At 36.5% G+C, this 64,346-nt stretch overlaps 6 protein-coding genes and 1 pseudogene across 8 annotated transcripts; 3 read left to right on the top strand and 4 right to left on the bottom strand.

The window, feature by feature from the left end:
• The first annotated feature begins 11,066 nt into the window (after positions 1-11,066).
• Positions 11,067-14,675, top strand: LOC137732404 (putative Myb family transcription factor At1g14600; annotated as a pseudogene).
• A 1,090-nt stretch (positions 14,676-15,765) lies between these two features.
• Positions 15,766-17,995, bottom strand: LOC137732356 (uncharacterized). Its single transcript, XM_068471666.1, has 7 exons — positions 17,762-17,995; positions 17,594-17,640; positions 17,310-17,457; positions 17,014-17,215; positions 16,609-16,735; positions 16,307-16,471; positions 15,766-16,228 (listed from the first exon to the last, which is right to left on the bottom strand). The coding sequence occupies exons 1-7, from the start codon at positions 17,946-17,948 to the stop codon at positions 16,061-16,063; spliced, it is 1,044 nt and encodes a 347-aa protein (XP_068327767.1). The 5' UTR covers positions 17,949-17,995; the 3' UTR covers positions 15,766-16,060.
• Positions 17,996-19,126: 1,131 nt separating this feature from the next.
• LOC137731318 (protein transport protein SEC24 C-like) lies at positions 19,127-26,581 on the bottom strand. The gene is made up of 24 exons (XM_068470422.1): positions 25,839-26,581; positions 25,509-25,739; positions 25,306-25,380; positions 25,070-25,168; positions 24,694-24,805; positions 24,315-24,442; positions 24,091-24,210; positions 23,852-23,932; positions 23,404-23,481; positions 23,151-23,243; positions 22,725-22,779; positions 22,467-22,543; positions 22,232-22,303; positions 22,001-22,084; positions 21,714-21,833; positions 21,528-21,596; positions 21,272-21,349; positions 20,982-21,120; positions 20,623-20,787; positions 20,244-20,389; positions 19,934-20,110; positions 19,698-19,786; positions 19,577-19,608; positions 19,127-19,491 (listed from the first exon to the last, which is right to left on the bottom strand). Exons 1-24 carry the CDS (start codon positions 26,439-26,441, stop codon positions 19,388-19,390), a joined length of 3,027 nt encoding a protein of 1,008 aa, XP_068326523.1. The 5' UTR covers positions 26,442-26,581; the 3' UTR covers positions 19,127-19,387.
• Positions 26,582-27,346: 765 nt separating this feature from the next.
• On the top strand, positions 27,347-29,835 carry LOC137732202 (uncharacterized protein At4g15970-like). Its single transcript, XM_068471501.1, has 4 exons — positions 27,347-27,641; positions 27,991-28,356; positions 28,750-29,231; positions 29,392-29,835. The coding sequence occupies exons 1-4, from the start codon at positions 27,414-27,416 to the stop codon at positions 29,453-29,455; spliced, it is 1,140 nt and encodes a 379-aa protein (XP_068327602.1). The 5' UTR covers positions 27,347-27,413; the 3' UTR covers positions 29,456-29,835.
• Positions 29,836-30,008: 173 nt separating this feature from the next.
• On the bottom strand, positions 30,009-35,363 carry LOC137731847 (protein ACCUMULATION AND REPLICATION OF CHLOROPLASTS 3, chloroplastic). Of its 3 annotated transcripts, none has more exons than XM_068471087.1 (16): positions 34,893-35,363; positions 34,752-34,810; positions 34,447-34,511; positions 33,895-34,029; positions 33,337-33,385; positions 33,134-33,246; positions 32,980-33,051; positions 32,764-32,874; positions 32,339-32,520; positions 31,930-32,193; positions 31,754-31,830; positions 31,181-31,584; positions 30,957-31,061; positions 30,712-30,849; positions 30,455-30,621; positions 30,009-30,262 (listed from the first exon to the last, which is right to left on the bottom strand). In XM_068471087.1, exons 1-16 carry the CDS (start codon positions 35,234-35,236, stop codon positions 30,193-30,195), a joined length of 2,355 nt encoding a protein of 784 aa, XP_068327188.1. In that variant the 5' UTR covers positions 35,237-35,363; the 3' UTR covers positions 30,009-30,192. The 3 variants fall into 3 exon arrangements, with proteins under 3 accessions (XP_068327188.1, XP_068327189.1, XP_068327191.1); XM_068471088.1 differs by having other exon boundaries at positions 31,181-31,575; XM_068471090.1 differs by lacking the exon at positions 34,893-35,363 and having other exon boundaries at positions 34,443-34,511; positions 34,752-34,807.
• A 5,922-nt stretch (positions 35,364-41,285) lies between these two features.
• On the top strand, positions 41,286-46,835 carry LOC137732105 (protein indeterminate-domain 5, chloroplastic-like). The gene is made up of 4 exons (XM_068471397.1): positions 41,286-41,741; positions 42,193-42,589; positions 44,406-45,691; positions 46,561-46,835. Exons 1-3 carry the CDS (start codon positions 41,576-41,578, stop codon positions 45,655-45,657), a joined length of 1,815 nt encoding a protein of 604 aa, XP_068327498.1. The 5' UTR covers positions 41,286-41,575; the 3' UTR covers positions 45,658-45,691; positions 46,561-46,835.
• Positions 46,836-50,692: 3,857 nt separating this feature from the next.
• On the bottom strand, positions 50,693-54,924 carry LOC137731897 (protein indeterminate-domain 4, chloroplastic-like). The gene is made up of 3 exons (XM_068471147.1): positions 54,279-54,924; positions 53,601-53,997; positions 50,693-52,209 (listed from the first exon to the last, which is right to left on the bottom strand). The coding sequence occupies exons 1-3, from the start codon at positions 54,448-54,450 to the stop codon at positions 50,979-50,981; spliced, it is 1,800 nt and encodes a 599-aa protein (XP_068327248.1). The 5' UTR covers positions 54,451-54,924; the 3' UTR covers positions 50,693-50,978.
• Between the last annotated feature and the right edge of the window lie 9,422 nt (positions 54,925-64,346).

Here is a 64,346-nt window from a genome sequence, read left to right as displayed (position 1 = left end):
AAGGAATAAACAAAAAAACAGAAAATAAATTAAAAAAATGGAATTGGGAAAGATCGGTACCACGCTACTGATCCTCGCCCAGTCACATTTAAATCATCGTTCAATCTATTTATTTTCACTTTTGCCTCACCGTGAAGTTTTGAAAACTAAGGTAAGACTTTCTGTTAAGATTCTTGATGATAGAACCCTATTTTTGGATCTCACTACTATATTTTTCACTTATTTTTTTAGTTTTTAGCTTAAATATTCTACTAAATATACATTTGTTGCTCAATACATAGTAAATCCATTTCCACATGCCTTACAAAGTTTTTCATTATGCTTATGGAAAATGTTTTGCGAAAATAAAAAATTTGCATTTTTGACAAAAAACGTGGGTTCGCATTCACGTTTTTAGTCTGTTTTGTAAATTCGTACATAAATCGTCGTCCAATCTATTCATTTTCACCTTCACCTCATCGTGAAGTTTTGAAAATTAAGGTTAGACATTCCATTGATATTCTTAAGGGTGGAACCCAATTTTAACAATGTTTTAGGTGACACACCCCAACCCGGAATGTCTACTTGGGCTCTGAATTGAATTGTGCTAGTTAACACCAGAAAGGTGATGAAGTCGTATAATGTTGTGATATGGAAAATATAAATAAATTTAAATCTAAAAGTGCCTAAATTCAAGAGTGCGCATGTGAGCGGGAATGAACCCATTTCACACGTGATGTCATAACATAAGTAAAGTATAATAAACTAGAATGAGAATTCTACCATCAAAGGTAAACTCCTAAACCAAGATCTGTCAAGAATCCTCGTCGACACGAAAACTCAACCACCAGAACCTGGAGGGGCGAAAAATAAGGGTAAGTGGGCCTAAAAATAAAGCTTGTAAAACCTTTTTGAAAATGTAACAACCCCTTACCGTAAAACAAGTATAGTTGCCAAATATATATACTACATATACTATGAAAACGTTTATCATAAACAGTGATATCACTATAATGCAACAATTCACGATATTCAGCATATAAAACGCATAACCATCGGTAATCACCATAACTTTAATGAACGAATATATCATATCGGGTGTTCATTGACATATGTAGTTGACACACAAGTTCATGCAAAGGTACTCTGGCATGAATAGGACTGGGTGTAATAATGATTTACAATTTAGTACTACAATCACGTGAAGACTGGCGCTATGCGCATCACATACGAGTCTTAATTACCCATAGCAGTCTAAGAGATGACTGGCACCTACAATGGATCCAAAGTGAGGGTACGATGTAATGTGAACATACACATGAAGCCTGGCCCTCGCCCAGACAAGTACAAACATCAGTGTAGCACACGATGAACAGATAACATAATTATAATCATATAATGGTAAATCGATAATTCGATAATTCTAGTCAATGCAATACTATTCATGACCGTAAATCCAATTAAGGCATTAATAATAATACGCATACTTGTGCATCCCATATAACGTAACATATTCCATAAAATTATGTTAATACGCTAATTCTTAGAAACGTTATTTTAATCTAAACGTAATGTGGAAAATTCTTTATCAAATATATAAATGGAAACTAAATAAATATATAATATTTAAAAAGCAAAGCTCCACTCGCAAATCATGTCGTTAGGTCGAACCCGCCTCACGGGCTACGGAGATTATTACGATGCAGTTCACCTATAAACGAAACCATTTACGTAAATATATAACATATTAACATAAATTCGCGTAATCGTACAAAGTACGGCTAATAAAGAAACTATTTTAAAAAGGTCAAATTTTGAAAAACGGACAGTGGATTTGGGTTCGGCACGTCGAGAAACCTAAGGAGGGACCTTGGGTTTTTCCATGAGCTGACCACCCACATGCGTCCACAAGCACTGACGCGCTTGCGAGTACTACTGTACTGGGCTTCCTCGTGAGTTCCTGCAATTTTGCAGATTTTCATCCAACTTTCAAAGCTCCGTTTGAGCTCATTTCTCAGCCAAAATCAGTGATTTAAGAACCAAATAAAAGCTAGGAATGTAGGGAATAAAACTATACCCATTGGAAGCCCAGTCGTGGTCGGTGTTGGCCCCAAAAAGGCCTGAAAGTGGCTGCATCATTTGCCGGAAAATCTGGGGGAAAAACTCCCTGAGATGCTTTCTGCATTATATCACCCCCAAATCTCATTTGAGGTTGAAAAACAATATAAGGCTTTGAAATAAGAAAGACGTGAAGGTCTTAAGGCTCACCGTGGTTGGGGAAAGAAATGAATAGTGATATGACCATTGTACAGTGCAGGTTCAATGGCTGGGTTACATTCATAGCTCAAAGTCCTAGGTTTTGGGTTGAGAAGCTCGCAGATTTCATCGGGGTAACAAGTATAGCGACATTGATGGTGGTGTTCTTGGCCTCACGGGTGTACTTTGCTAAGATGAAAGTATAAAAGGAGTTAAGGGAGCTAGGTGCAGGATGAGTGATGGAGAGAACTGAAGTAATGGCGAGTGATAGAGAGAGATGAGGTGGTGGTCTAAAATTTGCCGAAATGGTGAAGGTATGGTGGTGGCTCGGTGAAGTTTTACCAAGAGGAGAGAGATACAGTTTAAGTGAGAGAGAATTAGTGTTTAAAAAGAGAGGGGATGAAAGGGTTTTAGAGTTTAAAAGAGATAGAGATGTCCGGGATAGTGGTTTTTAGAAATTTGTATATAAATCATCATTCACACTATTTATTGTCACCTTCGACTAGAGGTGGGCACTTGGAACCGAAAATCGAAACCTAAACACGAATCGAATCGGACCGCATCGAACGGTTTGGTTTTACGGTTTTGAAACAGTTGCGGTTTCAAAACCGAACCGTTGTAAAGAAAACAGTTTGGTTTTAGTTTTGGGTTTTCAAAACCGCACCATATATTGGATGTTATGTTTTAATTAGTTCAACTAGACTAGTCATCCAATTTTGCACCACTATTCGACATCAGTGCCATGAACTCACTGCTTGCATCTGTCTCTCTCTATTTCTTAAAACTCATCTTTATCTCTCTCTCAAAACTCATCTTCATCTCTTCCACAGTCGACATCAGTGCCTTGAACTCACTGCTTGCATCTCTGCGTGCGACCTAGCTGCTTACATCTCTGCGACCTCACTGACCTTTTTATCCATGAATGTAGTGTGGTTCATGCCATCGCAGAGCTTTAGCGGCCTTGGTGGGACCATTATATCCATCCTATGGCTTCCATCATAATATAAATTACTTAACTGTACAAATCTTTTTAACTGTAGAACCAAATTAAATGAGAAAATTCTTTTATGTGCAACACAATGTTTATTGATGAGCATTTCAAATTTTCTCGAGATTATATTGATGACTTAATCATTACCTTATCTATACTCTTCCACTAATTACTGTTGTTGCAAAATACTTGGCAAGAATTGTCATAAGATCACCAACTAAGTCCAAATGGCTAGAAGTAGAACGTACCACTCAGGAATTATAAGCTAAATCTGAGGAGATTGGTCTATTAGGGGTAGAGATGTCATGCATGTTTGATAGTCTTATGCATAAATAGGTATATATTTTAAATTGTACATTTTTTTCTCAAAAACCAAATCGAAACCGTTTGAAACCACACAAAACCAAACCAAACAGTTTGGTTTCATTTAGGTTTTGGCTTCAAAATCGCACCTAATCGCACCGCAAAAAGTTTCGGTTTCAGTTGCGGTTGCACTCGAAACCACACCGAACCGCACTGCGCCCACCCCCTACCTTCGACTCACCGTGAAGTTCGAAAATTAAAGGAATACCTGCTTTCCGTTAATATTACTGAGGGTGGAATCTAGTTAACAATGTTTTGGGCCTCACTACTATATTTTTCACTAATTTATTTAGTTTTAGACTTAAATAATCTACTAAATGTACATTTGTTGCTCAATAAATCGCAAATCTGCTTCCAAATGCCTTATAAAATTTTCCTTAATGCTCACGGAAAATATTTCACAAAAATAAAAAATTTGCTTTTTGACAAAAATCGTGGTTTTTAGTCGGTTTTTACAAATTCGTACATAACTTGTCGTTCAAACTATTTATTTTCACTTTCGCCTTACCGTGAAATTTAAAAATTAAAGTAATAGTTTCGGTTAATATTCTTGAGGGTGGAACCCTATTTTAATAATATTTTTTGCCTCACTACTATATTTTTCACTATTCTTTTAGTTTTCGACTTAAATAGTCTACTAAATATACATTTGTTGATTAATAAATCAGAAATCCGCTTCAAAATGCCTTATAAAATATTCCTTAATGGTCACAGAAAATATTTCGTGAAATTTTTTTTTTGCATTTTTGACAAAAAAACATGGGTTAACACCCACGATTTAGTCAGTTTTTACAAAGTTGTATATAAATCGTCGTTCAGACAATTTATTTCACACTTGCCTCACCGTGAAGTTTGAAAATTAAAGTAATACTTTCAATTAATATTCTAGAGGGTGGAAGCCAATTTTAACAATGTTTTGGGCTTCAATACTATATGTTTCACTTATTTTTTTAATTTTCGACTTAAATAGTTTACTAAATAAACATATGTTGCTCAATAAATCTTAATGCCTCGTAAATTTTCCTTAATGTTCACGGAAAATATTTCACGAAAACAGAAAATTTGCATTTTTGACAAAAAAAACATGGGTTAAAACTCACTGTTTTTAGTTGGTTTTTATAAATTTGTACATAAGTCGTCATTCAAACTATTTATTGTCACCCTTGCCTATCATGCACTTATATTTTTCTTTTCACTTTGCCACTTTGCACAAATATATTGAAATTTTCGTAACATTGGAATTGCGATACATTATCATTTGAAACTATCCTTAATATCATATTGTGTATAATCATATTATAATTAGGTTTTCTTAATTATTTTCTGTTGCCCCCACTAAAAAAATTTATGACTTTGTTTTTAAATACCGAAAATTTTTTGTTAAAGTTTTATGAATTATATATTCCCTATCGAAGAAGGATTTTGGTGTGGAACAATATATAGGTAAGCCCCAAGGCTAGGGTACGTAGGGAATGATCGAACAGAATCCAATATATATCCATTGGTAGATTGAGTTGGCAGCAGAAACAAGGCTACAAGAGGAGTCATAGGCTAGCAGAAAGAAAGAGGGGACAGATCGAGATCAACTATCGTATCAAGATTCCAGACGTAGACGTAGTCTTATTAGTCTACTGCGTCAATTAGCCCGGCGATTGACGAGACTCATCATTCAATTTCCTAAATTAAATAAACCCCTAATTAATCCTTTCACCAAAAAATAAAATAAAATAAAATAAAGCTCTAACCCTTACCCTAACCCAAACCCACAGAGAGTAAATTCCAACTAAACCCAAGTAACTACCATAATTAATTATCTGATTCACATAGGCCCAGCGGCCAGAAGCAGCACAGTATGACACTATTTACCCACCTGCTACTAGTAGAGTAGTGAATCACCAATACCAGATGCAGAAACACAATATTCTCTCCCTTTTTCCCTCTTTAGTTATTAATCCTGTTCTTATATTCCACCATAAGATAAACATTCTTAGTTAACTTGACATTTGATTCGCTGTTAAAAAAGAAAGATCGTCAATTCAGTGAAGGATGAGAGGGAACAACTAGACAAAAAATCAATACAATTTGGAAACAACGATACGAAATCGGAACAGCGTAACCCCATCTTAAAATGTAGTTACACTTCATAATTTTTACAGAGGCGTAGACCGACGTCCGCATGCATGCATACAAAATATGACATCCATATGTTACACATGCATATACATATACATTACACAATGACCGAGGGACATTTACGTTTACCTGCACACGCCAAATATACCGGCGTCCTCGAAGCCGCCGCCTCCCAACTTCACAGTTTCTGACTTTTGTCTTGCTCTCAAAGCCCTTTTTCCTAAGTTTTCCATCTTCTTGAAAGTTTTATTGGGTTCTGGTCTTGGGTTTTTACCTGCTACACAAATTGATACGAAAATACAGCGAAAAGAGAATATAATAAGTTAATTTTGTTTTGCTACTGTTGCGCTGGTGCAGCTCAGCTACTGCAAGAATTTCAGAATTCACAGATATATTTATGTATGAATTTCAATAAAAAAATAAAAATGATGAAAGAATTGGTGGGTGGATTGGCTTTGGTCGTCTGTAGATCTGGACATGCTTTTGCCGTATGCATCATTCCATTTGCGCAGGAATTTCCATCATTCCTTTCTTCCTCTCTGACCTTTCCATCATTATCGTACTGTACCCTGCCTATACAAACACCTTACACAATATTATATATATATATATATATATAAATATATATAGGTTTATATAATCGCACTTGTCCGGTTGTCCTCTTCCTCGTCTCTGTTCACCGTTTAATCTTTTCAACCCCACATCTGCATGCTAGAACCATGAGACCAAGACTGCATATTACATTAATTTGTTCTATTTTTTGGTAAAACTAAAAATCAAACACTAAAAACTAAAAGCAAGATATTGAAAACTTAAGAAAATAATTTTAGCCTTTCAGTTTTCAAAAGTTTTCATTTATTTAAAAAACTAAAGATTAAAAAAAATTAACAAAAAATTTATTTTTTAAAAAATTGAAACAAAAATGACAAGATTTTCAAACTACCCCTTAAAATTCACAAATCAACCCAAAAAAAACCCATCATACAGGTACGCATGGGACTAATTTGACATTGGAGATCCGTGGAATCTGCTGAAAAGGGATTTGAAATGCTCCAGTCTGAGGAACATACATAATGCACGTTAAGAGTTGAGACAAAGAAAGGTCGATGAACTAAGAACGAAGGGCTTATAGACGTTCGTGTACGTGTACGTGGAGGGTTTGGTCCTTTGGTTGGAAACCTCATATATTTGATTCTCTCATCCCCAGGCAGGCTAGTTAGGGATTCTTGGCTCATTAAATATTTTTGAGCAAGTTTTATACTCTGAAGTTTGAGAGCTATTTCAATTTCATATTTTATCTTTTAAAATATTGAAATGTTGAACACCGAGTTATAATTTATTTATATAACATCCTACATTTGTTAATTAATTCGTTAAATTTATAGTTAAATGATGACGAGGCAGGCAACTAGGCATAGGTCTCGTGTCTATGAAATAAAAAAGTAATTTAATTTTTTTCTTACTATTATATATTACATCAAATTTTATTAAAAAAAGTATATAAAATATTTGATTTGGGACAAGGGTATTTTAGTAATCATATTGGTTTATATTCCGATTCTGCTGAATTAGTAAACAGCTTTATGGAATTAATGTCATTTATGTTCTGATTCCAGAACATTTAAGTAAACAGCTTCAACATCAATTCGATTCTGACTTCTCCTCATTCCAACTCCTCCTTAATTCAATTCCTCCTACTTTCATTACGGTTATGTTAACGCGCCATAAATGTGGAAGCTTTGACAACTAGGATTCAAGCTATGAAAAATCTAAATTTTTGATTAAAATATGATTAATATCATATACTTGCCAAAAATTAGGATTAATACCTTTAAATTTTTGGATGGGCTAGAAAACCCAAAAATCGAACAAAAAATAGGACCAAAATACCGAACTAAAACTGAACCGAATGAAAATCAAACAGAAACTAAAAAAATCGAACTAAACTAAAAACTATTGGTCTGGTTTCAATTTTGATGATTCAAAAACTAAACCAAACCGAACTGAATGAGATATAAAATAATATTTGATCAATTATTTATGTTCAGTATTCATTTTTTAAGCCCAATTCTAAGTCATCTATTAGTCTAATGTCAATCTAAAGTTAGATAAACTCAACTTTAGGCTATGTTGAAAGTCTTATTCATTTCTTCATTTTTAGTTTAAACAGACTAAGAATTTTGTTTTAAAAAACAAAATTCAAAATAAATAAAAAACCCAAAAATCTAACCGAACCAAATAATAATTTCAATGTGATTTTTCGATTTTAACAAAATATCAAACCAAATAAAACCGAACTCATCTCTATAAAATTTGTAATAAAGTAAACACATATATTAATATCATAATTATCATAAAATTAGGCCTTAAATAGCTATGGCTGCACACCTAGAAATTAGGAGGAGAATATCACTGTCGTATGACTGAGGCTTGACCTTAGGAAACCCACCTCCTTCTCTTTCCATCTCCCATGCGCGAGATTTGATTTGATTTGATTTTGATTCAGTTGAATTCCATATACGAATATTAACTCATCATCCACACTCGATGTGTTGTCCTTTCTTGCAATCACAACCCTTGATTCTTCATCGACATCCGTATTTCTAACGTTGCAGTAGTAAGGTGGACGGTGCAGATTTCACTAGGGTTAGGGTACGTGTATTTACATTCCTCTTTTGCCTTCCTGGCATGATCTGGTTGACTTCAAAGTATTTAGATTTCGACACAGCGTCCTCGTCGGTAGACAGTAGCTGCAATAGTACAACAAAAAACTCAATAGAAAAGGGCGTTGGGCTTTGACTATTTCAATATATACATACATACATACATACATACATACATGTGTATATATATATATATATATATATCTCTCTCTCTCTCTCTCTATTTAATAGATGGGTATGAACTATGAAGGGTCCCTCAACGTGCAGACAAACCTAAAGAGATTGAGAAGCAAATGGAATTCAGAATTATGGGATTCAGTGGGAATTGGATTAATGACCGAGCTTAGCAAGAAAAACCTAAATCAAACACACACATAGAGGTAGAGGCCATATAGAGCGGGTTGTTATCTGCATACCTATTTTTACATTACCCACGTTTTTATTAATTTTTATCGATCATTTAATTTTTTTTAATTTATTTAAATAGTCAAAAATTAAGAAGAGTGAATTAATGGTAAAACGAAGGGTATGTATCGTACCATTCTACATATCTTATCTCTCTGTAACTCTGTTACCGTGTACCTCTGTAGTTGCAGACCTATGAAGCACGGAGGTTTCAAAAGGAATATGGCTGCCTCTGTAGATAGTATTACATATTGCTCTCCTCTCCTCTAAGGTTTCTCTCTGCCCCCAAGGTTTCAAACGGCTGCGTTTCGCGCCAGAAGCATGCCGAATTCCGGCGAATTATCCAGCCGAATCCCCGCGCTCCCGTTACCGCACCGGCTGCTTCATAGCAGAAGACACATTGAAAAGTGGTTAGGGTTAGGGCACTTTGTCCTATACCCTTCAAGTAACCAACCATAAACCCTAAAAATGCGTTGTTTTAATAATTCTCCATCGATTTAACCACTATTAACTTAAATGGAATTTAACCCTCCAACCATGAACCAAACTCGGTTCGTCTAATCGTTTGTTTTTCTTAGGTGCATTTTAAATTATTAATATATTGCATCATCCCATTCCAATTGCCATGCTGAGTATTTTAGTTTTTTTTAGCGTAATGCTAGGTAGATCAAAATATTAAATTAAATTTGCAAACTAAATGATATGTCACTTAGTAATAAACACGTTTATTAACACTTATGTAATAATTCAATAAAAAAAATTTAATCTTCTTAATATTATCCATTTTTTAAGAGGACATAATTTTGTGCCGTGTAGTAAAATGATGGCAACCCATTTAAAAGAGGGGACCTAGCATTTTCATCTACTTCCATTCAATCATGTGATTCAACTTGCCCATATCATAAACCATATTCCTCTTCGAAGACCATGGTACTGAAAAGAAAAACAAAAGGAAGGAGGACGTCCAATAAATGTTGTGCCAAAGGGTTAGGCTACTCAGAAGGAAAAAATTAGATAAAGTCGTACAACAACGTCATATATAAAGCACATTTCTCAGTCAATTTTATGTTATTCTATACGAGGGCAAAACTTCTCTAATCAGACGATCATATAAAAATTTATTTTTATTCAGACCCTGATAAGTGTGTAATTTCAAAACAGATTGTAAGATAATTTGAGAAAAGAAATACACCAATTTTGACTTTAAATTTTTTTCTTTGCTTAACAAATGTGAGATTGGTTTTATTGGGTTGGGGAAAGTGACTTTATCGGAAAATGATGCTCATCGAATCTTTTTCTTGGAGATTTCGTGATTGTAACCGTTTATTATATATCGTACAGTCAGAAATAATTTGAAATTTAAAAATTAAAATTAAATATAAATAATATCTAACGATAATTAATCATACGATATAGGATAATGGTTATGCCAAATCCTTTCCCAGCCATGCAAAATTTGTAATTGAATTAGGGTTAGAGGAGCATGGCCATCCCGAGGAGAAGTTTTTCGCAAGGACCACCCCTCTGCCCTTCCTGCCCTCGCCAAGGACAACATACAACATAACAACTCATTCCCAACACCGGTACCTATCCCATCGCATTTGCATACAATAAGGGCAAAAACGTCTTTCCATATCTGAGTACTTTTCAGTTTTTCTACCACGTACACGTGATATGATTTATGTATATTTGACTTCGGAAAATAAAGGAGACTGTCGAGTGTGTCGAGGGGAATATAAAAAGACAGAAATATTAGAGAGAAAGACAAATAAATAATGATTTATATTCTTCTTTTTGTTATTGGTCGAATAAAATGGAAATAATAATAATTTCATGAGTTTTTGATATCATGACGACGTTGGCGTATATGATCAGAAACAGGAATTGGAAATCATGAGAGAGAAGGAAAAAGGTCAAAGCGAAGCAGTTGTAGCATCCTCCCTATTGGCACAGAGGCAATGAGTTGGAGAGAAGAAGAAGGGTAAAAAAAATAAAAAATAAAAGATCCATCAGAATTTCAGAAGCTCGTGAGCGAGTGTGATACGTTATTAGAGAGAGAGTTTTTTATATTTTCGATTTTCAAAGAGAATTGTTATTTACATTTTAAAATTCTTATTATATATTTTAAATTTTTTAGATTTAAAAAAAAATACATTTATAAGAAATGTAAAATAAGATTTTTAAAATATTAATAACATTTTCCTTTTCAAATTTTATTTATTAATATTTGGGTGGGCAGTAGGTGCAAGGTGTACAAGAAATAAACAGAAGGCGCAGGCAGCAGAAGCAGCAGGAGGGGAGAGAGAGAGAGAGAGAGAGAGGGGTAAATATAGAATAGTAATAGTACGATTAGCAGGTGAGGCAGGGCAGGCAGGCTAGGGAAATACTAGCAATTGCAGCAATAGCAAATAGGTATTATCAGACTCTTTAAGGAATTTACAGAGCTTCTCAGCTCGTCTTATCCTTTTCTCTCCTCTCTGAGATAGGCTTTTAAGTCGTCCTTTTTTAAATGCCCTCTTAGTGTCTGCTGTGACCAACACACATTTTCAACGGGTTTGAAACTTTTTAAGAGAAGAAAATAATACCAGGACGACGCCGTTTCGTTCTGGTCTTGAGGGTGTGAAGGCTGTAAGCAAGTTTATTAAGGGATCAGGGGAAGATCCAGGTTGCTGGGAAAAAAAAATGACTACAAGTAGTTGCAGTGCAAGAAACGGCGCCGTTAGGCAGTATGTGAGATCAAAGGTGCCTCGTTTGAGATGGACTCCTGAGCTTCATCGCTGCTTTCTTCAGGCCATTGAAAGGCTTGGAGGCCATAAAAGTAAGTAATTACAAAACCCCACCTTCTATTTTTGCTTGTTTTCTAATTTTTTCTTTATTTTCTCGCAGAGGCTACTCCAAAACTTGTTCTTCAGTTGATGGATGTCAAAGGGCTCACCATTTCTCATGTCAAAAGCCATCTCCAGGTATTTTGCTTTTTTCTCCAGCTTTTTTTAGTGCTTTTGTTTGTCTTAATAGGTTAACATTTCATCTGCTTTCATGCTTTTTTGCCTTTTTATTTGTTAATTTGTTCCCTTCTTCTTTTAATCATCAGATGTATAGAAGCATGAGAGGCGATCCGATTATAAGACAAGGTAAATAACCATCGATTTATTGTAAAGTTTTCAACTTTTCTCATACCCTTAATTTATTTCGGCCGACTTTTTGCCGAAGTTTTCATCTTTCCATATACCCATTCATTTACTTCGGCCGATTTCTTGTAAAAGTTTCCATCTTGTAACATTTTCATGTGTGTTTCTTGACTGTCCATTTGTTTGCCAGTAATGGGTTGTGTCCAGAGCTAGAGTTGCAGAGTTATAAACTCCGTTGATGGCATAAATTTATGAAATATGAGGACTCAACTGCAACTGCAGCATCACCTCATTTATTATATATTCCTCCCTTTAACAATACATATTTATTGTTCGTAGTCGACTTTTAGTGGATGCCCCAAATAGTTCATACCAAAACGTGATCATTTCTTCTTTCCGATCTTCTAGTATTGGCACACTTTGCATAAACTGGAAACTTTGTCCAAAAGAACCTATTTATTACTCTCTTTAGGTTTTATTTCTAATATATATTTTTTTATAATTTATTTTATAAAATGGCAGATAGGGTGCAAACAAGAAAACTACATTCATTTGAAGAGGCTGAGGATGATGGGTGTGTTGAAGAAGTAAATGGTTTGAGCTTTTACCCATCTTCCAAACCCACTAGAGAATCGGATTCCCAGGTCATCTGCAATCCCCGCCGTTCAAAAAGGTTAGGCTACACCTGCACTTGCACCACCAGCTACGAATTTGTATTCTGCAGGCACAGCTATATATCCACTATTTTAGTTGTTCTTTGGTTTCTTTTGGGTGTAAAGACCTATTCAAATGTCAAAAGAGTATAATAAAGCAAAAGTTCTACAGTGCTTTGTTATTTTATATATTAGGATTTTTCAGCCGTTAAATCTTTTAAGTCACTAAAGGCGAAAAATATTGAGCAAGAGGCGAAAAATCCTGATGTATAGAATCCCGCGGAACATACTAGAAAATCCGGAAATAAAGATGGTGTGATCGGAAACAAACAAAAAGGCATTTGCATGATGTCATTGCTTCTTTATTTTTTTTCCTGAAAGTTGCTTTCTTGTTCCTTGATACATGTTCTTCTTTTTGTTTGTTTCTTTTCTATGACTTATCAGAGCTAGAACCGAGACGATGGGTTCAAACATCTCAGAGGGTTTGCAGCAGCAGCAATGCGGCAAAGGAGGAATATATGAGACTCTGTCAAATCCGTACTCTTTTGATGATTACGTTCTGGCATTGGGAATAAAGGAGGACCCTCACCCATCAGCCTTCAAAATTGCTTTGCAAGAATCTGATTTCTTGAAGGTTCCCTCCCTCCCTCCCTCCCTCTCTCTCTCTCTCTCTCTCTCTCTCAACTGCATTTAAGTATTTTATTTTAATCGAAGAACTTTGAGTGCAATGTTGGTATTTGTTTTTTCTGGTTTCACCCAGAAAATCGAAACGTAATAGGATATTCTCCTCTTTCCTCTCCTTTTATTTGAACGTTCACGATTAAATTACATCAACATTTGTGTCAACTTCTTTATAAAGGTGAAGACAAAGTGGAAAGACACAGGAGAGGAGAAAATTTGAAGGGGAGAGAATCCTATTCCATTCGAAACATGCCCGGCATGCCGGCATGGATGGAATAATGTGCATGTTTTTGACATTTTTTAAGTCAAGTTGCGTCACCTCTTTGCCTAAACCGTTCTCAACTCTTCGAAAGTGTTGAGTAGACTAGTCCCCTTCTATATTTTATAGAAAATCTTCTTTGTTTCCTTCCGTGCACACCTTGGTTTATTTCTAGCCTCTATTGAATAGACAGAAGAAAAAAAAAGTAAAAGCATGCAGAAGGAGAAAACGAGTGTGAAAATAATTTTCCTTTCTTAAACCTAACTAATTTACATAACGCATCAGAATTCTTCAATAAAATCTCTAGTTTTTTGTGTCCACTTCATTTTTTCTACCTTGTTTAATGAGTTCTGTGGAAAAAGTGGTTGGGGTGCAGCATTTGGAAAACAAACAGTGGTTTGGCTTTGCAAATAAATGATTCCATACTGCCCTATTTAATTTCAAGGTCCACCTATTCTTCATGCTTTGTTGTCTACAGGAACTACATTCTAAAAATTTGTTGTTCAAGTCTACGGTTTTGCCTGCAAAAACTCTTACATTCTGTGGTCCAATTCTGATTCGTATAAATACGGGACCCTCTCCCCTCTCCCCCCCTCCCTCTCGTCATCAGCAAATTCAAATTATTAAAACGTCCTTCTACCCCTACAGAGAGACTTAAGTGCACCTTATCAGGATATCATAATGTCATCTCGGACTAATAATACGACGTTAAATGAGTGTTAAAAACACACAATACACAACATTGTAAAATTAGCTAGCGTCTTGAGAGATGTATGTAATTCCTTCCGCTTTAGACTTCGTCTTATTGAATCATATATTTCATATTCATGGAGCATTGTTGTATTTCTTTGAAAATTAAACGTGCCCTACTGACATGGTGTTTAATTAATTGTCCTCCCTCCAGGTTGCTACCTTACCAGAGGCAGGAGGAGCACATGTCGAAGACCATCATGAAGCTGGCCATTGTGAACTATCACTGTCACTCTCATTACACCAGCCCTCCTCCCACAAGAGTAATGCTTCTTCAAGTGACTTCAGTGGGGCAATCTCATCGTCATACTCTAGGCCTAACTACAAAGACTGCTCTGCCTCTTCTTCCGGGAATCGGAATCGGAATCTTAATCTGAATCTTTCGATTGCTCTCTGCGGTACCTGATGCTGCTGCTGTAAAAAGAAAAATCATCTGTTTTAGGCTAGTAGATTTCTACCCTCACTCACCCCACATCTTGTTAGTTCTTTTACTGTTGTTGTAGAAGTTATCGATTAGGTCTTCGGGAGGTTTATTTGTCATTTGAGTTCCACTTTTGGTTTTAGAACCGCAAAGCATATATATCTTTGTTATGAGCTCTGAATTTTCAAATACGACCCGTCTGAAGGGAGGAGTAGAACAAAGAGTGTATCTTTGACAGCAGACACCAGGCCAGAAACATTTGTACAATTAGAACAAATAAGCTGCATTTGGAACCTTCGTCTCTTTTCAATCCCTCCTGCCATTCAATAATTCATTTCGTCTTAGTTGAATCAAAGTAACAGAAATGAACTTGTACCCGATGTTTTCGTCTTCTTTTTATTTGTCGCTTGGTTTTGTTCGATTCAAATGTCAGTGCATTAAGAGACAGTGTAAAATTTGTTTTTCGACGGAAAATGTTGAACTATATATAAGCGAAGAAAATTACCTTGTCGGCCTTCTCTATCGGCACCGGCCTCGCCTCTAGATCGTCTCTTTCATGGAGCTTAAGCTCAGTTGCATGGGGAAACCATTCCAGTCATAAAGAGTATGAGCAGAACTGGCCCAAATATCTGGTTTGTAAGTAAAGGGTGCCTAAGAACTCGTAAATCAAAATACATGTCTTTTAGACGTTTACCGATAACGGGACAATTAGGTCGGAGCAAGGTCTGTTTCGAGGTCTGTTGGACCCATTGGTACGCGGGTGGTATTTGTGAGTTGACTTGTAGCCTTAATTGCTGGCTCGGGTTCGTTCAAACATTAATGCGTTTGTTATTCATTCAAACTCGGGTGCATAAATAAAACACCATCAGCTCTAGTGAATAGCCAATGTGACCAAATACCAATGTCTGCAACAACATGAATTATGAAGGATCCTTTAAAACTCAAAAACAAGAACGAATACGGGTGGTATTTATGGGTTAACTTCTAGCCTTATGGGCCGGGTCGGGTCGTTCAAACATTAATGCATTTGTTATTCTACTTTAAAATTCAAACTCGAGTGCATAAATAAAGCACTATCAGCTCTACCGAATAGCCAATGTTACTAAATACCAATGTCTGCAAAGTATGAATTAAGACGGATTCTTTAAAACTCAAAAACAAGAACGAATACATGACGAATGAAGAAAAGAAAGACCTCTGCCACAGAAAAGCGAAACACAAAACTGAGGTGACTGTTAGGGTACAACAAACAGCTGAATCAGTGGGATCGAATTTTGTAACATATCTAACACCAGCTACAGACCTCTCATTTTCATCATCACTATCAGAAAACTTTACAACTCCGCCCGCAGGGTATTGTTGGATCTCATGAAACTGTTTAATCCTTCTTATTGCTTTTCCCCTTCAATTTTGTATCGGAAACCAGTGCCTTGATGCTTAGTTTCGGCTTCGCATTAACAATGTGTCGAGGAAGAACTGATACAGCAACCACTAACGACTCTTTGGGTACACCAGAAAGGGGTAGTAGCTCAAGAAGAACGCAGAGCTGCAAATTTTGGTCGAATAGTTAGAACGAGCATAAGAATAACATGCCAATTTGAGAAAATGCAGAGGGAATTCTCACTTCCGGAGATTTGAGGTCCACCACTGAATCTGATACAACACCCTTGACAGCAGTAGCCACTGCGGCAAAGCATTTGTCACGGTCCAGCATATCAATTGCATTTGAAGATTCTTTGGGAATATTCAGTTCTGTCTCTATCCCTCTTCTATTATATGCAATTGCAAACTACAAAATCATGTAGAAATTTCATTTGCACATCAAAATATTATAACTCCTATAAAATAATTAATCCCTTTCAATGGTTGCTGAAAAAAGTAAAGATGAAACTATTGTTATGAAGTGATAACGGATTTGACTTCTACCTTTATGGGCCGCACAAGCTTCTGATTATCGTTCACGAATTGAAGAACAAGCCTTGATACAACTTCATGCAGTTCCTTCTCTTTCAAACTACAAGTAGCTTGGATAGGGAAAATGCGATTACACCAACTGCACCAAAGAACTCCCAATCAGTGTTCATAATGAGGGAAAAGGATCATATATATTACTGGACCCTTCATACGGAAATGCAAATGAATACTGAGTGCAAAAACATTGAAGAGCTGCGGCACAACCTCAAAGTGGGCTAAGGGAACAACTAGAAGCCCTCATTCAGAAAGTATTCAGAGAGTTATCGTACACATCCTCAAAACAAAGAATGCTTTAGCATAAATTATAAAAGCATTGAAACAGAAAATCTGTGAGAAGAAAGTAAATTATCTACTCACAGGGGTGAACCAACACTCTTGGATTCCACAGCCTGAATAATTTTCGATACAGTATCTACAACGTCAGGAGAAGTGTTTCTGCGAAAAGTAAAGAGAAGCAGACCACTCTTTGTCAACTTAACCAGCGAAAGAAGGGGATTTGCATCTCCTTCCGCATCCACCTTTGCAGGAGACAAACGAGGAGTACGCTCCTGAAGATCATCTGCCAACAACATTACGATAACAAACAAGTCATATCACAACAAATACAGAAAGTCAGAACCTAATACTAATAGCACAACATATACAAGTGATACCATGAGCGTCCTCAGAGTTAGCAGTAGCAGCATCCTTGGTTTCCCCACTGCCATTGCAGCACTCGCCATCAATATCCTCTTTCGAAAGCTTCCTTCTTTTCGAACTGGTATTGTCTTCTGAGCTGCAACTATTAAAGCACTGAACATACTGAAAACATAAACACACAAAAACCCCAAAATTGTAATCACAATTCAAAATTTCACAACCATAAGCAAATAATAAATCAATCACATTTGCAGTAAACAAGTTGGTAATTTCAAAGGCATAAAGGAAGGGATTTTACCTTTGCAAGGAGGGAAATTGCTTCTTTTGTGGCGCTTTTCTCCCTCTCTGATCAAAATTGATCACAGCAGAAACACAAAGAAACAAACTTTCTATCAGAATCGTTGGTTCTTTATTAAATTTGGGTTTTTCATAAATTTGAAGGAGGAAGAAGAGGAGAGTGACAGACTGATGGGGCAGGTAATGAGGAAGCCGGAGTGGGAGCGTTGGAGAAGAGAAGAAGGGGCGTTGTAGTCGAAGCGAGGTATGCTGATTACAGTCGAGTGTTGCTCCCATGGCGCCATCTCCTCTTTCTTACTCGACTCCATCTTCTCTCTTTCTACTTCCGCCGCCGCCACCGCCACCGGTGTTGCCATTCTTTCGAGCCTTCAGAGACTGGACACACTTTTTTAGTTCGATTGAATTTCCAAGTTTGTACTTTTAAATTTCTTATGTTGTATGTGACTATGTGCGACCTAAATTGAAATTCAAAATATTTTTTTTTCTTTTTTTTCTTTTTTGGTAACTTTAACGAAAAATTTCAGGTTCATTTTAACGAAAAATCATATTTTTACATTAAAAAGTCAATCATGTTACTATTCACTTCACCATTTATTTTGTTCTTATTGTTAAAACTCAAAATTTTTAAATCTTTTTCATTAATTTTCATTTTTTTTTCCCTACTCCTAAGCCCCTCAAGTATTTTATGCTCTCATTTTAATAACATTTCCTTTTACGAGCACGTATAATATCTTAGAAAACCCGATAATAGAAATTTTGCAAATGCTATGAACTATAAATCACGATTTTAAATTATATTCACAAACTTTAAAAAAAATTATCATAAAATAAAATTTCGTGACAATTTTTATGCAGTACCATAAATCACGATTTTAAATTCATGTCCTGGCCAACTTAAGAAACAGATAAAAATATAAAAACTTATAGAAACCGAGTAATAGTCACTCAACTATTATAACAATGATTCTTCAACTTTAATTCAATTGAAGTAATGTTCTTTTAACTAAAAATTAGTGATCATTAGTTTCTTAACTCATCAAAAAGTGCAGCTATGATCATTTTCATCAGCTACGTTAGAACTTCCGTCAAAATGAGTTATGTTGGAAAGACTATTGCCACAATTTTCTCATTTGGTTTTCTTTAATTGACCCCAGATTCAACCTCATGTGCATGGTACGTGACTCATTTTGAAAAAGTTCTAACAAAGTTAACCAAAAAAATCATAGTTACACATTTTAATGAGTTAAAAAGACAAATGGTCACAAATTTTTAGTTGATGAACTATTAATTCAATTGGGTTAAAGTTAACGAACCATTGCTACAATTTCTTTATAAGAAAACTTTAGGTCTATAGCAGGACTTTCTTGGGTATTCAATATTACTGATACTTTAACTGTTAGATATTCTTTAAAATTAAAAACCAAAATCTAATGGTTAAAACATCGAGTAACTGGTCCTCCGGCCACCCAAGAATTTTTGTTAAATAGCCTATAACATTTTTTCTCCACACAAAATATATTGTGTCCACAATATATGTTTTCACAAAACTTGAGAGCTCTTATATTTATTAATTCACCATTTACCACTTTTGCGGGGCTCTATAATTTACTTCTTTTCAATATTTACCATTGACTAAATAAACTAACACAAACACTGGCACCAACCCCCTCCCCTCCATAAGTCCTTCGTTATGACCAAACTGTGCAGTGAAGGAAGGTGTCCTTTCTTGTTTTCTATCCCTCCACGGCTGCCCAGAACGAAGGTATCACGACCGGTATCAGACCGAAGAAGCTAATCACATTTTCATTTGAATCTGCCGATGGATATGTATTAGAAACTCGATATAGGAGAGGCCATTCAAATTTTTATCTTCGACGATATATGAGAAGAAGAGCATCCCTGTGAAAGTAGAATACAAGAGTTAATACATAAACCCGTAACTTTTATGTCACACATTTATTACACAGCACAACAACGCACTGACCTGATGGATCTCCTTTCTTGCATAATTTCAAGCTGCAAGAAAATAATCGAGGAATTGATTAGACTTGCATCGAATCAACACGTTGCATAATTGAGAAAGTAAAAGAAAAACAAAAGCATACCGGAGGTAGGAACATCTTTGGCGTCGAATCTCATTTACCACGTCATTTAGCTTAGCTGAAAATGGATTATCATACTGCTGCAGCACAAACTGTGTATGCGAGAATATTAGCTATCGGATGATATTTCTATTGGGAAATATACTGAGAATTAACTTTGCCAATATGCAAGTCAGTCAGTCGTAAGGCATCATATGGGACAGACATTGTGTATAAGAATGATTTGGCTTAACACGTACCTGAGCAGGAATTTCATCAACTGAAGAAATACCGAACAACTTGTTCAAGATATCTGGATCTACCGAGCTGCCAATATATATTGGACAATCCTCTCCATTCTCAAGAAGATAAATTCCCTCATCGTTGATATGCTCACTAGAAAGTGGAATCGCAGGAGGAACAATTGATCCATCCGTCTGTCAATTACCATTGGTTTTAGGATCGATAACTTGAAAGCAAGCACATTTCTAGCATTGGTTTGTGTCGCTGAGAGAGAGAGAGCAGAACAAAGGAAAAATCAAACTTTAAGTAATGGTAAACCTTTCAGACCTTGGAAATAAAATCATGGATTGCCACCATCCGAGGATACACAAGTGCTATTGCTAAAGGAGTAGAAACAGAGGACACATAATTGATCCAGTAAGATCGTTCATCTAATTTCCCCGCAGCTCGCAATCCTGTGCTTTTAGTTAGTGCTGAAAAAGAAAAAAAAAAAATTTAAACAGAATTATTAAAACATGTACGAATGTCAGGAAGCTATACTTCAATGACTGCTAATATGCTTATCGGAAGAGTCATGAATAGCATAGTCCATGCATTGGGACATAACAAAATTCTGATTTTATTTTATTTGGAGGGAGAAAGCACATTTAGCTTCACAAATACAACTAGTATAAGTCTTATAACTTAAAAGCATAAAAGAAGATACCGAGGATGTACAACGGTAGGAGCTTAAGTGTTTCCGGAAGAACAAGTTGTCCAGATGATGAAACTGTAGCACAAAATTTCCTATAAGAACACAGAATGTTGATGCAATGGTCAGTCAGTCTTTCACGGACTTGCATGAGTGGGCGAGAAGGAATTTCAATTGCCGCTGCAGAAAGAAAATTCGACAGTATATTGTAAGTATCATTTCCCCATATCAAATATAACTATAGTCAGTAAAGTGCCATGCAAGGGATGAAAAAAAGGACTTCTGGTACTAGAGAGTGAGTGCACAAAGAAAGTGAATGAGATGGTATAAAGGTTGTAAAAAACAAGATTGTGAAAAAAGGTATAACCAAATACCTTGTTTCAATATACAAGCAAACTGGGTATCCAAGTCAGCTGTACGGAAAAGATTATTCAGCATACTTGTACATGGCAGAGCTAAAGTTGTAACTCGAATTCTTCTTTGACCGTACACAGTGGTGTATAGAAGCGCACACTGGACAATGGAAAAGACAAAGTAATTAGAAGGAAAATAAGAGTCATTTTCTTCAACATTAACAGGAATTATGGGAAGCTCCACAGCATCAAAATGGGGAGATATTGGACCAGATATTCCAAGAAACTTTGAAAGTAAAACTAGTTAGTACCTGAAACACACATTCTGAGCCATCCTGCAACTTATCATCGTATTTTATGGTTACCATTATAGTTTTGTCACAGTCAATCTGCACAATAAAAGATTAGTTAAGGTTTCATAAAAACTGGTATTCAAGCTAACAATATGATCAGCATTTATTCGCAGTCCATGGTGGAGAAAAAAGACTCAAAGACCATCAAAAGTAGAACATGCAAACATAGATGTATGAATGTACATGATATGTGTGTTTGTGTTGTATAACTTACACTGGGTAGGTCAACATCAGTAGGAACGTGCTTGCAGAAGTTCCCATGGTACTCTTGAACTTGGAGACCCTACAATAGATTAGGAAAAACAATCACTTGCAGAACAGAGAAAATTATAAGTAACTATTTGCTATCACACAAAAGGAAAAAACGAGAAAATGAACGTCAGTACTCCAAATAGGTTACCTGGCTGCATCTCACACGCATCACTGCCTCAAAACCTTGAGGCCGTGTGACATTCCATCTAAGGTCATTGTAGATCTTTGCAGCGTCAGCAACCGCAGAGAAAGGGTAATAATAATAGACCTGGAACAAAGTGGAAATGTGAGGTAAGTCGAGTCTGCAATGACAGATATCATGAATAGTGCCGTTAATAAAATCCCAAATGGCTGAACAAATGAAAAAATGGCAGGAAAATAAACTATAACCTATATTTTCTATAATATATTGCAAGAATAGACATTTTCCAGTACCTGGCCACCAGTGATTCTTGGGATGACAGACATAGAAGCTATGTCTATGTATGCCTGGGTGGTTAAAAAAATATCAACGCAGACCTGTAACATATAAAGACAAAGATTATTAGCATGAATAAGTAATCCCATCATCATCTATGTCTACAAATGCCAACCAATGACCATCAGCAGAATTCAGAATTATATCAAACTACTTAACAAATGCAAACAGAACACTAAACGTTTTACCTGATACTCAGCAAGTTCCGTTGCCATTGTTTCTAAAATCTTGTCAGCTGGTTGAAGCAATTTATGTACCTCCTGGCAAAGAGAGATTCACAAACAGAGAGTATAATCATCTGTTAGAAGTTAGAACAAATGAAGTACTCAGATAATATAGTTTTGCAGATCGCAGGATTTCAAGGTAGAACAAGAGATGGAAGAACATGTAGTTGGAGAAAATCAGTATATCATTTATCAATACCTTCTCCCCCGCAGAGCTATTAGTTCTTCCTTCAGCCTCTCTAGCTGAAAGGGCTCCAATTCCAATTGATGGCAAGACTGTAGACAACATCTATCATTTTTAGAATATACTCATAAGTCCATTTTACAAACAGATATAACTTCTAAAAACACTCCTTAGAGAGATGAACAAGATAAATATAGCATTGCTGTAACAAGCATGACAATGTTGTAAAAAGAAAGTCCATAAAACTAAAATTACACATGTCACTGAACTTACCTGACTGAAATACCAAAAGTTTTCCTCCATTACTTTTCATTGCCAAGAATGCAGCCTGAAAAATATAGACAAAATGGCAACACGTTAGAAAATGCAAGCTATAAACCCTTAGACATTAATCATTGTGATTATACAGTGTCCATTAAGCTGGTGATTTTAAAAACATAACAGTATAAAACACCAGAAAACCCAATTTAACAAGAACTCCAATTTTTAATTTTTTTACTCTCCCACACCATCTTTGACACTCACCCAGACAAGCCAGAATAAACGCAAGAAGATATGGATACCATACCTTGACTGCGGCACCAAAAGCTGAGTCAGCTGTTTTATTATCTTGAAACATGGATGGGATGCTTTCCCACACCATCTTTGACACTCACCCAGAAAAGCCAGAATAAACGCAAGAAGATATGGATACCATACCTTGACTGCGGCACCAAAAGCTGAGTCAGCTGTTTTATTATCTTGAAACATGGATGGGATGCTTTCCAAAAGTAGTTCTAAATGTTGACGGCACTGGATACATGTCAGAAACAACCATAGGGTTAACAAAAAATCATTTGAACATTTGTCAAACTAGTAATGGTTTGACTTATCTGGGGTTACTAAGAGATTGCCCTACACATATCAACAACTTTACTAGAGAACACAAACAAAACTGAAGTCAGAAATTAACCTCAGAAATCTGTACAATTACATCAGTCTGCAGAGGAGTATAAACATCTTGTACATCAGGAACAATGAGCATCAGTGGCTGCAAGACATGTCAAATATAAAATCAGTGAGCAATCTTCTACCGAAATGAATGTTTAATGTTGTTGAGTAAACAGGGAAAGGATAAAATGTATTAACCACAACCGTAACATGGTTTAAACGGAGTACAATCCTTGTAACAACAGGAAACCATATATTCTCAGAACCATACTTAGGACATGCTTTTAATGCCGTATATTGAAACAAGGTTTCTCCCAACAAAGAGAAACCACCTATTTTGAAAGACAGCACAATTGAAAGGGGTATACCTTCATGCCATAGACCAGGATAAGAAAAGATAAGATAATGAAGCAAATGCAATTTTTAAATTCATTGCAGAAGAGAGAATGAGTTACAAAGCAATAATTGACCTGCTGTAATGAACGTTTCAAATTGTAAAAATGAATTGTAGTGTCAAATGTTGCAATTCCCACCATAGTCCTAGGGCCTTCCTGAAATAGTGGAATCATCAATTAAATCAGTCACTAAAAACCTTAATCCAATAAGCAGGTTCTTGTAAGAACTTAAACAACTTGACATACTCTAAAACCAAGGTGACAAGTATATGTCAAATTTTCTACAAGCAGGTGCAAATAGGCATAAAACTTACAGGAAGATCAGAAATAACTTGACTGATTGCACTGCATGCCGCTGCAGTTGCTCCAGTTTGCATAGCAATCATAGATACATCAATAAGGAAGAAATACACAGCCAGCATTGGATCACGCACCTGGAACATGAGAATTAAGTTTGAATCTAAATGAAACAGAAAAGAAACAACATTAACCAAACATGAATCCGCATAAAGCTGGGAAATCTCATGAACCGACTAACCATGTACTCTTTTGAAGCAACAAATTCAACCATTCCTTTACAAAGCTCAGGCCTATCGTCAGCATCTCTACGCCTACCATCTGGACCAAGATTGCAGTGGTAGTCATGGGGCGTCTCATCACTAAATCCTGCAAATTAAACAAGTACATGTCGTAAAATCACCATGTTATCAATACCAATGAAAAAAATTCAACATGGAAAACAAGGACAACTATCCTAAATTAAGGAATAACCTAAATGTGAAACTTTGGGAGATGTGAGAAGTGAAGATGACAGAAACGGCTGATAGTATCTTTCATAAAAGTAAGCATACACATAAAGCTTAAAAGAAAGATAGTAGATACATAAAAAAACTGATGCAATCATAAGTTGGACTAACCACACAAGCTACAGATGAACTTCCTGCCCTGATCAATGAACTTCATGGAAGGGTTTATGTAGCCTTTGCAACGAGAACAACGAACAGGACCACTTTCACCAAAATCCACAACCTATAACAAGAAAAGTTTATCAAGAAGGACCAGGATGCAGACATGCATCTTTCAATTATCTAATATGTGTACTAACAAATTTTGGAGCTTTTGACATGGAAGATTAATACATTAAGACAAAATCCGCAAATAGCAAAGAGAAGGGGTGATCCCAAATTTTCGGTGATCTGTCAGATCTCAATTATGACTCACTGACCAACGCATGATAAACTGTTAAGTTACCATATTATTGAAAAAACAGTCTAAAGAATATTTATGCATTACTTGTATAGGCTCTTCAGATGGATGAGGAAGGGCCAAGGGTTGGAGCAGCAAAGCCAACTGCATTCCCGATGTCGCCAAAAGGTCAGCAGTACATGGAACCTGTTAAAATAAAAGGCAAATATGTATATAAAAAATGCTGAGAATAATTGATTTTTCCTCACATAATCCAATGAATCACAATCTCAAACATCAAAATCAACTACTTGTTTGTAATTGTTAACTACTCAGATTGATACCTGATTAATGGTGCACCTCAGATTGCGTGGACTGCAGTTCCCAGTGTCTCTGACAATGTAATCACTCGTAGAAGGCTTCAGAAAAAGTTACATTTAGTACTAGGTGAAAGATCATTAAACACTAACACAGCGAGCAAATATAAAAAAACAAAATGATTCTTAAAGATCAATTATATGGTCAGAAAAGTTAACTAAATGAATACCGGAGGAGGGTTTGTTTGATTGCCCTGACGAGTTTCATACACAACCACTGAGGAACTTGGAATAGGTCGTGGTATTTGGTTCGGATCAATCTTTGACGGTCCTGCCACCGGAGCTCCAGTTTGCCCCACAGCATGTGATATGGCAGTCATGGATTGGTTTGGCAACGGTGGTGGCATGCCAAACATTCTTGGTGGTTGCACAGACGCTGAAGCTGGCGGCAGCTGCGGTGCCTAAAACAGTTGAAAACATTTCAGTCAGATTATTGAGTGGAGAAAAAAAAAAATACTTGCATACAACGTCTGAAAAAAGGTTTACAGCTTTGAGCTTACTTGATTATGCATGGACCACGTTTCTGGAGGTTGAGAAACTGGTTGCGGCGGCTGCACGGGTGGACCTGGAGGCGCTCTGCCCACTGAACTGCCCAATACAGAATGCATGGTTGGCGGAGGCTGAGGCTGATGAGGAGGATGTGGTGCTCGAGCTGCCGCCATTGTTGCCGAAGGTCCAGTCCCGCCAACAGGTGGAGGAAAACGGGGCCCGCCGAGAAAAACACCTGGTGGGGATGCCGGCGGGAAAGCATTGGGAGGAGGCGGTCTGTTGCCAAGTGGTGAAGTTACAGGAGGCCCGAAAGACCTTGACGGGCCCACGTACGGTGGAAACGAGGAGGGGGGTCCCACTGGAGGGGGACCCGGTAAAGGTCTGGACTGCGCAGTCCGAGAAAATGGGCCCGGCGGTGCTGAAGGCGGTGGTTGGGAATGAGGTGAAGGTCTTGGGGCAGAGGTGGGCTTCGAAGGCGGTCGATTGAGATTCAAATTGTGCAAATTGTCCGACAAAGAATCGGAATTTGGGGGAGGAATTATATGATTTGGGTTAGGGTTGTAATTAGGGGGCGGTGGACGATTACCGGGTCGGAGTGGCCCTTGAGCCGCCATTTGATCGCTCGAATTCAGACCAAAATCCCTAATCCGCTTTCGAATTCTTTATTGATTCTACTTCAAATTTCAATTCCGATCGATGATTACGAATAAATTCAGAAAATTGAACTGAAAAGGAAGGAACTTTTAGGGCAAGTGAGAAGAACCTTGGGGACGAAGAAGCTCGGGAGACGATTAGGGCTTTTGATTTTACCGCCGTTAATTCCAACGGTTAAATTTTATTTCCGTTATTTCGCTTTCAGTTTTTGTCTTGAGAGAGAGAATCAAAAAGCTCTTGGAAGTTACGATCGACGGATCTCCGCACTTTTGTTTTGCAACATTTCTTATGCTTCACACACAAAGTTTTGTAGGATTATGTTCCCGTTTTTACTTCTCAAATTTTGACTGTCTCGTCAAGTAAATTGACGAAATCAATGGTAACAGTTAACGAAATTGTATGCAAGGTAAAAAATTAACATAGTATGAAATATGCTTTATTTGTACTCGGATTTTATACATATATTAGCTTATCTTTAATTATAGGTGTACCAAACTCCCATAATAAAATTCTTCCTTAATTTAATCTCTTGTCAATCAAATTCTTTCAAATTTGTTCTGTAATCAAATTCTTTCTCAGTTTGACCCTCATCAATTCAATTCTCCCGGATTACGTATTAATCACATATTATTATGTTAATAGACAAATAATTGTCCCATTTTTTGGTTAATAATACACTTTAATAGAGTTCCTTTTTATTTACGAGAAGTTTTAAATTTAAATATCATTAAAGGGCAAATTCAGTATTAATTTATTAACTCCCAAAAAAAAAAAAAGTAACGGTCACACCGACATCAGTTCTCATCAATCTATCTATATACTGGACTTGACACTCTTTCAAGTTTCAACACTCCAATCACCGACCCGCTGAGACTTTTGACATTTCGCAATTTCTCACCAAACAATGCCCCGATCCCGAGCCACCTCCATTGATGCGTCCGCACCGGAGGCGTCTACCGGCGATGACGCGCCGCACATCGACCATTGACTCCTCCGCCTCCGACATGCCTGAATCGGTCGTCCTTATCCGTCGGTTTCTCTTCTTTGTCGCGGTCTGTCTCTCCTGCCTGCTCCTCTACAACGACTCCAATGCCCTCCGCTTTCTACACCGGTTCTCTTCCTCTCCCTCCGCCTCATTCTCCGCCTACCTTTCCCCTCTCGTGAGTGCCCTTACTTTTATCTTCTCACTCTCATTCATTTCTACCTTTCAATTTTTTGTTTTTTTTTTTTTTTTTCCGTAAAGAAATTATTTCTGCACAGCCTTTTCTTCTCTCCACACCCAAATCAAAGGAGAATCGAGGGACATAAGAAAATGGGTGTGCAGAAAAATGAGCATTGTGACATTGTTCTTCTCATATTTCTTTATTTTCTCGAGCTATTAAAAATGGGTGATTTGTGTTTTGATCAGTTATTGTTAATTTCCTTACAATTGTTACTGGGTGACTGACAAAAGTGTGAAAATTTAGATTAATGGCATAAAATTCATAGAAAGTTTGACACTTTGGGTAGGTTAGCGAGGAACATAGGCTTGAAAAGGTTTTAAAGAATGCTACCATGGAAGACGGCACTGTGATTTTAACAACTTTGAATGAAGCATGGGCAGCTCCCGGCTCGATCCTCGATCTCTTTCTGGAGAGCTTTAGGATTGGAGTTGGAACTCATAGGCTATTGAGCCATTTGGTGATCATTGCCTTGGATCCAAAGGCATTTGAGCGTTGTTTGGAGGTGCATAACCATTGCTTTGCTCTTGTCATTCAAGACTCTGATTTTCGTCAGGAGGCTTATTTTATGACCCCTCACTACTTGAAGATGATGTGGGCAAGGATCGATTTTCTGCGCTCTGTTCTTGAGATGGGCTACAATTTCGTTTTCACGGTAATCTCTTCTGCAACTACAACTTGAAATTTCGTAATTTGGAACTTATTATGGCACAACCTGATTAGAAACTGTTAAGCTTGAATTACGAAGTTTGTATCTGTTTAAAAATTATATTTGAAACAACCTGATGAGAAACTTTTAGACTCAAATTACGTTAGTCGAGGATACATTTGGTAGGGTTCTGCTCTAAATCAGTAATGGTTTCCCAATTCTTTTTTTATTCGATATTGATCTCGTCTTTCAGCCCCTTAGCAGATTTAAGAATTAATTGCAAAATACATTTGTAAGACTCAGTGCAGACGTTTTGGCGTGCTTTAATATGGTTCTTATTGATTGAAATCTGTTTTTTCTTTTCTTGAATGCCTTCGTGGTTGATCTTTCCTCCTCCAGGATGCGGATATTATGTGGTTCAGGGATCCATTTCCACAGTTTTATGAGGATGCAGATTTTCAGATTGCATGCGATAATTTCTTAGGCAACTCGGATGATCTACAGAACAAACCGAATGGAGGGTTTAACTATGTAAAGTCCAATAGCAGGTCAATAGCGTTCTACAAATTTTGGTATTCCTCGCGGGAAACCTACCCTGGGTTCCATGATCAGGATGTCCTCAATATTATTAAGTTTGATCCAACCACCTTTGGTATCGGACTGAAAATAAAATTTTTGGATACGGCTTACTTTGGTGGATTTTGTGAACCTAGTAAGGATTTGAATCAAGTTTGTACAATGCATGCAAATTGTTGTTATGGTCTAGATAGCAAGCTTCACGACCTTAGAATCATGGTTCGGAATTGGAAGCGATTTGTGTCCTTGCCGCCTAATTTGAAGAGAGATTTGATGTTACCATGGGGCGTTCCGCAGAACTGCAGGTAAGACAAGCACATAGAAATTTTGGTTGTCCTGATTTTTTAAAATGTGAAGTTATTGTTGCCTAAGATGGTAGCAGGCATCTACATTTACATGTACATTATTCATTCCTTTTCCATTATATTCTCGTATAATTCTTAATTTTGTGAATGTTCTTTCCAGCCTTGACTCTCTCCGTCGCTCTGATGCACGGGAGAGCGATGCTCAACATGGTTCACAAGAATGATGGAGCTGTGTATAAGTTTTGAAGCCTTCTTGAATGACAGAAAATTGTGGAAGTGGTGCAGAGGGCGGGTTCGAAGGACCCGAGGCTCCCGAGGGAAGAGGTGATCTTAAACCACACATAATGTGGGTGTGAAAATTCTTGCAGGGAAATTCTTAGACGATTTTTTTGTAGCAAACAATTTCAGAGGTTTAGGTTTAGCCTTGTTATCCGACTGGTAGCTTATTTTTGGTGAAGTTTCTGCCTCTTTTCGACGTCAGCTTTTTTTCTTTCAAATTTTAATTTGCAAAATGCTTCCATTAAAGGCTTTTTTAAGTTTCAATACCACAAGACCACGCGATAGAAAAATTTAATTAAGAACTAGTTCGGAAGTAAATTTGAAATGACTAAAAGTGCTTTTCGTGAGTGTTTTAGAATCAAATCTCAATAAAAATCCAATTGAATGCACTTGAAGTGTTTTCTGCAAAAAGTACATAACAGGTATTTTCTTCAAAATCCATTTGGAAGTGTTTCTAGAGCTCAAAAATAATTTCACTAAAAGCGATTTGAATCGTACTAAAGGCACTTCTAAACTGAAAGCTTAATTAAACAATGTATAATCGTTTTGGAGTCACATTGCCTCCTTAGTTTATATCTTTTGAAAACTGTAACTGTATACTAAACAATTACACAAAAATTTGAAATGAAATGTAAATAAAAAAACCAAAAAATAATTTACAAAATAATTCCAAGTAGATTTTTTATCCATCACCATTATCAGATTCCAATTCACGGCTTACAAGAACACCTCGATCCCAATTTTCAGTACACCTGCACACATGGAGGTCACAGATTATTCATACACCATTTAAACAGACTGGCTCGTGAGTCTCATGAGCCGAGCCCCAACAATCTCAAGCTCTGGCTGGATTGCTTGGGCACGGCTTGTGAGGCTCAACAAACCTTGTTTTCGAGGGGAGCCCTATATTTAGTCGAAGAGGGGGAAAAATATGTTACACGAACCTTGTCCCGTCAACATCAATGCAGATGAAGTGGCCATGTCGCCAACCATCTTGGAACTGGCCAAAAAAGACATCACCGGACTTTGAATAGAAGCGACCTTCGCCATTGGCTTTCCCTTTCCAGAAGTTTGCAAACCATCGGTCTCCGGTGTGAAAATACAACCAACCCTATACATGACCATAGAAACAGCACATTACAAAATGATATCAAATGAAAGAGATATACCTATTGATACACTTTCACATGAAGAAATTTACCTTGCCATGCATGGCATCGTCCCTCCATGATCCCTGGAACACATCCCCGTTGCTGAAGTAGAATGTACCAAGACCTGATCTTTTTCCATATCGCCACATGCCATCGTATATGCTTCCGTCCCCAAGAAGCAGACGACCCTGTAGAATTTTTCTTAGGATTAGCATTTAATTCTGTTTTGTACAGATCAAATCATGACACCTCAAGAACTTAGATTTTCAGCTTTTATGATTTTGTGGAACAATACCTTTCCTTCAGGAAGACCTCCTTGGCACCGTCCTTCGTAGATTCCTCCTCTGTATGGCATCTCCACCATAGGACTCCACTTTTTTGGTGAATCTCGTTCTGCTTCCTGTTCAAAGAATATGTAACCAAACTAAATCCTCAAGTTCAAGTATAAGAACCAGTCAACTAATATAGTAACTTTCAACTCTTTAACAGAAAAGTATGTATTTAAAACCAGCTCATTACCAGCATAGATGCTGCACGAGCAGAGAGATTTCTTTGTTTTTTAGGATTATCAGCATCTTTTCCTTTTACGAGTGTTGATGCTGTGTTGTACAATTCCCTGACTGCTCCGAGCCCTGTGTCAGTAAATGAATTCCTTGAAGACATACTTAGATTGACAGCTGGTTGTGCTTTCACACCATCCTCGGATTTTGTCTTTGGATCTTGCGGTGGAAAAGAGGCATTGACACCATCTTTCAGCTCCTCTGGAGGCTTTACACCAACTGGAAGGCGGAAGATGCTCAGGTTATCTAGCATCACAGTAGCTCCATCTTCAGCTGCCCTCTCTTTTACCCAATCCTCTGCAAGCTGAGATCCTGGTCCTAAGTTCCAACTAACAAGTGGCTGTCTTTGGAAGGCTGGAGTTTCTTGGCAAAGAAATTTTTTAACCATGATTAGTCGAATGAAGACTACAAGAAATAAAAGTGCTGCCGCGTCCTTTTAACAATTACTAGGACACCAAGGAATGACTACTCCATCAAACTGGAAACAAGTAAATTCACATTTCAAGGAGAGCATACGAAATAGTAGTGCTACCTTCAGTGATGGGATCGTATAAACTAGATGATTCAGCAGTGGCCTCATAATTTCCATCTTCATTTTGTTCCAACCCACTATTAAAAATCCACAAATAAAATAAATCAGTTTAAAAGAATCTGCATGTCAGACAAATCTTTAGGAGAACTAAATTAAAATAGGGAAACCAATTTAACCTTGAAAGGTGGAACTCATCGTAGTTGCTGTTTGTTACTTCCTCAGGTCCTTCAGAGTACTTATCAAAACCTTCGGCTATAACAACAGCCTTTCTATTTCCTATCTCACTAGAATCTGGTGAATCTGCACTATCAAGAGGTAGGTTTTCCCGAGTGTCATTTAGTAGCCACTGATGCCTATTGAAAAGATTGAAAATGAAAGGAAAATGCTGGGCCAGTCCCAAAAATATGCCACTTTTCTGAGAAGCTTGTTTTCTGGTAAAACTGGTGATCACATAAAATGTACATTAGAACACTAGACACGAGATGCATCATGCATCAACAAATCAAAATTTGATAAATAGTCGGAAAGTAAGTAGCAAATACTACTGTTAAATAATTAACATGAGGCATAAAGGAAAAACATTACCCTACAAATAGAACCGTTGTGACTACCAAGTTGGGTTCTAGACTAGGTTCATGAACTGTAGAAACTAATATTTCCCCTTCATATTCTGTAGTTTGACGAAACGTATGCAAAATTGCATGCACATCACTGTTCTCGATAATGCTCGAACTTGCAATGATGCATATAATCATACCATCCAAGTCCTATGCAACAGAGGGGCAAAAAAATGGAAACAACCCAAAAATCAGAATGGTCGCAAAGAATAGAACATTGGTATAAAATTATAACCATAATAAATAAATTGCAGGTTATGTACACCCAGTTGAGAACAACATAAAGTAAAAAAGGACTGAGAAACAGCAAAAAATCAATGAGAAACAGAACAATGACACAATTGACCAATAGGAACATAATCAATTCGTGCATTTAGTGCAATTTGGTCATACCTTTACACCCATACTAAGGAAAGGGCAGTCATACATAGATCGTAGTATTGAAGTTTTGATATTGTAGCCAGCACCGAATCCAATGTTTGCTTCTTTGTATACTTCCAAAATCTGCACAGAGTTGCAAAAAATAAGCAAAATATAAATAAATAAATGATCTAATAAAGTTCATCATAACTTGCACAAAGGTGTATTGTATGACTTGTGAACACTTACTTTAATCACTTCCGAGGCTTTGATCTCTTTCGCATCATAATGGGATGCATCAATAAGTTTTCTGTGTATATCCTATATGTACACAGCAATAACCAAGTCACAACCAAGGTACTCTTCACTTAGATAAACACAAATATGAAAGAAGGAAACTTACAGTTGTTAGAACAGATACAGCAGTTATTGACATTAAAACAGCACTATTTGCAGTCTTGACAGCTTCATCTAAAGTTACCAAGTCCTTTTTGAGTAACATGTCAGCGTCAAGACCTGCATGTAAAAAGAAACAACAAAATGTGCAACTGCTCAAAATAAGTGGGACTTCAAAGCTTCATCTAACAGATAATATAACAAACTCACCAATAAACAAATCCGTATGAGACTGAAGTTTTTCAGTTAGATCTTTGGCCTGAAAATTAGATTGAAAGTGTCAATATTCAAGCATGGACTCAATCAGGAAGGGCCAAATCATGGAACACTGAGTTCAGAAAACTCCAGCGAATATTATACCTCTCAAGTGAATGGATGTTGCAACAAAAAGTTGAAACAAAATAATTAAATGAGCTATAAAGACATCTACGGATGCTTGCACGAGGATATATGTCTTAGAGAGGCTTTGATAAAAGTTTTTAAAATGGTTACATGGGGCCAAAATAAGATGGATTTGGTCTCTGATACTATCAACAAATCATTACATAACTGTCATTTCTCTTTCTGTCTAGATGTACAAGATTCTCAAGAGAGAAAATTAGGATGAATTCACCCTGGCTCCATTACTACTTCCAATTTCTATAACTTTTTTAGTTTAAAATTTTTCCCATAAGATGCATAGCAAAATGTTTCAATTAATGAACAATGCTGCATATATGATATTCACGTCAACAGGTGTAATCAAAGTTCCAGCCAAAGAAACAATACCTCAACTTGGCGCCTCTGTCCTTCAAAGCTGAAAGGCTTCATAATAATAGTGACAACAAATCCATTTGCAGATCTAATTGTTCTCAAAATATCAATTGCTACCATGAGATCTAACCCATATCCTGCACTTGCCACCTACAGACAGAAGTAACAGGAAATTTTGGATGCCAGTAAGTTTCATAAAGGAACCAAGGTATACGTGCGCATAGTCAAAATATTTCGGCAAAAGACTATTGTAGAAATAAACAGATACAAGAGTGTGGGGAGGAAGCTGATAAACAACCAAGCACTCACACATGAAACTAGCGCTAGTAATGATAGTCAAATAAGTTGGTCTTTTTTATTATCATTAATAAGTCTGTGTTTCTAATGTAAAAAGTAAACTAAGGTGGAATCATCTGAAAATTCATTACGCTGGCTGGCACCGAAAAACCTAACCCATTTATAACCAAGTATACAAAACACATCCAACAATCCCTCAATGTAAAACAATCAAATATAGTTTGGAAAACAGAGTCATAAACGCAAGTAATAGGTAAGAAATGTACAAACAAGGATAATAGCCTTTGGACATGACTTTGAGGATGGCGGAACTTCAAAGATCATCGGAGTCACATCTGCAATCATAGCCAAAAAAACAATTAAGGCATATCAAGTGTCTATTTGGTTTATGAACAATAACCAAGTCTCCATACAAGTTAGCTAAAAACGACGACAAGTCCATGAAATGAAACTACACAGACATCAATGTATCCAAATTCAAACAATACAAACTTGCAAATAAGATGCAATTCAAGAAAATAATTTCAAATTTTCTTGTTAAAAATTTGACAAGTAGAGCAAAGTAAAGCGCTAACCTTTTCCAAAAATCCGTTGCTGTAACTGCACCTTCGACGAATCTTTGATGATAATGTGCCTGCAAGAAATTCCCATTGCTTATAACTCCTACTTTTTATGAATATGCTTCGGTTCTAAGCAACAAAGAACAGTGAACTCACCAAAATCGCACAGACGAAAACTGGAACAGTGATTCGAGACAGAAATCGAGAACCGCGTCCTTACGACTGCCAATACTGATCACTTCAACGAATTCAGACTTTCCCCAAAAATCCTCGCAATTCACTTCACTGTCCGCTCGGCCAGGTCCATTGCTGGCCGAACTCGCCGTTACTCGAAGCGAATGAGAATTCCGGCCGGATCTACCCCGGCAGCTTAAACTGTGCTTTCTTCGGCGGCGGAAGGAGCATTTACTGAAGATAAGTCCAGAGAACCTTGAAGAATAAGGGCGCAGAGAAACACCGTAATATGATCGGAAACTTGTGAATGCGGCGGGAAGCTCCATTGAAACGGACCGCTATTGAAAGATATGCGGCTGCTGCAACTCCGGAGGAGCTGGTACGGTGGCAGATTGGGCGGGAGGGTTTTGGGGACGAAGAACTAGCATCACGTATCAAAACTCACACACTGGTTTGTTTTATCGATGGAGATTTCAGCTCCTTGATTCTTTTTTCAAACAATAAATAAATAAATAGTGAGTTGGGCTAGGATTAAGCCCACTAAACGAATTGTAGATGTCGAAGACCCAGCCCACCAACAGTCCACACAGCCCACCCATTTAGCCCACCTCGACCAACAGTCCACACCAAATGTCTTTATTTATTTATTTATTCATTTTTTTTTTCTAATAAAGCGATCTCCTACTATGATTTGATGGTATTCCTCTTCACTCAAAAGTAAGAGGTCTTAAGTTAGAATCTCGTAGATGGTGAATTCGATACCAAATTAGGTTGTCCACTATGTGGCTTAGCCGAACTTTTCCTCCTCTTAGTGTAAAAATATCGATGTCCTCAAAACAAAGCAATCCCCATAAGTAACACTCTAATTTAAGGGATAAGTGACCCAAACACAAGTGCAAGAGAGCGAGTGTCATGGAGAACAGACCACTTATATTTTCTTAATGATGGAATAATTAATTTCTTAATACAATTGCTAATACTTATGAAATGCCAATCGTACAATCCACTTCTAGCTTTGTGATGCGAATATAAATTGTGCCGTAACATAACAACATAGTTAATTTAATGACTTGTATGGGATTTCTGTCAAAAGTAGTCCTACTCGTAAGCATTTTAGCTAAATGTACTTTTATCATAATCATGTCTTCGAAGTACTTACTAAGAGCATCTTCAAGAAAAAATTTTAAATTTTGTTAAACTAGCAAATGAACAGTGTTAAATAATTATTTTAAGTACTCAGTCTAACTTTTCATGTGCAACAACATTCTACGCTTTAACAAACTTTAAATATTTTATTATTAACAATTCAAACCCAACCACTCCTATAACAACCTTCTCTCCCTTCTCCCCTTGCTTAAAGGTTCACTCTTGAGTTTTTTTTATTTTTTATTTTTTTTATTTGGCTAATAAAAAGTTGCTCTGTAAATTTAAAAAATGACTTTTCAGTGTGCTATAATAGTGACTCTTTTATAGAGTCTGTTGGAGTTGTATTTATTTTTTTAAATAGAATTTTGGTTATTTTACAGCATTGCTTAGAGATGTTCTAAAACAACTTCTATGATCTCTAATCACATAATTTTTTTACACTAAACGTAATTAAAAATGACTTTAATTATTCTAAAAACGATCTCAAACAAATGTTAAGGGTGCGTTTGTTGCACTGGACTATCTCGGACTAGACTAGCTTCAGGGACTAAGCTGGACTGGCTTAGACTAGACTAACCTAGACTAACTTAGTGAAGCGTTTGTGGTAGTGTTGGACTTAAAACAGGATAATCAATAAATTCTAATATTATATTATTTAATCTCTTTTTTTTTGTCTGAAAACTTTCCTCTTCGAAAACCAATTCCATAATTTGAGACCACAATTTGAGATTAGATCAAAACATCTCCAATTCCACAATTGCAGAGTGTCCCATCGTCGAAATAGTGTCTAAAAACCAACTCTAATTCCGCAAATCAGAGCCTCTCGAGCTGCAGCCTCCATCTTCTTTGCTGATCTCAGCATCCTAGCATCTTAGGCGGCAACCCCAAGCTGCTTCGCAGTCGTGAAGGGCGGCGTTCTTGGATTTTCAGATTCCTCCATCACAGTTATGTTCCTCACCCACTACTGGGTTCACAAAGATCTCGTGATTTGAGTTTCAACGAAACCATTTGCGGTGATATGTGCCCACGACGGTTGGATGAGGTAGAGGTTATGGGTCTTGTCGGATGAGGAATAGGTGGAAGATTGGCAAAGAAGGAAGACGGAAGAGGGGGCTCTGGGACTTAGATGAGGAGAAGACGGCAGAGAAGGAGATGGTCTTAGCAATCCAGCCGAAATTGGGGATCTTTGTTAAGAACACCTAGCAAGGTATATAATCCGAGTGAGTCCAACCTAAGCTCATTAAACCTAATCCTTGTCCAGACCAAACAAGGGACTACACTAGCAATTAGTCTAGTCCAGTCCAGTCCCCCTTAATCCGGTCAAATAAACACACCCTAAAGGGGCGTTTGTTGCACCGAACTGTCTCGGACTGGATTAGCTTCAGGAACTAAGCTGGACTGGCTTAGACTAAACTAAGCTAGACTAACTTAGTGAATCGTTTGGTGCAGTGTCGGATTAACAAGTAGGATAATGAAAATAATACTGTAGTTTATTATCGAAATTAATTTATTATTAATTTCTTCACATAATCTCTCTCTCAGCTTCCCTTCTCGATCTCGAGTCCACCAGCAAACTGCTCCACTTCCCTCATTAACTTCACAATTTCACCATCTCTTTACTTATCGCCCTCTCAATCTCAAACTTTATCTCACATCATTTGCTCCATATAGGTCAAAACAAAAACACCACAAACACTCTTCTCCAACTCAAACCCAACATTTTCCTTGCTCTACTCACTCAACTCGCTCACAAGCGGCTCAATCTCCATGGTGGAACCAACTTAGCTCGAACTCCAAATATGCCTTGCCCTGCACCTGCTGCTGGCGGTCCTTGGTTTCCTTGAGCAGCAGAGAATTCAGCGACTTGAGGTTATGCAGCTTCTCAGATGGCTCGTCCATGGTGGTGGTGGCGGCAGGAAATATGAGATTGGGGATTTTTTGCGGGTGATGGTTGGTGGTGGGAAATATGAGATGGGGGATTTTTTTTGTGGTTGATGTTGGTAGTGGGAAATATGAGATTCAAGATTTTAGAGGATGATGACCATGGTGAAGCGAAGCAACTTGCTAGGAATAGCCTGCAGATTTTAATTAAATCTCATAAAAATCCAAAATTAAGAAGCCCAGAACTCACATAGGGGCTCGCAGGGAGGAGGAAGAAGCCGGTCTTAGCAAGTCCCCTGGTTTGGGGAGGGCCTCACTAAGAACCTTTAAGGAGGCCTCTAATCCACACGAGTCCCCTTTAGTCCCACTTAATTTAGTCCCAACACCTATCAAACATGAAAATATAGTCCAGTCCCATTTAATGAGGCCAAACAAACGCATCATAATAGAAGTACTAGTAATAGAAACGAGGGTTCCGGGAAGTGGCAACCCCGAAAAGGTTAAAAGCTACGTCATCTGGACCCAAAAGAAACAGAAATATAAAAAACGTTTGGGCCTCTTAATTCAACCCCAAAAAGCCCTAAAATCCGGGTCCCCCTTCCAAATTCCCAACAGAGCAATAAAGACCAAGTGCTTAACGGTCTGACTACAACTACAGAAATATTTGACCAAATTTGAAAAACTGCATGGGAACGTAAAAGGTCCAAGTAAAAAGGCAAACAGAAAGGAGTAAATGAGATGATTAGTTGGTAGGGTTTGGGTTAGTGAGAGGGCAGATAGCAATTACAGAAGAATTTGAGGGCGGCGATTGTGAACTGGAAAGTGTGCCGCCATTGTTGAAAAATGCAGCGTGTACTTCTTCTAACAGAACCATCGTCCTCTTGTAGCAACAAACTGCTGTGTTGTCACTTTATGGTCTCGTCTTTTTAAAGCCTTGGCGCAAGGAAAGTTTGTTTTTTGTGATCGATAGGTTTGAATTGTAAAAACAATCTCTTTACGAAATGAGGATAAAGCTATGAGTGAATGATGTTTCCATCGACCTTTGCAAACAGAAGTCTTATTTGCTTAGTATCGTCCTTTTTTTTTAACATGTATACAGACATGTGTATTGTGTGTATAGATATACATATTTGTTCACTGTTCAGTCACAGCCCAGGTTTTCTTCAACTTGTTGGTGCTTTTTGGATATGGGGTATAGACATTATATATATACGTCCAACATATAAGTTACAAAATATCAGTTGCTACATCTTGACATTTTTATCTTATTACACAGACTGTCATCCCCTTGTCTAAATTAAGGATATAATTAACGATGTTACCAAAATTTTAAGTGAGAATTTGACTATTTACTGTATTGAGAGTTACAATCAAAACCTTTCTCAATCGTAGAAAAACTTTGCTGCAAGGTGCACGAACTTTTTATTCTTTATATATATCTAGTCACGTGACACACGTACATAATATAATGTGAGAAATAGATAAGAACAACAAGGTGCATGCACACTTCACAAGTAAGTTTTCATCATCGAACAGAGTGAAGGTCCACTTAATGCCACGTTATATTAGTCAGTTATGCATGCACGGTGCCAGGTAAGTTCTCCTTAAAGGGAATGCCACGTTATAGTCATTATTAGTTGTCATTTTCATGTTAAACAAGGAAGATAACTTATAAATAAACAACATAACAAGGAAATTTAATATTTTTCTCAATTAAGGCATCATTTTTTCCTCTTAGCAATTGGAACATTGTATCCAAGCAGAAACTCCCTTTAGGATTAATTAGCACAGCTTAATTAATAGCAGATACATATGCTTAGTGGGTACTAAGTCTGCTAGCTCAAGGTCCAAATTTGAATGTCATCCACCCAAAGAAATGAAGAATATTTACACCCTCATCACATTACCAAAATGACTACGCATGAAAGTGATGTGCATAGTTGTAGTTAAGGTGTCATTGTTTCAAAGAATGACAGATCTGCTGCAAGCGTTCTTGTATGACCAAAAAGGCTTTAGCTGGCACAGAATAAACCTGTCATTTCTAAATACTCAAAGAGAAAAGAAGAAATTAAAAGAAAAGGTGTCCCAATCACTTATCAAATTCTACAAATAAAGCAAAATTTGCACTCTATTACATATATATCAACCTTGAAAATCAGAGAAGTGACTCAAATCAAATCACTTTAATTTAATAATTACCTCATAATTTTTTTTACTGTTATTTAATTACAGCTAGGCCTTGGGAAATGATAGGGTTATTGATGATGATAGCAATTATACTTAGTGGTGGTGTAAATGTTTATTTATCTAAACAAACTAATTTTCCCAGGTAATTGTGTTTCGATATATAGTAGTTGGATTAGGTCTTTTCTTAATTGTTCTTAGTCTTTTAGGTATGATTTTCGTATGTAATTATAAAGGGACTAAAACAACCTTTCATGGCTTCCCATAATATGTCTGCCCGTAGGAGGAGAATCAATTTCATGTAACTGAAACTGGACCTAGTAGGCGTTGCTCTTTACATGTCCGTGACCAGAGAGAGAGAGAGAGAGAGAGAGAGAGAGAGAGAGAGAGAGAGAGAGAGAGAGAGAGAGAGAGAGAGAGCTCTCAAATGACAACATTAGTCTGCTAGCTTATGCTGGATTTCAGCAATACAGCCCCATCTCAAACTACCTTCATCAGGTATATATCTACTTTTCTTTCTGGTAATTCTTTCTTTTGCGTTTGAAATTTTGTTTATTATTCAACTACGTACTTCTCTTGAGAAGAAAGTGGTGGAGATGAATAGGTTCTTCAATTTCATCTCATTGCATTCCGAGATCAAAACTTCTTCTTTTTGCAGTTTAGATGACTATTGTGTATATTATTATCATTTCTCACACTAATTCTCTTGAAAATGTGTATACATAGGGTTTAGGTTTATTTTCTCTGTTTTTTCTTGATTTTAAATTTTTTACAGTGAGGTCCACTTGGGACAGGGGTGATGAAGGATAGCTTGTCTGGAAGTGAGTAAGAAGATACGAAAAGGAGAGAGAGAGAGAGAGTAGCTAGCTGCTTCATGCTCCTCTCACGCACCATACCATGTCGTGATGTGGGTATGGATTGGGTCCACCGACTTGTAGGCCTCACCTTCTCTTTCTACGTCGTTCTCTCTCTTCCCCCTGTCAAGTAATTTTCAATTTTTTGTATTTTATTTACGGGAGGAAAAAATACTGAGAAATTCTGGAAAAAAAAAACTATGAAAAAAAAAAAATCAAAAGATTTAAAAGAAAAAAGAAAAGATTATGTGTATATGTGTTACTGTATGTGCATGACACCAAATCATAAAACCGTAACAGCATCACTTTCCTCAGAAATTTTCATTTAAAACAAGAGAAAAAAAACTAGCAGAAGAAGAGAGAAAGCATCAAATGCTTAGTTATGGAGTTGATTCCTTTTACTCTCTCTTCAACTCCCTTGATTAATATTTTCTTCCTTTCAAGTTTTTTCCTTTCTCGTCATTTGTTCCTTGGGATAAGATTTGAGGACTTATAAATTGGTTGTGGGGTTTGCTGGTTTCTAGCTAGAGAACATCTCAGATTGCTCTGGGAGGGTTATTGAAAGGGCAGAAAGAGAAGAAGAAGATTGATCAGAAAGAGATGGCTGCGTCTTCTTCGTCAGGCGCACCGCTTTTTGGAATTAGAGAAGAAGATCAAAATCAGCAGATGAATAAGCAACAACATTCCTCCGCAACACCAACCTCATCCACAGCTGCACCAGCTGCTCCAACTCAGAAGAAAAGGAGAAACCAACCTGGAACACCAAGCAAGTATCCAACAATTGATTTTCTTTCTCTTTTACTAGTTACTTGTTGGCCCGACCTCTGAAATCTTGACATTGGCTAGGATCTACCTAACTAGCTACTCAACACACAAAAGCAAAGTAGATTAAGAATATATATGGTTTAATTTTCTGAATTGAATTCTGGCTCGTATTCCATCCCTTTTTTTTTCTCTCACGGATAAGGAACCCTAAATTGGCAGAGAAACTAATTGAAATGGGAAAACACACACACACACACACACACACACACACATATATATATATATATAGATAGATAGATATAAAAGTTTATGATCGGTTGGATTGAAAAATGATTGCGCAAGTTTACAAAATATGATGTGTCTTGTAAGATTTATACAATTTTGTTGTTGTGATTAATAAAGATATGAATTTTCTAATTTGTTGTGGTTTGGCATTTTTCATGAGAGAACAGATCCAGAAGCAGAAGTCATAGCACTATCTCCCAAGACCCTAATGGCAACAAACAGGTTCATATGTGAGGTATGCAACAAAGGATTCCAAAGGGAGCAGAACCTACAGCTCCACAGAAGAGGACACAACCTGCCTTGGAAGCTCAAGCAGAAGACTACAAAAGAACCCAAACGCAAAGTCTATCTCTGCCCGGAGCCCACATGCGTCCACCACGACCCCTCTCGGGCTCTCGGCGACCTCACCGGCATCAAAAAGCACTACTCTAGAAAACACGGCGAAAAAAAATGGAAGTGCGAGAAGTGCTCCAAGAGGTACGCCGTCCAGTCCGATTGGAAGGCACATTCTAAGACTTGCGGCACTCGGGAATACAGATGTGACTGTGGCACTCTTTTCTCAAGGTAAATTATTCACCAAATCAAAATCAACTTTTTATCTAGCTCGTTTTCCCATTAATCGAACATACGCATAATCACAGCAAGTTACTTTAATTCATGAGGTCGGTGGTCTCGGAGCACACAAAAATTTCTTGAGTCGAAACTTGACCTTTTTCTTTTGTTTAAGCTATTTAGATTCCTCGAGTCCTCAGTGACAAGACAAGAGAAGAAAAAAGTTTTCACGCTTTTAGTATGAGTTAATTTTTTTTTTTTTCCTATCAAATGTGTTTTAATTAATTTTTAAAAATTTCCTTTGGGGGAAGAGGAAAATGGCAGAAAAACATGCTCCCACGTGAATAATCTGTGGAAACTGCCATGGTCGTGGTGGTTTCCGGATACTTATATATGATTTTATCCCCAGTTGGGAAGCCAGAGTTTTTTTTTTTTTTTTTTTTTCAAGAAAAAAAAGGCCATATATGGTCGTCAAATTAGTACTTGATTTAATTTCTTTTACTTTGTTTCACCTCGGAAACAACCCCGATTTCGGTGTTTAGCAAAAGCTTTTTCGTATTCACGTGTTGCTATGCCAGTTGCTATGTAATGTAAGAGAAGAGAATAGAAAGACGGTACTTGTACTGCTACTGTTCGCTTTCATCACAACGCTTATCTCTCTCTCTCTCTCTCTCTCAAAATTGGTTTTGGGTTGGCTTCAGTTCATGACCTTGCAGGAGTTTGAAATTGTGTCAAAATTAAGGGGTTTTTGGTCAAAATTTAGGGTTTATAGAATTGCAGTGCCATAATTTGGGGATGATGAGACTAGAGAGGAGCAGTAATTGATGATATTGATATGGCTTTGGGGAAAAATTCTCAACTGGAAAAATAGACATTTGGATCATGAGTTTTCTACTAATTGAGCATAAGTCCTCAAATGGGGTTTTTGATAGATTTACTTTCATCACTTCGAATACATTCTCATGCTGCATTTATTGAAGTGCCAGTCCTTGAAATGGAATTTCTTTTCCAAAATTCACACTTACATCCCCTTTTTATTCTCTATATCTTCTTGGGAAATAGTAGCTCATTTTCCTTGTGCAATTATTTATGTTATCGCAGATTAGTGCGTGCAATTGTGAAAGTCATTAAAGGTGTCCTCCCCCTAAAAAATGTAATTATAGTGCATTTTAGTTTGCCACAAGTTCTTACTTAGTCTTTGTATTTTGAATCCTTCATAGTTCACACATTAGGGTTTTGAGATTTGATGTCCACCTTCATTTTCATCTATTAATAGAACTGAAACTCGAAATGATTCCTTGTTAATTAATAATTGGTGTGATTAATTAGACCATCAATTTCCAATTAAAATCAGAACAATCATACTACTAAAATTGGGGAACTCACTTATGGACACGAACAATATGGTTTCATTTCAAGGATAGAATTGTACACAATTTTAATTTTCTGAAGCTTAGTGGGGACATTGAGATTTTTTAAAGAAACAAGCGGTATTGAAAGAGAGGGAATCGAACTTTGGGACCTCGATTTCAAAGGTGAACGCTTTTAACCTATTGAGCTACAAAGACTTTACTTAGCCATTTAGTTTTAAATGGCCTATCTACATATATATGGAGGTTGTGTCATTCATTTTTTGTCCAATTCAATTCAATTCTACCTTTTCCAATTATGTATATGAATGCAATGCAATGTTTTTCGTACATTTCTAAGTTAATGTATGCAACAGTCATATGACTACTGTTTTCAGGAAATGTTTCAACCTAGCTACTTAATTGTATTGTTTTTTTCTGTTCGCCGTGAAATTAAAAATGATGTATTGTGAGTGCAGGCGGGACAGTTTTATCACGCATAGGGCATTCTGCGACGCACTGGCTCAGGAAAGTGCAAGGCATCCACCCAGTTTGAGCACCATTGGCAGCAGCTTATACGGAGGAGGAAGCCTTAGCAACACTGGCCTCGGCTTATCTCATCAAGTTGTGGGCCCTCCTCATCAACTGTCCTCACTCGACCACAATAATCAATCCAGTCTCCTTAGACTTGGCGGATCTTCAGGCGCTGACGCTGCCGCTCGGACCGGACAATTCGATCACCTCCTCTCATCCCCTTCAATGGGGTCATCTTTCCGATCAGCTCAGTCGTCAGCTGCATCTTTCTTCATGACTGGAGCCTCTGATCATGATCAATCCAACCAACAACAATACCATGACCAGGACAAGTCATTTCATGGACTCATGCAGTTTCAATCACCACATCAGCATCACTCCGGAGGAGGAGCCAATATTTTTAACCTACCTTTCCTTTCCAACAGCACCACCAACAATACTAATAGCTACAGTGCCAACAACAACAACTTACTAATTAGTCCCGACCATTTCAACACCAACGCAAACGGAAGCACCACGGGAGGTGGAAGCGACGTCTCGAATAATCTCTTTACGGGACACCTTATGGGTGGCGGCAATAACATGAGTTCCGGAGTCCCTTCTCTCTATAGCAACAATGGTAATAGTCAGCAGCAGGCTATGTCATCGCATATGTCCGCAACCGCGCTGCTTCAGAAGGCTGCTCAAATGGGATCCACCACTTCAAACAACACCACCACCGCCTCGCTCCTCCGTAGCTTCGGAAGCTCCTCCTCGACCACTACAAGACCAGATAGGCTCGGAACCCTAGTTCCTTCCAGCTTAGGTGGGATGTTCGGAAGTGACCAAACCGACCAGAGCCACCTCCAAGACCTAATGGACTCCTTTGCTAGCGGAGGAGGCGGCTCATCGATTTTCGGAAACGCGGCCTTTGGTGGATATGATGCTTCGGCAAATAGGGCAATTAACATGGAGGATACAAAGTTGCAGCAGCAGAATCTAGGGTTGAGCAATATTGGCGGAGGGTCGGATAGGCTAACGAGGGACTTTCTTGGGGTTGGACAAGTGGTGAGGAGCATGAGCGGTGGATTTTCTCATCAGAGATCAGAGCAGCAGCATGGCGGCATGGAGATGATGAGCTCATTGGATTCCAAGAGCAATGCTGCAGCAGCTGTGCCGTCAACCCAATCTTTTGGAGGAGGCGGGAATTTTCAGTGAACAAAAAAGTACAGAGATGATGAGAGAGATAGAGGTACGTGAAAATTAGTGGCGATTGACCTAGGTTAAAAATGAATATATTTTATTAAAGGAGTTACTTTTCTTTGGTAATTGTGTAATTTCTGTACACTGCTACTACTTTTCACTGCCTTTTTTGTACTTTTAAATAATATAACAAAAGAAAAGTAAAATGAAAACTGAAATCCTGACACAATGTCTTTGCATGGTTACACAAAATTGAGGCAGTCATGAGTGATGACCAGGTGTACATATTGGGTGTCTTGTCTTTTTGTTTTTATATAAACATGATACCTCTACTTTTTAACTTTTATTTTGGATGGCGGAGAGTCACGAGCGCTGGACATGTAAAGTGGGTGCACTGCATTGCAATTTGCATGAATGAGATAAAATAACTATCCTCTCAATAAAAAGATGCATTTTCCAAATTGTCTTCGATTTTTACTTGTCGCATGCAGGAATTATTTGTTTACTGTTAAACTATTTCACTATTTTACTTACCTTTGTACATATTTTAAAATTTTCCTTTTTGTTAAGATTCTGAAGAACATTTTTATACATTATGAGATTGACCTCTTTCCTATGTGTTGAATATTATTTTCTTGGAAAAATAACTTAAGTCGTTTCTTTGTTTCTGTCTTTTCGTCGAGTACTCAAAAGTTCCGTTATCCCTAAGTTTATACTAAGAACTACAAGTAAAATGTTTTTAACTTAACATTTTAAATAACAACTCAGTGGAATTGAGGTGATTAACTATGGGACTCTTCTCGTTCACATTTATCGATGACCACTATGCTTATTTCTTGTTCACAATGTAATTATCTACCTTAATTATAAGAAAATAGAGCTTTTACAATTATTATATAAATTTGGGTTTGTTTGCAGGGAATATAATTACTTGTTCCGGACTAAAGCCATATGCATGAAGCTCGATATGACACCAAGGAGATTAGTGCAGATTACTTAAGGTTGTTCGAGCTAGCTGTATATTTTTTTCCTTTTTTTTTTCTCAAGCCTCAAAAGGTGTTTTGGGGACCGGGGGTTTAATTTTCAAAGTCAATGAAGGCTAGAACTTTTTCGTAGTTCAAATTTAAATGACTAGCTAGTGGACAGTTTGTTCTGTTTCATGTTAAACTGATGTACTCCTTTATGTATTAGCATTTCAACAAAATTGAAATCCTTAGAAACTTTAGTGAAGTATTTTAACTAGACATGCATGCAACCATGTCATAATTCATGTTTTAAGAGCCGTTAAAACATATTCATACTTAGAGAAATGTCAAATAGACTCTCTCAACGTGAGACTCTCTATGGACTCTCTATGGACTCTTTGCCACATCACAATGTATAAAAGTCAATTTATGTGCCAAAAACATAAAGTGGCAGAGAGTCCTACTTTTGAGAGAGTCTCCTTACTATTTCTCATATACTTATTGTCATTTCTTTGTTCCAATGGCATGAAAAATATGATTGTTTTACCTAATAAGTAAAAAAAAAAGCCTTTATTGTTTAATTTTATAAATTTGTATCATATATGGCCTTTCTCAATTTTTTACCATTAGATCGAATGAATTGAAGAAAATCAATGCCCAAAAAACTAACAAGAATGTGTGAAAAATAAAAATGAATGTGTGAATAACATTTTCTTTTAACAAAAAGTACATACATATATGTATGTGCGCCCGCGCGCGCCACTGGAAAAAATCATGACCAGCACAAGTTAAGACTGAAAGATGATGACAATTATTTTTGTTTAAGGGAAGAGGACAATGTGTTTGTACATTCTGTTATAGTCTAAGAATTACTTCAGTAGCTGCGTTCTGAACAAGTACAGAAAAATGCATGATTTGTATAGAACCAAAGATTAACATATTATTGTTCATAATATTGGATTTGACGTGTGCCCTGTGAAAGGTACGTCTCAGCAAAATTTTGCACGTGGTCACAAATAAAGTTCACACTATTATTTGTACAAATTAGATACCAACTATACATATCTTATACAAGTGACTGGGGCAGTAGTACTACTGCAAATATAAGACCACTCAAGCATTAACTAACTAGTGACAATTAATATTTTTTATAATTTAAACCGACTACTTTTGGTTTAAATATCATTGATAAATCAAATCTGCAAAAGTTTATTGAAATTGAAAATCACTTAGTTATCCAACCGTGAATTGATAACTGGAGGAACACAAGTATGAACTGTGACTTAAAAAATGAACAATTCAAATTATGAAATTACTTTGTAGAACCAACCCAAACTAATAGTCATTAAATTATTAATTAATTAGCTCTTGATGTCTATATATATATTTGGAGATGAGAGAGAGAATATGCAGTCAATTCTTTGTATTAATAAGAGAGAACTTTTGAAGCCAAAATCCACCATCACGGACTCAACGTACGGTTGGAAGAAATACAGAGATCGACAAGATTGTTTTTTTTTTCTTTTTTTTTTGTATTCTACTAAGACCTTAGCATATATTTACACATTAAAACATAAATCCACGGAACTTTGCTGACATCTCGTTGAAACATGTATACGTTTCTCATCTGACCTTCTCTCTCATTTTCATTTGGTTGACACTCTGATCAAGTCTTAAAATTTATGGCATAAGTTCCATGAGAGTGTCCAAAGTTGTATACAATTGTCTCTTACCAATGGGAAGGGCCGGGAATTATGTGATTATGTTTTTTCCCACACTTTCAATGCGTCTTTCCTTCGAGAGGAACAATTTTGCACTATTATTAAACACGAATTAGTATTAATATTGTTATCAACATAACTACACTGTGTCGAATATATTAAGATGACGTAGACTCAATGAACCTATTCAATTTCAGGTTTTATCTCTAGGAAATTATTAAAAACCCCATGTATATGAACAATTTTTCTTCATTCCTTTCTCTCCCGATTCCTAATTTGAAATTTTGGTGTTCAATTGTTGATGGACACTCAAATAAAATACATAAGTACATAGAAAAGGTTGCGGAGAGTAACTTTTATAACAGGACCGACTTAAAAAAGTGAGTATAAATGCCAAAAAATTAGCGCTTATTGAGAATATCTAGACTAAATAGAACAGAAAGTATGATAATGAGGGCAACTATAAATATAGAAATAAAATAAAAGAAAAGAGTAGGATTAGGTCATCTCCAACCCTTAGATTAAAACTAAATTTTTTTTAATCCATACACAAGTTTTCTTCTCCAACCTTGATGGGTTAAAGTTTTCTTCTACATGGCATCCGATCAAAATGGAGCAATTGGGATTGCACATTGGTGGCCAACAACCCCATAAGGCTGGATACACTGACACGTGACATCTCGTGCTATTGAAACAAATACATGTAGACAAAAGCTTAAATATATCTTCATTTCGTTTGACACGAGACACCATCATAGCCGTTTACTTGTGCCATATATGTCGTTCTCCACATAATATGATACAAGTATTATCTTTATTATAATGTTACTTGTGCCATATATGTAGGAGAAAAAAAATCCGAACTTATCATTTTTATAGGATATATAAAGATATCTTTCGGAGAGTGACTTTTGAAGTGGTTAATTAGTATGGTTCCATTTGACAAAAGAGAACTCTTTCAATCCCTCAAAAGATACCATTGGGGATTTTGGATATATATAAAGTCTAAGGCAGAGTTCCTCTTCAGGATTTTTTATTTTTTATTATTTTTTATTTATTTATTTTTTTAAGTTCATTATGAAGGTAGTTGAAGTTACACCATGAAATCAATTAGTAATATAAGAAGTTGTTCAAACTTACTTAGAAGTTCATGTAAGATCATTTTTCCCATCAATGTGAGATTCATTCTCAAAACCCTATATATATAAACTAATTCTTTGTTGAATGAGTTAATGAATATTCATGAACTAAACAATTTTGTTTATTTTTTCTTCAAAACATTTTTTTTTTTAGTCAAACTATAGGGCATAAATTCAAATTTTGAAAAAAAAAAAAGAAGAAAAAAGGCATCCACACGTTGGTAGTCACGGGATGATATATGATTGATTCCTTATAAGATAGAAGAGACAACAATTACGACAATAGTAGACAGCCCTATCATCATCCATCAATTTCCTAATAATTACAATAAAGGTTATTATATACTCGAATATTTCATCATATGCTGCATCTGGTTGAGTAGTATGTGTGTGTGTGTGTACATGGTCAGCAGGTATATATTCTTCAGTCTTTCAGTCGGCCCTAAACCCAATGGCAACACACATGCATATGCTCATAAAATTAAATTAATTAAATTTCTACATTCGAAGTAAAATATCTAATTATATATCTATCATCAGGAGCAGTGAAGTTGAATAACATTTAAATATCACCGTACGTGGACCTTAAGGAACGAATTAGAATGTAAATCAAGAATATATTGTTGGAAAGCGCCAGGGAGGGACGATTAATTAATTAATTAACTAATTAAATATTATCAAACCAAGCAATGTTTGTACTTAGTTTTAGCAGTGGGCATTAGGGTTAGGTACGTATTAGGTAGCCGAACAAATTCTTGTGCATAGTTTATATGGGTACTGGCAACTGGGCATACATTATTCGTCGCCCGGAGCCTCTCCTCTAAATCTTATGATTAAAATTAATTTATATGATTTCTTAATTTGTTCTTGATGCATATGGCAATATTAAATTATTAGTTAGGGATATCTCGTAACCAGTCAAATAAGAAAATAAATTCACTTGTCCATTATGTTGGAATGTATCCATTTTGAAGATTCTGGGCAAACAATACCTGCTCAGCTGCTAGCGCCCATGCATGTCTGCTGCTGTGACATTCTGATTCCACATATATACTCAAACATGGCTTACCTCATACATACAATATTTAATTAATTAATATAGATTAAATTATGAGCATCGATCTCATTACTAATTAAATAATTAATAGATATTTTTATTTTGTTATGTGAAAATTAAGAATGCACCAAATTATATTCTTTAATTGGTCCACAAAAGAGAGAGGAGTGATATTAATTTAGGATTCCTTTATCGCCAAATATATAAGCAAGAAATTAATTAAGGTACTACATTATACATAATATAGTAACCGATGAAAGTACGGGACATCATAAATTAGTGTAGGCCTTAAGGCATGCACATATAGAAATAAAATTCAAGAAACCCTATTGCTTGGGGTTCAAGATAACTAGTGGATAATTAATCGATGCCTTTCCTTTTTCCCTACATATAAAAAAGATCGACTCTCTCACCTATATCATGAACTTAATTGGAATTCCTCGATCTAGCAGGCTCATTGTAGTGTAGTGCCTCCAAAGGGTTGACTTGCCTGTGCTGACTCCAACTCTGGGTCCAAAGAGCTGATCATATTGATGCCATGATGTTGTTGTTGTAGATTATCTCTCTGTGAGTATCCATGGCCACCACTCATATTTCTTACCATCCCTCCAACACCAAGAAAATCCAAGGTCAATTTATCAGATCCTCCAAAATTCACACCCAAATTTTGGTGCATCTTGGCCTCATCATAATTAGGGTTATTATGCTGTTGGTCCATTGCACTAACCCTATTAGCAGTACTGCCGCTACTAAACCCGCCAAAGTTGTTATTATGATCCTGTTCCCCACCTCCGAAAATCGAAGAGTTGCCATTTGCAAGAGAGTTCATTAGTCCTTGAAGATGGTTTTCATTTTCCACCTGCTGTGATGATCTCAAGTGTTGTTCACCCCCATTAGTACTGTGATGATGATCACCACTAAAACTGACTCCAACGCTTGAGGGCGCAGACACTAGTTGCCTTCCTGATTTAGCTGCTCTTGTTGACGAATTGCCTAATCCCCTAAGCAAAGACGAGCTTTCGGTGCTTGTAGTTGAACCCATTTGAGCAGCTTTCTGAAGCAATGCAGTGGCAGACATGTGTGGAGCCACGCCACCTTCGTGTTGCATCGAATTCCCATAGAGAGATGGTAGAGAACCCGACCCAATTTGATGATCATTACCCATGCTAAACCCTTGGCCACTGCCGTTACCATCACTAAATTGATGATCTGGAGGAGCAATGCTGTTACTGGTACTGTTGTTGGAAAAGAAGCTCAGGTTAAAGAGATTCGCAGCACTATTCGATGAGGGTGAGTTGTTGTTAGGGTTGCTTTGGAGATCAGGAAGTTGCATTAGTCCATGTAATGCCTTGCTTGGAAATTGGTGCTGATCTTGAAACCCTTGCTGGTTAGCAATGTCTCTCATGAAGAAATTGGGGGAATTAGGCATGGCTTGTGATCCGAACGAAGACGGATTTGATGGTGGGATGAGGTGCTCAAACTTTGCGCTGCCACCACTACCTAACCTCAACATGTTGTTAGGGAGGTGGGTTGAGTTTTGGAGTGAGGGGATTTGGGGTAGCCCTAAGCTCATGTGGTTGTTTCCATAGAGGTTGCCGCCCATTGTGCTTAAGCTTGAAGGATGCCTTGCACTCTCCTGAGCCAGTGCATCACAGAAAGCCCTATGAGTGATAAAACTGTCCCGCCTGTATATCACACAAAAAAATGAAAAGGAAAATCCTCATCATATCATCATATGCTCATGAACATATATGTATATATACAGTAAAATGTATGTATGTATAGAAGAACAAGACATATGTCATATATGTGGGGGTGACATGGATATATATGATGCATCCAGATAAAAAAAAAAAAAGTACCAATCATTATTACCCATTTAATTTAAATGTTAGTACTTGAGAAAAGAAAGTCATTAGCTAGTGCTTGAAAGTAAATTTGAAAAAAAAACAGGAAACCATGAACGGTCCATTGTTCAATTAATTTTTCACAGAGAATATTTCCATTAGATAGTCACAAGTTCACACAAACCTCATCACCCTAATCATTGAACAGTCTGACGTGACTTGTAAATTTTCATATCAGAATAAGGACTGTCAATCTATTATCTAGCTAGAAATATGGTGTTGGACCAGTTCTACTTGGGGGAGAGAGAGAGAGAGAGAGAGAGAGAGAGAGAGAGAGAGAGAGAGAGAGGGAAATATGGTGTTGGTCCCATGAGTATACGTTTTAATTTCATGGGAAGGAGTATCTGGACTGGAAGGGAAGAGCTGTAGCTCTGTTACATGAATCCAAAGAGGAAGAGAACAAAACTCATGAGTGACATATACATCCAACTCATTATATGAGACAACGAAGATAAAGCCTAGCTAGCTTATTTTCTCCACCTCCACTCCACTCAACTCCAGTAACATTAATATTATGCTCTTTCTCCCCCTTCCACAGTTCCACTACATACATTACTTCCACTTCCATTCCACATATATGTTCTGTTGAGAGTCTGTATAATCCAACTCATCATTTTTACTACTACACACGTGAGTATCCAAATGATGAAAGAAAAAAAGGGCGTTGTTTTCGAGGATCGATAAAAAGATGATCTTTCTTGTTTTTCTTTCTCCCCTGTCCTCTTAATCTTATTTCATTTCATTTTCCTTTTGAAATTGTGATTGAAACCCCCATATACATATATAACCTTGCCATGCCAGTTTGTCACAGATTACTAGTTATCACGTGGAAACAGTCCTGCCATATTAACTCATACGCATACAGACACACTCATGGAGAAAGACAAAAATTTGGTTTAATTAATTCCAATAAAATTCCAAGTCTTTAAAATTGATAATAGAAAATGATCAGGCTAGATTAACAGTTCAGTTATAGTCGCGCGCGGCATCCATATATTCTTAGCCAAAAGAGAACTATTACACCCAGAAACCGCCGTGCGTTCGTCTCTCGACCGATTTTGAGAACATCTCCAAAATGAATGTATGGATGAATGAATGAATGAATGAATGAGAATTAACAAAAAATAGGATCCAGATACTAAATCAAGAGCAACTACTAATTAATTTACCTTGAGAAGAGAGTGCCACAGTCGCATCTGTATTCCCTAGTTCCGCATGTCTTAGAATGAGCCTTCCAATCCGATTGAACGGCGTACCTCTTGGAGCACTTGTCGCACTTCCATTTCTTCTCGCCGTGTTTTCTTGAGTAGTGTTTTTTGATGCCGGTGAGGTCTCCGAGAGCTCGAGAGGGGTCATGGTGAACGCATGATGGTTCAGGGCATAGATAGACCTTGCGCCTGGGTTCTTTATTAGTCTTCTGCTTGAGCTTCCAAGGCAGGTTGTGTCCTCTTCTGTGGAGCTGTAGGTTTTGCTCCCTTTGAAACCCTTTGTTGCAGACCTCACATATGAACCTGTTTGTTGCCATTAGCGTCTTGGGAGATAGTGCGATGACCTCCGCATCTGGATCTGTTAGGGAAAAATGCCAAACAAGAGTAACAATTTTTATTTTTTGAAAATTTAAAATAATTCAAATTATAACAAAAAATGACACATCATTTCTAACGAAAAGATTTAGAATTCAAAGCCAAATAGAGGAGTAAGTTCAAAGAAACTAGCAACCATTAATTCATCAAACCAAAGAATTTATAAAGATTCAACTCGTTTAAAGTTTCTTTATTGAAATCTATAAATCGATAAATATGAATAAAGAATTGATGAGGATTCAAGAAAAGTAAAGAGGTACTTGCTTGGATTTCCAGGTTGATTTCTCCTTTTCTTCTGAGGTGGTGGGGCTGTGCCTGTGGCTGCGGCGGTAGCATTTGAGGAAGGCGGAAGGATCGACGAAGTCATCTGGCTTTGGTTTTCTTCTCTGCTACTACTACTTCCAAAGAACGGCATCGATGAAGAAGCAGCCGCCATATATATATGTGTGTGTGTGTGTGTGTGTGTGGTAAAGAAAACAATTAATATTATTAATTATTCAGCTGTTGTTTTGAGCTACGCACTCAAAATGATCAAGGACTCAAGGTATTATATAATCGACAACACACGGAAAATATTTAGACGCTCTTAGCTCCTAGAATACTAGAGACATAGTAAACCTAGCTTCATAGCCAATTAAGTAAAATAAAAATTCTCCGAATCAAACGTCCTTTTTCTAGGTAGCTACAGCTTCATAGATGCAGAGAACAAATAATTATGAAGAAAAAATTAATAAGCAACTGCTGGGACGACAGCTAAAATCTGGAAATATGAAGATGGAGAGAGAAGACGCAGAGAGTCAAGGGCGGCCTTTGTCCAGCTTCTTCTTCCTCTCTTTAGCTAGAGAGAGATTTATCTTGTTTTTTATAAATGACGATATAAAAAAATAAAACTCATCTAACAAAACGCACTATTGTGTTCCTCTCATATCTCAATCATTTAATGTCATGCACATACATACACAACACATACATGCACTCTCTGTCTCTGTCTCTCTCTCTTTCTCTATCTGTCTCTCTCTCACTGTAAATTAAAAATATTACCAATATTAAAAAATTGAAAAAGAAAATAAAAATATCGGGGATGAATTGAGAGGGAGGGAAGGGAGGGGCGGTGGGGTCGCTGTTCATGCAGGGCACGCAGCCTAATGTATGTCGTTTTATGCTGGGACTGTAAAAATGGGGGCCACCTTTGGTCTCTGTAGGTCTTACCCTCTTCCCCTCTCATTTTTTTCTCTCTCCCCTCTTGTTTCGTATCTTCTACCCTTTGCATTCAGACAACCCTTTCATCATTCTGCACCCATCATATGTCCCCCACCACCACCCCCACCCCCCCCCCCCCCCGGTGCCAAACCCCCCGGCCGCCCCGCCCGTCTCTCTCTGTTGTTCCTGTTCTGTTCAATACAAATGCGTGACACCTTTCAACATTGTTCAAGATTTTTATTTTTTGACGAAAAAAAGAACGTTAAGCTTTGAGAGTTTTGAATTTATCTCTTTGACCACAGATATGAGGCTCACTGGTTTGAATTTTGATCATTAATATGCAACGTCAGGAAAGAAACTGCCATTTCCATCTGTCGCCAATAGTTATATAAACATTAATTTCCTGTAATTTTACAAGTTCCTCTTCCTTCTGCATGCATCTATGTAATCTTATTGATTGTTTCACTTTTAGGATAAACATGTATGATAAACTAAGAGAATTTTGAACAGTTAAATTTTCCCAATGAACGATTTTATTGGAGTAAAATATCCCAAAGCCAAGTTGAGATAATTACGAGATTTGGGATGTACTTTGACAACTATTGGAAGGCCATAGAGGCCAAGTATGATGAAGAGGCCTAATAGGTAGTTTTACATTTTATCTCAGGGCAGGTCAGCCATTTCATACCAGGCAGGTTGGCTAGTATGAAAAGTTCAAATACAATTAGATGTAGCATTTTAAGATTTTTTTATGGGGACAAATGGTGGCGAATCACGGGTATCCACCTATTTCGGATCCGAAGTAAGTTAGTAAGGAATTATAGCCTATCCACAGCCATTAGGAATTCACTCTACTATGACCATGATCAAACAGATTCACAGCTTACAAAGTATCAAACCCAGAGCCTTTCTTTTTATTTTTTTCTTTCTTTCTTTCTTTCTTTCTTTCTTTCTTTCTTTCTTTATAGGGAGCTGCTGTTCACACTTTTTCATGGCCACTTGTTGTGGTTATAGCATTTTAAGAGTTAAAATTGTTAACAATCCGAAGAAAGAAGATAAACTGATTGCAAGAAATAAGCTTATGACAAATAGGAAAATAATCTTAACCTTATTTGTAGAAACAAGAAAGCAATAAAGAAATAGGAAAACAATCTTAATCCTTATCACACTAGTAAACTTACGACATAAAATATCAAAAAAATTGCATAACATAAAAATAAAACAGATTACTAACTTGCTTCTTTTCTAACAAAAATTGACTTTGCAGTAAAAATTCACAATGGGACATTTTATCAGCGGACTGATATTTACAGAGAAATTTCTTAAGTGACATTCCACGGTGGTTAATGAAGCATGTACTGGCATCGATCTGTCAATGTCGCAATCTGACGAAATTGGTTATAGCATGATTGAACCAACATCAAAAGAATTTCTTCCGTAAAAATGAAGATGATCGATCTGTTTCAAATTAATGAGACGAAATTGAATATATATCTACCCACTATGTTAAACGCGACGACATTATATACTTAAACTAGGAAAGCAACCACTGAACAGTGGAACGTTTTGTGACTGCATTTTGTTGCGTTCTTAATTTATGACGCTAATTATTTATTAATGGTAAAAGATCGCTAGAATATTCATGGCCTATAACAAGCCCTTTTCCCCATTCTTATAAAGAGCAAACATATACAACTAATCCATGCATTTTAGCGTTGCAAGGAGTGATTCGGTTGACAGAGACATCTCTTGTGGCCTAAAAGAATGGCGTCTGATACAACAAATTCAGTTCTTTTTCAATTTAATTCCTCTAATTTCGATTATGAATTTGTAAACATGCCATTCGACTACTTCGACACTACGTGGAAAGAGACTTATGAAAAAGATAATCTAAAATAGTTAAAAAAAATAAGGGTGGAAAGGTTAAAGCTGCATGCTGAAATGTTTCAAACGAGCACTTTTCTCCTAATTTGGTTGGTTGCATTTTCATTTGACAGTAGAATTGTTGTGACCTGCCTGCAAAGGAAGCTTCATTCAGTTGCCCATCAAACAAAGGTGACCGTCTTTACTCTCTTTTTTTACCCTTGATATTTCTCCGGGAAGTGGACAATCTTTGTTGGCTTGTGAGGTATAGAGCCAAACTCTTTGGTATTTCCTCTGTCAATCTCAGTGCTGCATGACTTAACTAGTAGTCATGTAATATAATGAACCTCTTTGTTCCCTTTATGCAATAATATACATGTTCAGCAATGCATGGGACCAAAGGAATACATCCATTACATTATTTACGTCTATATATATATATATATATATATATAAAGGAAAAAAGAGAAAATTTCCTCAGGAGTAGAGTCAGGGAAGGGGGTTTCTCTCCTTAAAGACCCTTTTAGGGGGTAGCATCATATATAGACCCACCACTTAGACATGGTGGGCTATCATGAAATATGCAACCGAATGAACTGACCTGATTTGCTTGACTAAAAAAATTTCCAAAGTTGGTCAAGTTAGTAGACGGAGTACTCCCAGGTCATTTCTGGTCATAGACACATGAGTAGTAGATACTACCAGTGGTTCATAATAATTTACGTTAAATACAATTTTTTTTCTTTCAAAACCCTTAGCTGTACGATGAAATTTTAGTGAGAACAGAAATTGAATATCTAATTTTAGAGACAAACTTTACATCTCAGAACACATTAAACTTAACCCTTCTTAAAACCTCAAGAGAGTTGATGATTTCGTTCACGTTTTTCTCAATATTTCAATGGGAATATTTATTCTAGACGATGAACTTTACCTCTCAGAAAAAGGAATGATACAAGACCAAGAGAGGGAAGACAAAGTACCTAAGTTCTAACCCCTCTTAAACAAAACTTAAAAAATATATACCTGCAAAACAGGTCACGAAACAAAAAAAAGCAAGAAGGTTAAAATAATAAAACAACACTCACAACTTTGTAAATATGTAGTTGCCTCATGTGGTTTGGGCAATTATGGATATAGAACCGGATGCTTATGGTCGGGAATGTGAAAGAATTCTAACTTGACAATTATTCGGTTGTGGTTGTAAGCAGGTGGTGTCCAGTACTGATTTTAAGGTTTGATCTTGTGTGATATTCTCCAATTTCTAGTGTTTTGTTGCAGGGCTTGGTTTGGCTGTGTCTATATTTTATACTATGTATGATTTCCATATATAGAAAAACGTTAATGGAATTATCAACTCCTTGAGGTTTAGCCAAACGTTATACCTTTTCTGCAAAATTTATCGTCTAGCGTAAATATATTCCGCGTTGAAATATCGATAGTGAAGTAGTATATAGAATATCATTGTTCAGCTGATCATTCAGAATTAAAAATGGCTGTCGATGAGCGTCATTTGTTTGGCTGCATGTACAATGAGTCCTCATTCACAAAGATTAACACGCTCCTCCCGTAATCAAAGGTAATATATATTGGGTTTGTTGAGAAAACTAGTCCATTATAAATAAATAAATATATATATATATATATAATAAAAAAAAGAGTGATGCTAGATAGACCAAGTTTTTAGACTATATTTGTAAACACTGTGGTGTATCACCAATAACAAATAAACACGTTACTCAACGCTTAAATAATAATTCAATCATCAACAACCACCTAATATGGTTTTCTAAATACGGTTTATATCGATGGCCTCACTAGCATAAAACAACTGTAAAATAAAACAGTTGAGTGTTTAGTAAATTTCCTTTTTTTTTTTTTTTTTTTTTTATAGTAAAAGTGCTTTTAATAGAAAAAACAATGTTCGAATGTTTAGTAAATTTTTATATAAAATTGATGTGCTTATGTTAAATGACTAAAAAGAGTATAACATTAAATATGACATAATATTTTTTTAATAATCTTTATTTTTCTTTTTATGTCAGATTCCTACGACCTCCTCTTTGAAGAAAAGAAGGCTATTTTTTTCTACCAATTTTACTGTCATTGATAGCAATTTAAAAAAATACTTTTTTTTGTTTGCTAAACATATTTGATGTCCTAAATTTTTTAATAAGTTGTTTTTGAACTAATTTAAGCAATCCCAATCTAGTGCTTACGGCGTTGAATTAAGGTCAATATTGCGTGAATACTTTAAGTTTTTTGCGGGGCAACAAATATTTGAATAAGGAGTAACAGCCTAAGTACAAGATTTGAAACCCTCTAATCTTTGATGTAACAAAAAAGTATTTGGAATCTTTGATTAATTAAGTTTCCTTTGTTTAACAATAGTAAGACATTAACCAGTTATATGAGCTAACTGCGTAGGGACAGTTTGAAAATTTTCCACAAATTCCTTGTATAGAGGAAAAATCCTTTTCCTCGGTGAATTTAAAATCAAATACTTTTTGGGTAATAAAAGAAAAAAAACTGTTCGTCTTTTCCTTTCAACCCTAAACCAGCTGCAGTCCCGTGAGACACATTCTCTACGTTAGCATCACATCACGTATTTTTGTACCTAATATATATATATATATATATATATATATATATATATATAAATTTATTCTTATGAATATATAATATTATTTGATGGTAACTTCATTTAGGATATTATATTGCTGTATTCACATGATCATACATATATTCAATTTGTTAGAACACAAAAGGACCACAGTACACACCAAATTCTCAATAATCGACGTAATGACAACAACCCACATTCCTAACTATTAATATAAAATCTAGTTTTCAATAATCAACGTGATTGGCGATAAAATATGAGATGACAGAGACTTTATTTTTATTTTTAATAAAATCTCCTATCATTCTTCTTTTAATAATTTTAATCTGCGTATAATATATATCTTCATGTTTAAAATGTACAGTTGCAATTAAATAGAGCTAAACAAGATTTTCCTTGATTGTCTGACTCATAATCAATATTCTTTTTCATTCAAAACTAATATTCAATTTTCCATGTCGATACAGTACTCCATCATAATTTAGATTAATTCAGAATGTATGCTTTAGATTTTGGCCCTTACAATTCATGATTCCTAGATAAAAACTCATCTACATATAAACGTCCAATAAAAGTCCAAATTTAAATCTGCAGCCACATAGGAACACTATTGACCTACTAATACAATTTATTTACACCCATGCCACTTTCTCAAATCCCTAAATTTATTCCAAATTAAAAGTTGTAGAAAAGTGAAATAAAATATATAAACTGTTGTATTGCATTAACTGTATCCATATCATACCAAAAATTTATCTTTTTTGTGATATATATATATATATATATATCATGCATTAATTGGGAAGTAAATTAATTTGTTCCAATTATTAAAAAACAATATACTAAATCCGTATTATATATTTTGAATCAAATAACACTTCTCTAATGTCACATCTCGCCCCAGACCCTCACCACATCCCGGACTCAACTCCACCGTAGCATGATATTATCTATTTTAGGCCCCGACCACGCCCTCACGGTTTTGTTTCTGGGAACTCATACGAGAACTTCCCAGTGGGTCACTCATCCTGGGATTGCTCTCGCGCGAACTCGCTTAATTTCGGAGTTCCTATGGAACCCGAAGCCAATGAGCTCCCAAAAGGCCTCGTGCTATATGGAGGTGGGCATGTACATATAAGGCATAAAGGATCCTCTCCCTTGGGCGATGTGGGATCTAACAATCCAGCCCCCTTAGAGGCACTGATGTCCTCATTGACACACTTTCGGCCACGGATTGGCTCTGATACCAAATTGTCACATCCCCGCCTGGGCCCCCACCACATCCTGGGCTTGACTCCACCATAGCACGATATTGTCTGCTTTGGGCCCCAACCACGCCCTCACAATTTTGTTTCTAGGAACTCACACGATAACTTCCCAATGGGTCACTCATCCTGTTATTGCTCTCACACGAACTCACTTAATTTCGAAGTTCCTACGGAACTCGAAGCCAGTGAGCTCCCAAAAGGCCTCGTGCTATATGGAGGTGGGCATGTACATATAAGGCATAAAGGATCCTCTCTCCTGGGCGATGTGAGATCTAACATCTAACTTGTAGGTAAATTATTTTTTCATGTATTGTTACATATATTAGGCACGTTTTATTGTTGTATAAATATAGGTATGACATAATATTTTTCAATATAATACATCAAATTATATTTCTTCTTGTTACGGGTAAAGTATTCTCCATGTATTAGTGAAAAAAAGAAATTATATTACACGTGGGGTATAATTTTTTGTAGGTAAATTATTGGAAATTAATTTGTGGGTAGGTTAATTAATTTGCTCCAATTATATAAAAAAATATATATACTACACCTAGATTATATATATATATATATATATATATATATTTTTTTTTTTTTTTTTTTTTTTTTTTTTGAGAAAACCTAGATTATATATTTTGAACCAAATAACATTTTTGTATACATGGTAGGTAAATTATTTTTCATGTATTATTACATGTATTAGCCTATTAGGGACGTTTTTTGGTAAAAATATATAAAGTAATATGTATATGATTGTTTGTAGGTAAAAGATAAAATCAAAAGCATGATCCAATTCCTAAGTTTATGCAATATTTTGTTGTTGGTATACAATATTTTGCATAATTGGAAATGAAAATTTCAAATAGTAGGTAGGTAAATTAATATGGTCTAATTATATAAATACGTACACACACACACACACACACATACATATATACACATTTTGAATCAAATAACATTTTTGTACAAGGTAGGTAAATTACTTTTTTTTTAATGTATTATTACATATATTAGGGTTTTTTTTTTTTTTTTTGTAAAAATATATATATGAACTCATAATGCCAGATACATAGAATTAAGCCAACAATTCTCATATTTGATATTAATATGCAATGAATTTTTTAACATTAATGTCTTATTTTTCTTTTTGTAAAATCATTAACTCTCTCCTTACAATCTGCATAAAATTAATTGTGCACATCAAATATGCAATAGGGGTATTTTAGGCATCTAAAAATGTAAAATGTGTAAAGTAATATGTAATTAATGAATTCACTTAGGTGGATCCTAATCACTAAGTTTTTTTATAGTAAAAAAATTATGTCGGGTTTTATATGAAAAAATTGAATTTGAGAGGTTAAAGTCATATTTTCAGTAAAAATAATTAGAAACTCGTAAAACATAGTAGCCAAATTAAAATTTGAAATGAATTACTGGAGGTAGATTGGAGGAACAAATTGTGTTGTGGGTCATGTCTATCTTTAGAGAAGGAAATTTTGCGGTTTGTGGGGATTTTCGGTGGCCTACAGTGGAGTGACATGAAAGTGACGAAGTTACGAACCTAGTGGGACCTCAGAGAGCCACAACCCTAGTTGCTGCTGCTTCTTCTTCTGGAGGTTAGACACGAGAGTGGAGACTGCTGGTGGTGGTGGTAGTACTAGCACTGGTTGAAAGTCTTCTTCCGTGTGGGTCCAGCCGTACCGTCAGGAATCGTTGCCGGCACCACAATGGAGTATATGGATATCAAATAAGACATGCCCCTCTCCTTCCCATCCCCCCTTAATCCAATCAATATTATTCCTTTCCTTTCCCATCACTATACTAGTTCTACAACCACACGTATTGTGTTATTTATTTAACTGTATATCTTAATTTACATGCGTGAAGAAATTAAGAAGATAAAGGTTTACAAAGCTTAAGTTCAAAACTCACATATTACTCCTAGCTAATTTTGTCCTTTTATCTATTTCTTTTCTTTAATTTGGCAAATTTGATTCATTTATAGCGCGATAAGTGAACACACGAGCCATGTTACTCAATATGTAAGGGTTTTTTTTGTTTTTTTTATAACCCTAAGACGAGTCTATTGAGTCTATCTCCACTATGACTATAAATATAAACACATTGATTTACTGCCGCATATGCAATGTTATGTTTAGGTTTCCTTATCGTATGAGTCTATCTCCTCTCTATGACTGTAAATATATGATCGAGCAGCACAAGATTAACGTTTAGAAATTTACATGCATGGGAAAGGAATGGTTGGAAATATGGAAATAGCGAGAAAGTGGGACGTCGATCGAGATAGACAGACAACACACAGAAGCATGTGATTTGCCTGCAGCTCGATGCATGTGAGTGATGGTGACAATGAGAGGGACACGGGGTGCCGGGTCATTGGTAGGTCCTATCCCTTTGTGGCTTTTTTTGCCAACAGGATCCTCTCTCGGTATTTTGGGGAAAGATTTTAAAGATCTGTGAATCGTATTCGTTCATCGTAAATTATGTAGTCAGTATTTATCAAATACTGTTTATATTTAATTTTAAATAAAAATATTTAAAATAATTTCTAACTACACGATATACAATATACATACAGGATTCACAGATTTTTAAAATTCTCATAAACAGAGTCCAGTGAAGATCCAGACTCTTTCTTTTGGATGGAGCATAAAGTAGAGACATGCTGTTACTGCTACTGCTACTGTGGTACAGGGGTTGTGGGAGGGAGGGGCCTCTGCCCTGCCCTATGCATGAATATCTAATTTAATTATAACATATTATTGAAGGAAATCATGCATTCCCTCAATTTTTTTTTTTTTTTTTTTTTTTTTGGGGTGAACGCATTCCCTCAATTAAGCTGCTAGCCAGCATTTATGTTGTAAAGGGCAAGATAACAAAAATCCAACGTATAGTTTGTAGGGTTGGAAGGAGTACTGCACTTGCGTGTTGTTGTTGTTCTGGTGGGAAATTGGGAACGGGATGGTAAGCTTCCCTGGAGCTACAAAAAGCGAATTCACCGGCTACAAATAAACTACCCACTTGAAAGGAAGGAACCAAAAGAAAGATTCACCTGCAACTCCGAGAGAGAGAGAGAGAGAGAGAGAGAGAGAGAGATGGATGATGAGGGTAATATATACATGAATTGGATCCTTTCCGAGGCAAACCATTGGGATCCTCCTGATCTACTAACACGGACCGTTGAATTTTGATCCAACAGCTACAAATAAGGAGCATCTCTAAAATTTTAATAATTGTAACCGTTTAATCAAAATCTAACAGCCCGTATTATCAGGTCAGGATGATCTCGAGGGTTTGCTTGGAGGGAATCTAATTCCATATATACATAGTACTAGGCGGCAACAGCAGCCTAGC

This window comes from Pyrus communis, chromosome 4, assembly GCF_963583255.1.
Source record: "Pyrus communis chromosome 4, drPyrComm1.1, whole genome shotgun sequence".
NCBI lineage: Eukaryota > Viridiplantae > Streptophyta > Magnoliopsida > Rosales > Rosaceae > Pyrus > Pyrus communis.
Note: the sequence above shows the minus strand (reverse complement) of the source record. Positions and strands in the feature narration are given on the sequence as shown.

Excerpts from the sequence above, each read along its gene's own strand:
- LOC137732356 (XM_068471666.1), bottom strand. The coding sequence starts at position 17,948 with ATGGCAACACCGGTGGCGGTGGCGGCGGCGGAAGTAGAAAGAGAGAAG. Across the intron at positions 17,641-17,761 it reads CCTCATTACCTGCCCCATCA|AGAGGGAGAAAAGCGCCACA; the intron begins GTCTGTCACTCT and ends AATTTTGATCAG. Across the intron at positions 16,736-17,013 it reads AAGAGTGTTGGTTCACCCCT|TTGGTGTAATCGCATTTTCC; the intron begins GTGAGTAGATAA and ends TCTTTGGTGCAG.
- LOC137731318 (XM_068470422.1), bottom strand. The coding sequence starts at position 26,441 with ATGGCGGCTCAAGGGCCACTCCGACCCGGTAATCGTCCACCGCCCCCT. Across the intron at positions 25,381-25,508 it reads ATCAAACAAACCCTCCTCCG|CCTTCTACGAGTGATTACAT; the intron begins GTATTCATTTAG and ends CTTTTTCTGAAG. Across the intron at positions 21,121-21,271 it reads GCTCAGAATGTGTGTTTCAG|TGTGCGCTTCTATACACCAC; the intron begins GTACTAACTAGT and ends TCCATTGTCCAG.
- LOC137732202 (XM_068471501.1), top strand. The coding sequence starts at position 27,414 with ATGCGTCCGCACCGGAGGCGTCTACCGGCGATGACGCGCCGCACATCG. Across the intron at positions 28,357-28,749 it reads GCTACAATTTCGTTTTCACG|GATGCGGATATTATGTGGTT; the intron begins GTAATCTCTTCT and ends TTCCTCCTCCAG. Across the intron at positions 29,232-29,391 it reads GGCGTTCCGCAGAACTGCAG|CCTTGACTCTCTCCGTCGCT; the intron begins GTAAGACAAGCA and ends TGTTCTTTCCAG.
- LOC137731847 (XM_068471087.1), bottom strand. The coding sequence starts at position 35,236 with ATGGAGCTTCCCGCCGCATTCACAAGTTTCCGATCATATTACGGTGTT. Across the intron at positions 32,875-32,979 it reads AAGCCTCGGAAGTGATTAAA|ATTTTGGAAGTATACAAAGA; the intron begins GTAAGTGTTCAC and ends AACTCTGTGCAG. Across the intron at positions 31,831-31,929 it reads GATGAGTTCCACCTTTCAAG|TGGGTTGGAACAAAATGAAG; the intron begins GTTAAATTGGTT and ends GATTTTTAATAG.
- LOC137732105 (XM_068471397.1), top strand. The coding sequence starts at position 41,576 with ATGGCTGCGTCTTCTTCGTCAGGCGCACCGCTTTTTGGAATTAGAGAA. Across the intron at positions 41,742-42,192 it reads AAACCAACCTGGAACACCAA|ATCCAGAAGCAGAAGTCATA; the intron begins GCAAGTATCCAA and ends ATGAGAGAACAG. Across the intron at positions 42,590-44,405 it reads TGTGGCACTCTTTTCTCAAG|GCGGGACAGTTTTATCACGC; the intron begins GTAAATTATTCA and ends TTGTGAGTGCAG.
- LOC137731897 (XM_068471147.1), bottom strand. The coding sequence starts at position 54,450 with ATGGCGGCTGCTTCTTCATCGATGCCGTTCTTTGGAAGTAGTAGTAGC. Across the intron at positions 53,998-54,278 it reads AAATCAACCTGGAAATCCAA|ATCCAGATGCGGAGGTCATC; the intron begins GCAAGTACCTCT and ends TTTCCCTAACAG. Across the intron at positions 52,210-53,600 it reads TGTGGCACTCTCTTCTCAAG|GCGGGACAGTTTTATCACTC; the intron begins GTAAATTAATTA and ends TGTGATATACAG.